Raw genomic sequence first — 60948 nt, 5'->3', positions numbered from 1 at the left:
ATTTCAGTTCAAATACTAATGTTCAGTTAAAGACGATCAATTATTACACACAGTGCAGCAAAAAGAGTAACAACTAACATATTATTTATTTTTTTCGATAAGATTCATACTTGTGTGAGTTTAACACAATCGGAACCAGGGGCAAAATTAATGAAAAGTCTTACAACAGCTTTGGAATGCTTTGGCCGATCGGCTTGAAATTAAGTGATGTTTCCTTTCCTTTATCGTTTTAATGTGGTACTAATTTATAATTATGTTGGATGTCCATGTTTACCATGGCAACTGATTTAAAACCACTAATAATCTAGCATTTATCAATTTTGTTTAAAACGTGGACATTTGCATTTGCAGTCAAAAGCATCATGCTTTTCGTGGCCTTAATCTATCATGAAAAGTATCAACATTAGACACAAATTCATGATCACGTTTATCCAACTACATTGCAGGCTAGGAATCCAATATTTCCGCCACAGTGAAGAAAAGCTACTTTGAATTTTTACCTTTAAATGCACAATTTTCTTCGTTTTTGGGGGTACGTTTTTGACAGTTTCCTCATGAAAAACATAAGCAAAACTTTCATAAAATCATCATTTGTTCTGCATAAGTGCCACTTTCGGTTGGAAAAAGTTCAACTTTGTGACAAAAATCAAGAAAACTGATTTTTACCCCAAAAGCGGTTATAGCCCCCCCCCCTCACTCGCCCGTGGCGAATTTTGTGCGAATGGTGTGTGACGTCATTTACATGAAACGCGAGTTTTCAATGTCAAAAGGTCGTGTCTCGCTTAAACTAGGCGGGATGTACAAACACTGGACGTCGTGACACGCAAGTTAATAACGACCTTGTTGCACTGACGCAACAATCTGTTGAGTGATGGCATTGTGTTCCTTTCATCCCTTTTCAAAGGGTTCATATCCGGGGTGATGTTTCTCTATAGGTTTCACAAGTGGGGTGATATTCTGAAAGGACCAATGTGGTTTATGGTCGGCACACGCGAACTAACGTAAGACCCTGATCGATGTTCTCTTTCGGATATTACCAGGAAAAAAATTGCTGATAAATGCCTACTATTTTTGGCGGTCGGCGATTTTGACCAATTTGAATTGGAAGTCGGTATCGTAATATCGTGTTTTTTTATTGTACTAACCAATACATTTTTGTGGGCTCGCTATACCCTTTCTTCTATTCCATTCGGTTACCAGTTCCAGTCTACCAATTAACGTACTGATGAGAAACGTTTAGGCTACATGTATACTGCATGCGAGAGAGGAATACAGAAAGAGTCCAGGCAGTGGCAGATCTGGGGGGGGGGGGATTGTTAACACCCTCCCCTCTTTTGGGCCACAAACAATAGCAAAATCATGCATACAACAAGGGCGGATCCAGAACACTATTTTTTTTGGGGGGGCCAAAAAAAATTTGGTCCCCCAAAAAAGTGGGTCCAAAAAATTACGGCGTGGGGTTCGGGGCCCGCTTAAGGGCCCCGAATTTTTTTTTTATTCTAGATGCTCTGTGGTGCGATCTGAGGCAATTTCTGACCACTTTAACCAATGTTTTTTTGAGGAAAAGATAGCGGTGTACTCATTGCCTGCCTTTATTGCGATGTCACATAAAAAAAAAAAAAAAATTGTTTCGTTTTTTTTTGGGGGGGGGGGTGGGGGCATGGCCCCCTTTGCCCCCCCCCCCCTGGATCCGCCCTTGGCATACAAAAGTGCCTTCGACCCAGCTCCAACACCGAAAGCTTCCCCCGTCTCCTTGCCTTGAGCCAAAGCTCGATCTGTCCTCTCCAAGCCATTCCAGGTTAATTGCAGACCAGTATTTACTGTCGCAGACCTCAGTGGTATAATTTACATGTCATGGTAATGCAGTTTCACCAGGCGCGGTTCTAGAACAAATATTTTTTGGGGGCTTGCAGGGTGGATCCAGAATTTTTTCAGGGAGGCGTGCTGAAATGTAGACCGGTTATTTTCTCCAGACACTTAGGCCTCCGAAAATCAATAGGTGGGGAGCGCCAATAAAATCCTAAAATCATTCACACTATATTAACTACAAATGCACGCTTGTCACGACTATTTCTTTAGGGGGAGACCGTTCGCATGTACACATGTACATCACAATCCTTCTTTTTGCTAATACAATTTTTTTTTTTACGGAATTTATTTTTGGGGGCTAGACAAAAATTTTGGGGGCTAAAGCCCCCCTAGCCCCCCCCCCTCCCGTAGAACCGTGCCTGAGTTTCACTTAAAGTATGACGATTCGCTTGAAGTCAATTGATTTCAATGAATGAATGGGATGTTTGTGGTAACACCATTTGATGTAGGCTATGAGTGTACGTGTGGTTCTGAGAATTCTTTCGTTTTGACCTCGACACAATCTTCACCTAGGCGTATAGGCCTATATGCCCACGCATTTATTGTCATGCAAATAAATAATATGCATGGTACCTTTGCAACACAAAACAAAAACCTGGTCAGGGTCAAGTTTTTGTGTTGTTTGGTATTTGTTCCCTTCGGTTCGTGTTGGTGATAAGCACTTTGTGAATGAACAGTGCCTGCATGTACGTCATGAGAAATTACAGCCTGTCCCATGCTTTATTTGCGTCTTATGATTGTTTGGATCTTCATTGTTGAGAGTGCGTGTTGGGGGAAAGCCACCATTGAGAGCTTCATTGTAGTTTATAGCACCTGCAGGAATAAATAACAGTGCGGAACTTAACTACGCATTACCTGAAACGCAGGTTCAAGTTTTTTATGACTGCCATCGTCATGTCGGCCATGCAAGGACAGTCTGCCTTCGTTTTGGATGCGACAAATCGGCATCCTACCGAACAATCCGTTCGATCTAATCAAATCCAGCCGCATGACGAACAGATTAACCGTGGCCAGAGCGAACCTGAAGATCGGAGCGGAGGGCCGTGCTTCATGTAAGTGTGGAACCAGTTCATCCAATTAATCCTATCAATTAGTTATTAATCCTATTATATTAATTCTATCAAATGTAAATCCTCCAGTCCCAATTCATGTCACAAACTATTCAGATGAATTGTGGCAAAGGCACTCTACTGGGTGAGTAAAAAAAACGAAATGTCGGGACCATTGTTTTTAGTGACGTTCTGCATGTAGCACTTTCGAAATGTGAAAGCCTAACGTATAAGCTTGCTTTTAGTACAAAAATCATTCAAATCACGCATGTCTTTTCAAGTTACGGAATTTTAAACACAACCACCATTTTAAAATTCTATCCACGGATCACAAAAAAATTAAGTGTTATTTCAGCGAAACGAAAACAAATCACATATAGGGATGTGTGTGAATTGTTTTCGTTTTGCTGATCCGTGGACAGAACTTTAAGGCCAAAAAAAAAAGTCTCCGGTTTCTAGTATGCGCGCGCGTCGCCGTAGCCATGCGCGTCGGCAAAATGAAAAAAGATTTTTTTTCAATAAAAGATGATGTCTCAAAACTGCCAAACTCACTGGTTTGACTGGAATCCTGCTGCTGTACAATGGGTTATGATCGAGAATAAGCTTTATGTGGTCTCTCTGGACTCCCATATATTTTCACTAAGTTTAGTCGGGCACCAATTGCAGTCCTCAGCCGACATTTGAAGCAAAAAAAACAGGTAAAAAAAAAAAAAAGCCGCGTCGACGCACCACTTTTTGGGCGAGCTCCATACCAGAAACCGGAGACTTTTTTTTTGGCCTAAAACGGTGATTGTGTTTAAAATTCCGTAACTTGAAAAGAACATGAGTGATTGGAATGATTCTTGTTCTACAAAAAGCTTATGAATTGGGCTTTCATATCCTAGATTTTGAAAGTGCTATACATGCAAAACTTCACTAAAACAATAGTCCCGACATTTGGGTTTCCTTTTTTTTTCTCACCCTGTACTATGTTCGTCCCCTCTTACTTAATTGTGGTATAACTTGATATTGACTTCTTTCTCATACCTAGTGTTCTCATAACCTCTTTATAACCTTTTTATCACGAGTATATAGCAGATGTGCCTGTCCTTTCGGCTTACCAGATATTATATATTTTCCAATGAGATTTTTTTCTCGAAAGAGAATGGTAAAAAAGTCTCGCTACCATTAATGTATTCGCCATCCACAAAGATAAATCGAGATCGATGGATCGCAAAGTGGAATAAATTACATACAGGAAGTGCTCTATGCAATACTTTCTCAAGAATTCGAGCCCTCTGTCGGTTGGCCACTTAGTGTTAATGATCAGTTCTTTGCAACATATTAGTGTTCCTAAAATTTGCAGAAAAAGTCCAGATGTCACTGATCAGCAATTCTATAAGTTATATGTTGTTTTCCGGCGTTTCAGCTGAAATCTCAGTACCCCCGCCCTTGTTTAAATTCCTTCTTCATAATTACCTAAGACAGTTTACCCATTCCTATTTGTAAAGAGCCCGTCACTAAAAGGAGATTTTTAAGCTCTGGCAACACAGCTTCTACAAGTCACTCGGGTGTTGGTCGGTCGGTCGGTCAGTCGGTCCCCAGTCCCTCCCCCAGAAAAACAAACAAAAACGAACCCCCTAACACACCCATAAAACTGTAAGTACCAAATTATAACTGTCCAAAAAGCAAACAAAGTACATTAAATATTTGATTAAAATTGTTCGTGTGTGCTACGAACTTAAGAAGCTATACACCTGTCACTGTACATCACCCCTGCCTCTGGCCCTGTGTCATTTTTACGAGTCTCAGGGCGTTCGAGTGAGGATACGATTGCATTACGAAGGTCACTATTATTTTGCATTGTGACTTTCAACAAAATGGGGAAATTCTTATTTCAATTGCCAATCACGACTAAGTGAGTAATTGTATAATTTCATGCAAGACCGCCAGAGCTTATCATGCATTCACACTTGTTTAGCAAAACGCGCGAGGCACATACCACATGGCAAGAGGGGTGTTTCCCTAAAGATGAGGTAAAATTGTTGCACAAAATCGTTGGAAAATGCTGAATTTTCACTTGTTTTGACTTGGTGGCCGAAAGGTGATAAATTGGAGTAAATGTACTTGGCCGGTATTAAACAAGTTCGTTTAAAACCGGCTATAGGGACCTGGAAGCGGATAATGACCCTCGCCTTCGGCTCGCGCGGGCTAGAGCGCTAGTCGGTTTTAAACGTACATGTACTTGCTTAAACCGGACCAAAAGCTCATCATGTATTCCATTATTAATGTTTATAGGTACGCCAGGATCTTGAGCCGTTTCTGGTACGTGATTTGTTTGTTGGTGTTTCTGGCCTCTGCTGCCTTTGCTGTCGTAGTGTTCACTTTGTACGATCTGCCAGACTTCACAGATCCCAGTAAGGTACGTCCAGCAGCAACTGTCAGAAATTACAGCAAGTGTACAAGTAACATATATTGTAGCCTTGTGAGATTATAGACTGGGTTTGTATAATCTCCTACCAACTGGAATAATTGACAATTGAATAAGATGTTGTGGATTATCCTTACCTTGTTGAATTATGTAGGGAGTGTGACCTAGTGGTTAGGGTTCGTGACTCATGATCAAAGGGTCAGGGGTTCGAATCCAGCTGCTGATCAAATCGTGTGCCCTTGGGCAAGCCACTTCACCCCCACTTGCCTCTCTCCACCCAGTGTATATGGGTACCGGCTGGGGAGTAACCTGCGAGTGACAAAATTTAACATAACCCTGATTCTGACATAAGTGTTCTTTATTTTTATTTTTGTCATTTGCTCCATCTGCAGGGCTACCAACCTCGTGGCACAGATATAGCATCACGTGTATTCAGCTTCCAAAACCTTCTGCATGATTCCGAGGATCTCCTGGTCGACCATCCATCTCGTGTGGTGAATTCCCAATCCTCTAATATGACCCAAACACCTGTTGGTTGGTGTTGGCTGACCAAGGAGACAGAAGAAGACAAGAAGAATCTGGAACCTGCCCCGGGCATTCAGTTCTGCAATTCCATTTGTAAGGCTTGTATAAAAACCAAATTGCTATGCATGTATTATACAGGGTATCCCCCCCCAAAAAAAATAAATAAAAATAAGGTAGCACACAAACAATGGGATAATTATGATCAAGCTATGACTAAAATGACCATAATAATGGTTTATCTTAAACTAGGGCAGTGATCTTTCTTGGATGCATTCCTCTGATCATGTACACTGAGTTTCATTGTTTTAAAAATGGTACGCAAAAACCGTCTTTGGACAGTTTCGGGTAAACTGGTAAGAGCACAATCAAACATAAGACAGGTTCAAGGACAATAATTTGTGAAATGTTAAGCAAAGCAGACTTACTGCCAGTTGATAAGCTTACTCATTCAGGATCAACACCTTGCATGTACGTTTCACCTTCCACATGTCCACCGACCCTTTCAGTACAAAGCCCTCAGCATTGACGCATATCTTCCATTGTCCATCTCACCATTATTGCAGGTTGGTCACGTAAATTTTCCACCTCGTGCCAAATGCAGGCCTGTAAATCCTAAAGGCTGAATAGCCTGCAGGCTGGAACCTTGTTCTTTAAATAGCCACCCCCCCCCAAGAAAAAGGTCATATATAATCCAGTGATCTACAGAGGTCTTCCACAGCATGATTTAGTACGATTACTTTGTTTCCAAAAGTTCCTGAAAACGATTCCTGACAGCAATGAGTCTGTTGGCCTGGGTAAACTGTTTTGGATCCCCTCCCCCACCGCCAATTATGTTGGAAGGTACATGTAACAATTATTCCATGATGGTTGAAATGCAATTCGCGTTGTGGAACGGAACAAGATAATGATGGAAATCCTGTGTTTTGTTCATGTTTTCTTGAACATCCCGGCCGTCAAGCTACTGTCTTATGTCTGGTTGTGTTCACTATGTTTTATCCAGAACTGTCCAAAACGTCATATCGTATACCCGATGCGGATGTCGTTTGGGGAAAAAATCGCTACCAAGAGTTCATTCTCCACCCTATACGGAGGCCTCGGCCGGCGGGCAAACGATGCTGCTACATTTATATTATCACTTTTTTTGTGGGTTATTTACACCCTGTATAAACACTAGCAGTCAAATATTTTCCGTGGCAAATGCCCGCATGCACTGCTGCTTCCAGGCTGCTGTGTTTTCCCAGCACAGAGCTATCCCATTTCCATATTTTCTTTATCTCGTCAAAGTTTCGATTGTTTTTCTTTCCTTGTTTGCTGTCAGAACTACGTCTGTGGAGATATATTATGGTATCTCCGCAAACTACACGGCAAGGACTCAATCGCTTTTACTTCCGTTTATTTTGTTGAAAAACTTTGTGATGTCTTCTAATAAACTTTAAGTTCATCTCGTCTTTCATTTTTGTTTATTGTTTGAATTTTTACGATTTACGGACTTTGTCAATCGAATCTAATGTGGTGATTTTCCATTCCTCTGAAAACCAAAACCTCATGAAGAGCTTAATTTGAGAGGTCTTAGTCATGTGTGGTCTCAGTCATAATCGTAGGTTATTGCTATTGTTTCTCACCATATACACAACTTGTTTCTGTTACAGGCTTTACTTCAAGAAAGCAGGAATTTGTAGTAAACTGAAACAAGTTATTTTTTTACACCCAACCCTGTTGTACTAACAAAATCAGACCCCAAAACGTAGTGTCAAACACTGCTTGTCTTCTTTCAAGTAACATTACAAAGCAACAGTTAACTTGTTATTCCCTCAGTGCTTTAGTTCATTTTAAATATTTTCATTTCTGCAGGGGACTGGGATGACACGGTTGCTACATTAGTCTTGGAGAGCGTGGACGGTAACATACTAACGCCAGAAGCTCTCAAGTCAAGTTGCAAAGCAGAGGAGCGCTATGTAACATCCCACCCGGCTTACCAAGACCACTGCCTCTGCCGCGGTAACCACACCGACAGTGACTGTCCTAGTGTCTGGTCAATAGGCAACTATATAGCCCTGCTGTCCAACAAATCATCCTGCGCAGATATCGAAGAGGAAGATATAAGCCGCACTGTCGACTTGTGTAAGCTTTGCGCGCCATTTCTGTATAACGTGTCTGGGGCGGATTTGTTAAAATCTAACATTTCGGACGATTTCCCTTGCGAATGCGCCGAACACAACTTTGCAATTCACACTGTGCTGTATTACCTGCTTCCCACAGAATTCAGTCTGAATATTATCAGAAATACAAATCCTTTGATTTCCCCTTTCACCCTTGTGTTTTTCCCGATATCAGGACGCAGTGAGAGAGTTGCACTGGATACCATTTATGTAGAGAACATAGAAAACAAGCCAGACTCTGATGGGGTAACAAAACTTAAAGCCGTTGAATTTTTCATAAAGTTTGAAGTATTTCCTCGTCTCTTGTACTCTGATAGCTTATACCTCGGCATTGCTGGTGCCGCAATTTTCCTTCTCATTTGGGTTTACTGCGGATCCATTTTGGTAACTTCAGCAGCCGTGGTAAACGCCGTTCTGTCACTCGTCTTGGCTTACTTTCTCTACACTTCTATCTTCCAAAGACCATTTTTCCCCTTCGGTAATGTTGTTACTGCAGTCCTGATTATTGGGATTGGCGCGGACGACACGTTTGTGTTCATGGACTTGTGGAAGAAGTTCAAATCGGAGTTGGGTGATCAAGATCTACCAAGACTTCTTCATAAAACCCTACGTCACACCGCTGCGACTATGTCTGTGACCAGTTTGACAACAGCCTCAGCTCTTTACACAACGGCCGTCAGTGATATCCCCTTCGTCAAATGCTTCGCTGTGTTTGCAGGCACAGCTATTGTGATGAATCTGGTACTAACAATGACTCTTCTTCCAGCTGTAATTGTCATGCAACACAAATTGACCATTTGGTGTTGCTCTTCGCTCACTTGTAAACCGAAACGAGACATCAAGGAGATGATCTTCGAACGCCTGAATGTGTTTCACCAAAACCTGGTTCCTTTTCTAGTACTGAAGTTGCGTTGGATATGGATAATCCTGTTTCTTTCTTTAATGGCAGGGAGTGTGGTTGTAGTTTTCTTGTATCCAACCCTTAGGCTACCCGCAACTCCCATATTTCAGATCTTCGCAAGTTCTCACCCTTTCGAGCAGTTTGATTTTATTTACCGGGATCAGATGTCGTATTTGAAGAGCAAATTCCCAGATCACGTGGGCAGTATCGTATGGGGTGTTCAAGCTGCCGATAATGGCGATACCTGGAATCCGGACGACTTGGGAACACTCTCGCTAGACGAGAGTTTCCAGTTATCTGATCCCGAGGATCAAACCTGGCTTCTTGATTTCTGTCGCGACTTACAAAGCCAACCGTTTTACAGGGCGGGTCAGGCAACGGGTTGTTTTATCGAGGATTTCATTAGCTTCATGAAATCCCCAGACTGCGCGAATCCACTCATTGGCTTCAATTTGTCTCCCTGTTGTAATCAGTCGGGGTTCCCTTATGAACCAGCTCTGTTCACTTCTTGCGTCGCAAAGTATACTAATGCGGGCTTCCTACCGACTGTGTTCCTCCGGAACAAAGATTCAGAGATTGCTGTCTTGACTGTACCCTTCCAAACAACCTATCCAAGTAGTTTTAACTATGACACAAGCAACGAATTTTGGACGACTGTAGATGCTTGGGTCCGAGAGAAAGTCGACTCAGCACCTGTTTCTTTGCAGAGAGGCTGGTTCGTATCTGATTCTATCGCAATTCGCTTCTATGATCTCCAAGAGAGTCTTCGTAAAGGTGTCCCAGTCGCTATGCTGTTAACTTTGGCAACAGCATCCCTGATACTTTTTCTGACTACACGGAATATCTTGCTGACGCTCTGGGCTATGTTAACCATAACCAGCACTGTCTTTGTCGTTGTGGCAATCCTTGTTCTTCTTGGCTGGGAGTTGAATGTTGTAGAGGCAACCATCATTACATTGGCTGTGGGTCTGTCCATAGACTTTACCATTCACTACGGAGTTGCGTACAAACTCTCGCCGTTGAAAACCCGAAGGCAGCGTGCGCGCTACTCTCTGACAACCATGACACCGCCCATCTCGATGGCTGCTCTGTCATCGTTCCTGGCAGGGGCTCTGGTTCTGCCCGCTAGGGTCCTCGCTTACTACCAGATTGGCCTGTTCTTGATGCTTGTGATGGTTGTTAGTTGGGTTTACGGTACGTTCTTCTTTCAGTCTCTGTGCACAGTGGCTGGACCACAGAACTTTTGTGGGGATGTCCCGTACCCAGAGGTGTCACAGAAGTTCCCCCAAAGTGACCAAGACCTGGGCAAGGATGTAGAAGCTGGCTGCGGACTGCAGACAAGCAATAATACACTCCCTCCTACGAAAGGAATCTTTACAATCACACCTGTCGAATAGATTAGGCTTACATGGCCTGATGATTGCATGGCCAAAGTACAACTATGGATAAAATTACGGATACTCCATGTGAAGTTACTCACCCTTTTCCACAACAGTGTGGCTCTGAGAAGATTGGATAACTGATTGCGGTTAATATCTTTTCATATGGCAAAGCACACTGAAACAAGCGTCGAGATTTTACTCTGGTTAAGTCTTCTCACCTTAATACTTTTCTTTTCCCAAAACTGTTCCTCAGTTAGAAATTCACTTTAATTTTCAAAGAATGAAATTTGGGACTGCAAAACCGGAAGTGAAGATCAATATCATACAGATTGAAATACTTTGAAAATGTATCACTTGAGTTGAAACTTGAGTTAAAGATGTATCTTTCTCTCTTACTTTCAGTCAGAGAGAGAGCAAATTAAAGTTTCACTCTTTTGAAATAAAAGTAACCTGTTTTGTGTTTGTCTTTGCTCCATGCACTGAGCAGTCCCATTCAATACATTCTTGCAAAGTCTGCACATGCAGAACTAGTCATATCTGAGACAGTTTACCTATTTCTTTTGGTAAAGAGCTCGCCACTTGGGTGGTTTTAAACCGTTCTGCGCCACATTGTGCAGTACGCACCGCGCGCGTACCGATTTCCATAAAAGAAGCTCGTTTTACACTATACACGCGAGGCAGATACCGTAGACACGGCCGGATGAGTGTTTCACAAGACTTGAAGAAAATTGTTGAAGAAAATTGTCTGAAAATATGTGTGAAGTATTGACATGTTTCGACTTTTTGACAGAAAGGTACTCATGAATTGGAATAAATTATGCGCTTGGCCGGTATTAAACAAGTACGTTTAAAACCGGTTAGGGGATTGGTCGTGGATAATTTTTTTTTTTTTTTTTTTTTTTTTAGAGTTCGTGGCCTCTTTCATGCGATTGTCATCTTAAAAAGTGTCGATGCTCATATCTTAATCACGATAAAGGAAGTGACACGGGCGCAGATACATTGGGTTTTTTTTCTCCAAAAGGAGTTAATGCGAAAATTGAAAAGAAGCGTAAAGAAGCATAACTCAGAATAAACATTTTTTTTTTATAATTGACTGCAGGATGGCCAGTTCCTATGCCAGTGCTTATAGAAAAGTAATACAGCCGATGCCTTTGTTGATACAGCTATTTGTATGCACATGATTTGTGTGGTCATATGGCTTTGTGCTAGTGGTGTTGGCCCATTCTATATTAGTATATTTATTGTTTTATTGTATTGTATCGTCTTGTATTGATATTATTATTTACACTCAGGAACATTTTCTTAGGAAGTTTCTACTCCCCTAAAATGTATAAAAACCATTTGACATCCCTTTCTGTGTAATTTTATTCAAAAGTACACTTCTTGTAACATTTAAAACTGTCCATGTTTCCTGGACAATGGAGGTCGCTGTTTCTGTCATGTCATTTCAGGAAGTCAATGTTCAGATTAGGTTTTTGGGGGGTTCAAATTGTGAACCCAAACTTTTACTCATTGAAAACATTTGTGAGAAAAGTTTGCTCATTGATTTGCTGCCATGTTTTGACACAACAGAGAATCACCTAAGAAAAGAAAATGTGTGACAGCAAACTATCCAAAAATCTAGCAACTTCTGGTGCTGATAAATAGCTGTAACATTGAGGTTTCTGCCTGAACTGACATACTTTTGCTCATGAATAAATTGTAAATTCGCATGATCATAAAAACCAAAACAGGCACCAATATAGGCCTACCCTTGAAAATGACAAAATGAAAATTTAAACTACGGTTAAGGAGGACACAAAGGTTTATTTCCTAGGATTGCATTCAGAAAAATTACATTGCATGGGTCCTTTAAACTCATAGTATATTTTAAAAAAAACCGTACTGTACAGTTTGTGGCAATAAACTTGAGATATTTTATTTTAATTAACATAAGATAGATCATTTAGTTTTTTCAAATATTGCTTTGTATATGTACAGTGTGCGGTTATAGGAAAAATAAGGGAATAACAATGGGGCATTATTATTTGTAAACAAAAGGTTGTTAGATAGCCGTATTGATTTGTCAGGAAGTGCTGCAAAGAACCATTTTTCTTCTTTAAATGCATGTGTTTTAAATGATTCCCATATAGAATGTTTTACCTACTTTACATGAAATAAAAGAACTATATTGCAGAAATTTGAATACCGTAAGTGTGTGTGTGTGGGGGGGGGGGGGACGAACAGAAGTCGATATTTCGGGCAACAATGAGCCAACAGCCTTTATTTGTTTGGAAAATTGTATACGGCAGCGTCGTTAGTCGTAGGCCTATAATACGTGTGCTAAACCTACTTATCGTTACGCAACAATGCATATGAACACTATTGTACAATGTTACGTTGGCTTTTAGAAAAATGCATCATGTGCGTTCTGGAGCGGAAGAGGAATTTTTGTGGGGTGGTGGTGAGGTGGGGGGGGGGGTGTCCAGGCCCGTTAGATGTTTATATCGATTGTTGCCGACAGGCGGGCAGGCATTTTTTGTGTGTGAGTCAGGCCGGGGGCCGGGGGGGGGGGTGTTTCGACCCCGTCTGGATCCGCGCCTGACTTCTACTCTTTGTATTCTGTGGTCAGATACAGATTCTGAACTCCGCCATTACTATTTAACATTATAAGGACGTCTTTGAAAAAGGAAATAATTTGTTCAACGGATTTGTTTGTTAACACTGTAAATCAGGCCTCTGTTCTGTTCGCTGTTTCCAACAGTCTTTCATTAGTCTGTAATCAAACATTATTTTCCTGAAAAATAATGTGAACAGTACGTCTTCATCCTCAATTCTATATAAAAAAAAACTTGATACAAAAATAACCCTTTATAAAAGGACTGGGTTATTTTGACCATCTCACAGCCGGGGGGGGGGGGGCAAGATCTCGGCCATCGAGTGACAAAACTTATGAGACTCGGTACACAGATTCGTCATTTTTAATTTAAAAAAATAAAACACTCTTTGTGCAGACGATAACTCAAGAATAAACACATTGCATTGAACTGAAATTTCGCTTACTAATTGTGGGGGCATATAATGACATAAACAATGTGGGGGTCCGCATGCTTCCGAGCAACAGTGATTAGAATCGCTTTTGCGGTCCCTGACCCACATAATCGTTTTCTTTGTGATTTTTTGTGTCTTACTGATTATTGTTCAACTCCCAGTTGGGAAGCCCACTCCGGCTGTCATTTAAAGTGCATGCCCTCTACTTCATGATTTTTTAATAATTTAAATTACATGTTTATACGTTCCTGTTGTTGTGCGTTTTCAACAACTTTTGTGTAATTTTTGTTTGGTTTTGTATCACTGTTTGTAACTCTTTGTTGAGGTCGAATAAATAATAATAATAATAATAATAATAATAAATTGCAAGGGGACAGGAACCATGGAAGAAAAAAATATATGCAACGACATTAAAAAAAATACGGTGTGTAAGGAAACACCCTAAATATTTTTTTCTGCCATCAATTTCTTCCAAAAAGAGGGTGCGTTACACAAACACTGGTAAACACCGTCTTCAATGCGGATCATGATCTGCCATTATACACAAATAAAACACACATTGTGGAGACAATAACTCAAGAATAACGCATTGCATTGAATTGAAATTTCGTCCAATAATTGGCAGTGATATGATATTATACACAAGACTTTTGAAAAATTACGGGAACCGCCGTGTAAGAATACATTTAATATGATTTAAGGCAAATAAAGTGTATTAATCGCGGAAAATTCAATCCGAATTCAAGTTACTTTTAATTGAACAAAGGTAAAACACTCTTTGTTGAGACAATATCTCGAGAAAAACAATTTGAATTGAATTGAAATTTCGTCCAATAATTGGCCGTGGTATTTCACACAAGTGTTGTGAAAACTGACGGGAACCGTGGAAGAATACATTTAATATGATTTAAAGAAAATACAGTGTATTAATCGCAAATAATTCAATCCGAATTCGAGTCACTTTCAATTGATCAAAAGTAAAACACTCTTTGTGGAGACGATAGCTTAAGAAAAGCATATTGCGTTGCATAAATAAAATCGTCTAAAGATTGGTCTATTTATATTTACATGACTGGTTTAACAAAAATAACGGGAACTATTGAAGGATACATTTAATATCATTTAAAGAATATACCATGGATTTATCCGCAAAGAAAACTCCGAAATCAAGTCACTTTTAATTGAACAAAAATAAAACACTTTTTGTGCAGACGATAACTCAAGAAAAACGCATTGCATTAAATAGAAATTTCGTTCAGTAATTGGTTGTGATATTATTACATTATAAAAATGGACGAGCGACGGGAACCATGGAATAAACAAATTAACGCAATGACAATAAAAACTACGGTGTAAGGAAGGACACTCCGTACTTTTCGCTGCCATCAATTTCTCATAAAAGAGGGCGCGCTACACAAACACTGGTCAGCGGCGCGCGTAATTTTTTTTCCTAGGAGGGTTAGGGGCAATGTCATGAATAATTCAGTTTTTCCTTTGAATCATTGCAAGACTTAGGTTCTCGTTCTATTTTCCCCTTAATTTAAAATTATCTTAGTGATAAATTTGGAGAAGAAAAATAGCTGCTGAAAATGAGCAGCGACGACGTGGATTCGAACCAGGGATCTTTGTATCCATAGCTCATCTCGCTATCCACTAGGCTACTGTGTGGTAGCTCGACGACAACTGTTCTTTAAAATGCTTTAATGTATTGTAACTAGTTGAGTAACTAACAACAATGCTGTTGATGTCATTGTCCGTTCTCATGGATAACATGAATTATTCATGACATTGCCCCTAACCCTCCTAGGAATAAAAATTACGCCAGCGGCGCAGCGTAAATAAATACTACAGTTATATGCAAATCTATTGTGGATAGTGGCCTATGTTGGCCCTGTAAACAAGGACACTGAATAGTCGGGTGCCTAAGATTCGTGTCACCTATTGCGCGCGGAATGCATACAACAAGTACGGGGTTCATTCCTAGCATATCTTTGCGTACGTGTTGCACACCAGGCTCAAGCTGGCCGCGATGTCGGCCCGAATTCCAGCCTCGAACTCAGCCTCGAACTCAGCCTCGCACTCAAAAAATCTAAAACACATGCACCAAAAGGAGGTCGCTATTCCCATTCACTTGTGCACAGTTTTGACACGCTCCTTTAAAACCAAAATCCCCCCCCCCCTAGAAATAAATAAAGTGCACATTTTTAGTTCATTATCTGAAAGACCAACCCACTGGGCACACTTAATTTGGGATAAGGCTGAATCGGGGCATTTTTAGTACTCAGCCTCACATTATGAAAATGACATATTTTTCTCATTAATTTGTGCACAGTTTTGACACGCTCCTTTAAAACCAAAATCCCCCCCTAGGAATAAATAAAGTGCACATTTTTAGTTCATTCTCTGTGCACAAATTAATGGGAAAAAATATGTCATTTTCATAATGTGAGGCTGGGTACTAAAAATGCACCGATTCAGCCTTATCCCAAATTAAGTGTGCCCAGTGGTTTGGTCTTTCAGATAATGAACTAAAAATGTGCACTTCATTTATTTATAGGGGGGGGGGGGGATTTTGGTTTTAAAGGAGCGTGTCAAAACTGTGCACAAGTTAATGGGAATAGCGACCTCCTTTTGGTGCATGTGTTTTAGATTTGTTAAGTACGAGGCTGAGTTCGAGGCTGGAATTCGGGCCGACATCGCGGCCAGCTTGAGCCAGGTGTGTTGCACGAATTGCACGTACGGCCACACGCGCTTTCTCTATACGGGGGTACGGGTGTACATGTACGTAATATAATTATACGAAGGAACAGCTTCGGTCACTCCTTCTGCTCTGGAAAGTGAAGTTCAATCTGGCTGGAAGGGTTTCAAGGTAAAGTCACGATATGGTTTTCATGTCACATTGTCAGTAATCTGATTCGACCACATAAGGAAAACTGGTACTGACTGCCTAGTGTGTAATGGGAGTGCTAGCTTGACATAACTCCAGCTGACATGCTATTCGGAAATTCACATGTATGTAACGCTGCACTAGCAAGTAGCCCGACTGGTAATCCTTACAGTTTTAGGACCCTGTTCCTATATAGGAAGGGAAAGACTCACCAAAACAGTTGACTAAATGACACTCAAAATTGACATTCTGATATTTCTTGACACATCTGAACAATTGGCAGTGACACCTTCTTGAATATCAGCAGGTTTAATTTTGTGGAAAGAGGGCAGGGCTTTGAGTTTGTTAATATGAGGGAAATTACGCGGAATTTAAGGGGTAAAAGACGACGGTGACAACCGGACCAGAAAACTGACTCAAAAACCAAGATGGCAAACATGAAAGCTCGATGCAATGAAAGCTTGATGCTGATTGGGTGATAAAAAAGTAAACATCTTATTTATTTTTTTTAGCAGCCAATCAGCATCAAGCTTTCATTATGTAGGGCTTTCACCATTGTTCACTCGTGTTGTGAGAACGACAACATGCACCTGACTGCAAAAAAAATAGGAAAGTCACATTGTGGAATGATTTCCATATAAGAAGTGCATTCAACACCCTGTGTACAAACCCTATGAGAGTGGACTGAACAATTCTAAGTGTTTTCTAAGAAAATGGTTGTATTTTCTCATTGCTCAAACATGTCAAATTGACTTTGATGACATGAAATTGCTATCTGGGGGCTTGTTAGTCAATACAGAGGAAAATTAGTGAACTTCTTATATGGAAATCTTTCCGTCACTTTGGTACTGGACAGTCATCTGCAAAATTCAGTTTTGAACATAACTCGTAAAAAATAGAGGTGTCCTAAAGATTAGGATTACCGCCCGACTGCATCTGGCCGTACAGTACTATCGCAAGCTCTGTAGTTCGGCCAGACAGCCACTGCTCCCCTAAACGCTAAACTCTGATGTAGCGATTTTGCTACCGATTTTGATCGAGATTATCTTCTCATCCAGGTCAGAAATGTCCAAAGTTAAGGTTCCTAGTCGTAAAGGCACTCATACATTTTCGAAAAAAACATTCTTTTATCTAAAAATCTTCATCCATTTGTACAACCACAAAGATTTGTGTCTAATTTAACTCCCTGATCATTAAGTGTTATACAATGTATTTCAATATCATTGCAATATTTTTCATTCATTATTTTATAATAATCCTACACTGCAGATTGTTGGGCCAGTTGTCGCCACTGTCTTCCCAACAGTTTAAGGGTGTTGCTCGTCTAGTGTCCTGTTCATCTGCACACTGTGAAGCTTCATTAGAGATGTCAAGTGAAGGCACCAGTTCCTCACCGACCAATAACGCCCACAAACCGAAATCAGAGTTTATCAAACAAGAGGTGATTTTACATCAAACTCATTTTTTTATTTTGTATTATTTAGTGTTTTTTTTTTTAGTAGGCAGCCATGAGCACCAAGTCCTTCAAAATCCACCTACATGCATAGCAGTGGTGGATTTGTGGTGGACTTTGGTGGATTTGGACCTGAAACATTATTCGAAGCATAGTCAGTGACGGATTTTAGCGGACTTGGTACTGTTCATAGTAAAACCCAGTAGGGAGTAAGGGTTAAGCTTCGTGTAAAAGCAAAACTATCAGACTAATAAAGGATTTAATCTATTGAAACTTTGCAAGCTAGTTGTGGGTTTTCATAGATTCTTGTTACAGTTTATTGGCATATATATCAGACTTTTTGTCAAGACATTAGCCTAACTCCCTAGGCATTTTTGCTAGGATGCAACCTCAATCCTGTAAAATTCTCCAACTGCCTCCATGTAAAACTTGCATACAGCCTCAGTCCTGCAAAATCCTCCATTATTTCTTGAATGTGGTCCTTGGAGGGGTGACCACTGCCTCAATCCTGCGACCTCCCCCAGCAATCACTGTATATGCTGAGGCAGAGCCAGTGACATCATGGAGAAGTGAAGAGGATTTCAAGTAGGTACAATTTGGGCCTAACTTTATGCACGGCTGAGCAAAAACAACACAATGTCCAGCCCAAGATCTTGAAACAGTGCAGCCTTCAAAATCAGCCACACATTGTTTGCCATATAGCCTCAATCCTGCAAAATCCTCTGTTTTGCAAAGAGGATTTGGGAAGGTTAGGGTTAAGCTTCAGTTATCAATCTAAAGGATTGAATGTACATTTTGTATTGAAACACTCCAAAAGCTGTTTGGATTCTTTTTTATTGGCAAGGATAGGATTTCATTGTGATAGTACAAAATGGTTGGAAAGTTACATTTTTCGACTTGTTTGACACTTTGACCGAAAAGGTATTTATGAATAGGAATAAATATATGCTTGGCTGGTTTTACACAAGTCTGTTTAAGACTGGCCAGAGGCCTGGTCACCATTAATATCCCTCGCCTTTGGCTCGGGCTATTATTGGCATTCATTCACCCAATCGGTCTTAAATGGACTTGTTTAAAACCAGCCAAGCACATGCTTACTCCCTAATTAAAATCAACCTATCAACATGCCCATAAATATTTAATTTTCAGAGTTTCAGTTCAATTCAGAAATTCTATCAGACATGACCGACCATTCATCTGCTGGTTATAATTTTGTTTTGAAATGTCACTAGACTATTCATCGAGAGAAGTGGCTGTCTCTGGAGAAGATAACCTACAAGGACCCCAGGGGGAAGATACGGACATGGGAGACGGTGGAGAGAACCACCAAGCCCCAGAGGCCAGGGGTAGCTGACGGTAGGCCCAGAGGACCCTTGCTTGGTCAAGTTTTAATTTTCCTTCTTTAACCCTCCTATGCAAACTTGCATTCTTTGCCAAGTTGTCCTTGCAGTCAAAATCAAACCAAACGACTGTTTTCAACAGTTATAAGACTTCCCAGCATACATAAAGCAAGATTGACTAGCTCAAAGTAACTTTTATAAGATGGAATTTTTGCGCCGGGGTGATATAAATCAAATTAGGTTTTGCCCTTCACCGTCGTTTTAAACACTGTATACTCAGTGTGTTACCTCCCGAGTGAAAGTTGGAAAAAATCACTCGGGTGGGACTCAAACCCACGACCTCCTGCTTTCTAGTACAGATGTCTTACCACTCAATCACCTAAAGGGCAGAACCTAATTTGATTTGATTTATATCACCCCGGTGCAAAAATTCCATCTTATAATAGTTTATGCGGTACCCGCTGCTATGTACATCAGATTCCAACCGGCCAACCGATCCCGTTAGCTCTGTGGTTGAGTGGTAAGACATCTGCACTAGAAAGCAGGAGGTCGTGGGTTCGAGTCCCACCTGAGTGATTTTTTCCAACTTTCACTCGGGAGGTAACACACTGAGTATACAGTGTTTAAAACGTCGGTGAAGGGCAAAACCTAATTTGATTTATATCGCCCCGGCGCAAAAAAAAATTCCATCTTATAATAGTTTATGCGGTACCCGCTGCTATGTGCATCAGATTTGAACCGCCCAACCGATCCCGTTAGCTCAGTGGTCGAGTGGTAAGACATCTGCATTAGAAAGCAGGAGGTTGTGGGTTCGAGTCCCACCCGAGTGATTTTTTCCAACTTTCACTCGGGAGGTAACACACTGAGTATACAGTGTTCAAAACGTCGGTGAAGGGCAAAACCTAATTTGATTAAAGTGACTTGATACAGCTTGGTTTGACTCCTTATGAGTGATGAAACAGCAGTGACCACAACTTGCCTGCGTTGTCTGTTGACTCAGTTTGACTAGTCACAGTGCTTGCTTGACATATAATCTAATTGCTGGTGACTAGCCTTTGTTAAAAGTATAGCAGGGGAAGTGGAAATGAATTTTGACTGTCTGTGACTGTTTAAATAGCAGGAGGGTTAACCCTTACTTAACCACTAGCACTCCCTCCAGTCGGAGGTCAAAGGTCATCTAGGGGTCAATTGAGGTAATTGTTTAAAAATGCACAAAATGTGACTTTTTAAGAACACAAAACATGCACCGGTAGGGATCTACTGCGAAAAAAAGATGACACGTGCAATCTGCAGATCACCTACATATGACAAACTTTAAGCTAATTTTTTTTCACTTTCCACTTTCCTAATTCTTGGTGCCATTTAAATCCACAAGTTTCCATTTTTAACTAAAGCCCACTAATGTTTGTTAATTTGAACAGCTGTTGCCATGGCAACCATTGTCAAGAGGTTACTGCACTACGACTCCATTTTACTGGTCAGACAGTTCAGGCCCCCGGTCAAGTGTTACACAATAGAGTTTCCAGCAGGTGAGGCTGTCAGTATAGTGGGCAGATGAAATCCACATGTCCAGATGTAATGTATGGCTCTGTATTTTGTTTTATTCCTAATAGCGGTTGGAATGGTCACAATTCTCAAACGGTTACTGCACTACGACTGTTTGGTTCTGGTCCGACAGTTCAGACCACCTGTAAGGTCATGCACAATAGAATTCCCCTCAGGTAGGATTGCTTTCAATAACTGTCATTCATTGCAGGACTAGCGCATGAGTTCACATTGAAGCTTGCTTTCCTTGTTCCTTCACCTGGTGGCTGCTACAGGTTGAGTGACTCTTATGAAGAAAAAAAATGAATTCATTCGGCCCAATTTCATAGCGCTGCTTAACAGTTGGTAGAAAGTTGTGCTTGCTACAGTAAAAAATCATACCACTGCTTAATCACTATTTCCTGGGGTGGACGTGCTTGTATCTACTTGACTAAAACTTAGGGGCCGAATCACAATCAACTTTTTATCATGTTGCTGTCTCTGAAGTTTGATGGCCTTTAAAGGCGTTTGCTGGCGAGTAGCACTGAGAAGATAAATCTAAATAGTGGAGTGGAGAGTAGCAAACAGTACAACGCTTTCCGATGCATACATGTACATGTAAAAGCTGGTCCTGGTAGGTATTCAATATGAGTAAATACATTTTACGACAATTTAATGAAAGCAAATTATCGCTCTGCGTACGTACGCATTGGCTTGGATCCCCCTCCCCATTGTACGCATGGTGTTATTATTTTTATTATTATTATTATTAATCATTTCTGGTAATGAAACCAAGGATTCCTCAAAAGCGCCCTAGGCACTGTAGCTCCCAAGCTTGAAGAAGCCTGTGGAGAGAAGACAGTGAGAAGAAGTTACAGTTTTAGAGGTGGGAGGAAAAGCCTAGAAGAATATTCTGGGGAAAACCCACGGAATCAGGCAGGGACTGAAAACCCAATCCACATATTGGCCCAGGCGGGATTCGAACCCGGGTCACAGCAGTGGAAGGCGAGGAAAGTACCACTATGCCAACCTGACTCCCCATTGCGTACAGTGTATGACTGGCAACAACCCCCACCCCCTTTTTGTGTGTAGGTACTGTATGGATGGCCCCTTATAATTTTGCAGAGATGTGCTGAATCCTATGGCATCTCTGCGTTGGGGCCCGGCATCCAGCTGTAATGTTTTCTAGATGTTTTACTTAAGTCTGTCTTTGTTACAGAGAGGGGGCACATGCAGTCCATTTCAAGCATGCAACTCAGCTGGTTTCCTCTTCTGTTTTCTTTTTTTTCATTTCACGCTTAATGCCATTACAAATAAAATGAAACACCAAATGTATTAAGTCTGTTAAAGCTTGGAATTTTCTCTTTGTTTAAATTGCTTCCCAGTGGCATCCCTGGCATGCCTGATACCAGCATGCTTCAGTGTTTTCAAGTTTGATATTCCATGATTGCTTTTATTTAAAAAAATTAACAAAAATGTAGTGTTGGCCATGGTTGGTAGAAAAGAAAAATAAAGGGTGTCCCCAAAAACTTTACCAACAAACAAAGGAATAATATATAAAAAAAAACATGAACTTGAATGACCACAATTGTTTTATCATAAACACTAGGTTTTTACAACTGAAGCTTTCCATTGATATCTTGGATGCACACATCTCGTCATGCATCACTGAGTCTTCGGCACATATTCTTCCATGGCCCATCACATCATTGCAGGTTGATCGCATAAATTGTCCACCGCGTGCCAAATGCAGGCCTGCAGGCCTGAAGCTTGGGTAGTGGACTGCTGAGAACCATGTTCTTTAACCCTAACCCCCTTGAGTGATTTACTAGAATATCACCATTTAAACGCAATGACCCTAAAACCTGTTTCGTCCAAAACAAAAACCAGTTTATTGTGTATTCTGACTGTCTGACAACAAAGAAAATGACACAGAATGCTTGTCCGAACAACTGTCAACAACTGTAGTGCACAATATCTTTATCAACAATCGTGGTTCGGCAAACAATATGATTGATAAAATCCACTTTTTTTAAAAGACAGTCCTTCAAAAGGACTTTGTTGAATATTTTTAACTTGTATAAACAGAGGTTTTATCGCTGGTGAAGTTTGAAGACAATTGTGATGACGATTCTTGAAATCGCATTTTTGGACGAAAGAGGTTTTAGGGTCATTGTGTTTAAACGGTGATATACTTTGAGCGGATTGAGCAATTTCAGTATTTTTTTCATCTAAAAGTAGCTTATGACATTGGCTTTCCAGTCATTATTATATTTGGTGCTACATATTTTTTTCAATATGAAATATAATTTGGGGGGTTTGGGTTCCGTTTTTTTTTACTCGCCCTGTATAGAAATCATCCCTTTGTTTGTGGGTTACCTTTTAGGGGGGCATCCTGTATTTAGACTTTACAGAATTTGTTTTTTGATAAACGAGCGGTAAGTGGTTTCGCTTGAGAACATGGATGGAGAAGGAACAAATATTGTTGTCTTTACTTTAATGGTGCTGTTTATTGCCTCTCAGGTTTGGTAGATAGTGAGGAAACAGTGGCCGAAGCAGCGATACGAGAACTGAAAGAGGAAACTGGTTATGTAGGAACAATAACCAGCATCTCTCCAGGTAAAGGATCCAGAGTTGAAATCTATTCATAAGTCATTTTACAAGTCGGGTCAAGTAGCTGGGCATGACCAATGAAAAAGGAATATCTGAGTTCATTTGAATAGCTTGTCATTTGACACATGTTTGACTTGAAGCTCAACAACTTGTAATTGACTTATGTGGACTGCAACTTTGCTATACAATCACTGCATTTGCTTGGATTCAGACTTTTTGTCAAATCCATATCACAAGTCAAATCACAAGGTGTTTTACAAGTTACGTCAAGCAGCAGGGGTTGACCAATGACAAAGGAAATACTTTGTCGGGGTTCATTTTAACAGTTTGTCTTTTGACTGAGGTACTTTGAGAACTTGACTACAACTTTGCCATACAGCCACATAATACAGGTTGGATCCAGAGTTGTTGAGTTCATATCACACAGCTTGTTTGGTGGTAGGTGTCTTGGGCGTGCCAACACTGGTGGGCCCTTAGTAACAGTGAGACATGTTGCAGAGTGTTTGACGTCCTTGCCAGTGTAAATCGGACGTGTCACTTCTGGAAACTGTCCGAGAAGCACTTCATAGGGCTAGGCACTCTGCTTGGCTGTGGTTGGACCGATGGGAATGGTGTACGAACGGATTCCGCCTACTGTGAGGTGTTTAGTTGAGACGTTGAGTTTATGATGCTGAACATCGACTAGCAGTCCAAAAGTGTCAGAGAAAATCTGCTCCAATTATTGGGTTCGGTAGATCAGCAGTGACGAAGACCCAACGGATAAGACTCTACGCAACTTGACATCCAGTGTAAGTGACTTCTAACCAAATACAGTAAACTCCGGCTAAACCGACATCGTACAACTTAAATCGCTCAAGTCAGCCGTCTGACTAAAGTCCTGATTGTCCGTAATGCATTTCCATTGAATTTTTTAATTCTAAGCCGGCTTTTATAAGTCGCCATTTCGCTCAAGTCGTCGTGTTACTCTCGGTCCCCTTTCCATAAAAAGCATTACAAAATCCTTTGTGTAAGTCGGCATTCAACAAATCATGCATTGGCATCGACTTCCTGTACTGCGGTTGGCAAGTGTCGAGTGAAAAGTGGTTCGCAAGGCCCGTGATCGGTGTCGGAAAAGGGTGTCCTACTGCATACATCGCATATGCATCGTGAACATATATACCAGTACCCCCTCTAGGCCGTACGCAGGGGGTCGTCTTATTGAATGACTACTGCTGCAGTCAATGCGTGCGTGGTATATACCGGACCACGCACGCATTTAATTCGTTACTGTGCACGTACATATGTATCGTGGTCTCCACTATCAATACCCCAAACGTGATGATACAATTTGAGGATTAATTTGCTGGATTCAACTCAAGCATTAAGGAGATAAGGCCTAATCCAGGGTAAATCGAAGCCAATTAGTGCAATGAATCATGTGTGCAAAGGACCATTCATGTAAGTCAGCAAAATGACTTATTACAGCACATATCGGCATTCGCGTAAATCGTCACAAATTCTCGGGTCCCGAGAGTGCCGGTTTAGCTGGAGTTTACTGTATGCAGATGGGAGATTTATTACCACCTGATGAAGATTGACAGATGAAGACCGAGGCCAGTGTTTTTCCGCAGTCAATGAAGGCAAGACGCTCACTTCAGCTCTTGTGTCCACCAGGAACCGGGCCCCTGTCTTGCTATCAATGATGAAGAATAAGTGACTATTGGTGTTGGTGCCAGGGAGACTTGTCACCAGGGAGACATGTCACCGACGCCAGTGACTAATAGTCGCTGGCGTCGGAGTTTCCCTGTTGTTTCCCAGATTTGAAGATGCAGGGCAACACACATCTCCTGGCATCAGCGCCAAATCGCCAGTGATACCAGCAGCAATTGGTGGATGTAAAACTTAAGGGTTCTACATTCGTCAATTTATTAAAAAAACACCTCATTGTTCAATTACTACAATAAAGTGCTGATCCATTAAGCTAAATTTGACAAACATCAAGCATACAATTAATGTGGATCAGTGGGGAGAATTGAGATTAACATTGTTTGTAAACAGTATTAAGATGGTTAATCTCAAGAAAAAGTAATGTTAATATTTGTTTTCTAAAATAGTTTGCTGTAATCCATTTTTTGTCTCTACTAATAAATACTTCATCATGGAATCAATGTTTTTCTTTACAGTGACTGTTATGGATTCGGGTATGTCAGCTTCAACTCTTAATCTTGTTTTCGTGCAGGTTTGTTCCGTTCATGTATCTTGTATTACATTGTAACCATTGTAACAACTTTTTCCACATAATCGCCGACTACGGAGGGAGCATGAGGAAATAAGGAACTAACTTTAACAAAAACGTGTACATCTACAGTCTAGTCTAGGGGTTAGACATTGTTATGGTCTGATACGCGATAACCCGTGGCCGCCTTAACTCGCTGCCGCGAGAGGGCACTATCACGACTAACCAATATCGCCCACGGAACTTGTCAGAACAACGTGTAGGAATCTGCTGAAATCTCCCCCCCCCCCCCCCCCCCGAAAATTGGGGGAAACTAGTGCGCATGCGTGACTTCTGCAGGCAATTACGGTCCATTTTCAGTCCCACACATACTACACATAACAAAAGAGCTGACCAGTGAGGTTGCACAAAGGTCTTGCTGCATCTTTTATTGCACTGGATGAAATTTGAGAGTTTGCTTCGGAACTACAATAATTTTTTTTGAATTGCGCGCTGCATATATTATTAGGCCCAACAGTTGCACGGGCATTACACAACCAATACGAATTTCCCTAGACGTTCCTGACAAGTCCGTGGGATATTGGTCGGTCGTGAAAGCGCCCTCTCGCGGCGGCGGGTTATCGCGGCCGCAGGTTATCACGTATCAAACCATAACGTCTAGCCCCTAGACTATACCCCTCCTCATCTAATTGTATTTACCATAATGTATATATTATGGGAACACAAATTCAATATTTCCTTTTCTATAAAGACATATGTATTATATGTGAATCAGTTCATTACTTAACCCTAACTCCCTAGCATGATTTACTGGAAACTATACCCATCCTGGCAAATTCCAACTGCACACACATATTTCTGTCTTTGATTCTGCAGATGTGCCAACCCAATGTAAAAGACTGTCAGTTTAGGGGTACTGTACCCATCCTGACAGATTCCAACAAAACATGCTGTTGGGGTTTGAGTTCTGTTAGGGTTAGTTGCCTTTGGTTTCTGTGTGGACTTTAACCCCTAACCCTCCAGGGTACTTTGGCTAGAAACCATGCTGAGCACAGCAACATGCACCACTTTTCAAACTGACCAGCCTGCCAAGTGTAGCAAGATCCAACAGATCAAAATTCGCAAGGCCAAAACGCCTCATAGTCTGTGGTCACTGGATGCAGTGGGATACAACTGAGGCATATACATGTAAATTGTTCAATGGGACTAGCTCACGTCTTGAACTTGCCATTTGTGCACTGGTGTTGATGGCCCAATGCCGCAAGGTCCAACAGACTTATACTCCTGATGCACTGTGTTGCATCTGGCCTCAGCACCCTCCCTACCCCCATTTTGAAACTTACATGTACCCCACATCATCACAAACTAAGTTCAAAACAGACAGAGGTAAAACCTTTTGATGGTCGTTTTCTTCTTTGAGATTGCCGTGAACAATATTGCCTTGTGTGATGTAGGTTTTAATATTCTACAATATAAAACAAATCTATTTTTTTTTTAAACAGGTAGATGGTGATGACACAGTTAATCAGAGACCAGTACCCAATTTAGGTATGTGTTATTTTACTATTGTTGTAAATCCTGTTCTCCTTTTTTTAGGCCATGGGCCAAAATCTGTATCGTGTTGAGGTTCGTCTTAACTGTTTGGTGTCAGCTTGCAATAAAGTCAACTTTACTAATTCGATAGTGCTGAATCTGAATCTGGCTGTTCATATTGGCCCAAATTGCACACTAAAGTTATGACGACAACATGTATTCTGGGTAAAGAAATGGAGAAAAAAATAGTGTGTCACTTATTTACTTGAAACTGAATGACTTGTGACTGATTTGTGCTGTAAAGGGACGACAGAGGTATGTAAATTTAATACACGTCGAAATCTCATCATGCTCATGTTTGAAAGATCAATTCTAAAAAAAATGTTAAGCACCGTGTCGAGCGTTAAATAATGACTTATTCACGCCGACTTCCTTTTTATCTGTTGTGTCAAATTTGAAAGCATTTGAACTGAAAAGATAGAACTTATGGCAAAAGTACTATTTTTAGCCAAAAAAAACTGGGCTTCCAGAATCCAAATCGAAAAGGCATCGCGCAGTCTTGAATACAAATGTGTACATTACTTGACGCTTAGGATATGGTGCGCGCAGACTTCGAAGTACACTTGCAGTACGCTCTGTTTTAGCCAGTCAGCGTCACCGTTTACATATTCCCCACGGCCAGGGGTTGATGGAGGAATGCGCATGCGCCAATGGAGGCGAGGCTGGTACGCAATGGCAGGGATGCATCGCGATCGCCCTCATGTGGTATAGTTACATTGGGGAAACAGTCCCCTTTATTTCTAACTTGTGCAAACGATGTGATGTGCGTATTGTAAAATATCAATTTACATGTTCCCAACTACTTATAACTGAGAAATTAGGTTGCCACTAAAAAGTTAAGACGAAGTGCACGTTACAGGCTTTGGCCCACGGCCTATTTTCCCCACTAATTTGCAGATTTCAATTTTTGTAATGGAAGCTTTTAGGGGGTTATACAAAGTACATTACAGTGTGTTTGCAGCTGTATCATCATTACATGCAATCTAATCAGATTCATGAAGCGCTGTTCGCTCATCAATCATTTTCCGCCAAAAATATGGCCAAAAAACCAAGCATGGTAATAATTGATTGCCCTAATGATATATTCATCATCTGCTGGAGATATTGAAAATAACTTTAATGTTGATGTGTACCATAACATCATTCAATCATCATTAACTCAAAATTTGATACTTTAATACTTGGCAGTGGAAGTGGTTTCATAGCTGCTGTGTCAATTGTAATATCAATTTTTGGTCATTTGAGAATGTGATGTGTGCTTTGGGAATTCAATTGATATCGCTCCATAACCCTATCCACAACAGCCAAATGTGTCTGATATACTTTTGCATATGCTCACACCACAACAGCTGCAATAGTGACTCGTAATGGAAGTTAGTCATTTTGTAGTTTATTATCTTGGAAATTTATGTCAGCGGCAAGTGTTTCGAGCACAGATTTGAATTTTCGACGAAAAAAGTTAGCATATTGGGTGGTCAAAAAAATTCTGTATGGGTCATTTTTGCAAAATTGTAGTTTCTACCTGTGATTTACATCTGTACGTGTAAGTTGCAGGCCCTATAACATGTATAATGCATGGTGTGCACATACATTTACATGGGTAGACACATATACATACATTAAATAGTACAGTTCATATGTATGCATTAATTAGTATTCATAAATACCTAAGACAGTTTACCCATTCCTATTGGTTGAGAGCCAGTTTTAAAGGGTTGATGAAAACAGGCTGGCTGGTCTTGAACACTTCTCCAGTGTTACATGGAATTTAGACTCCTGTGAAATCCGGTGCATTTTACCGTTTTTTTTTTTTTTTGCTTGAATGTTCACAATCCTCGAATAGGCATGGCAATCCTACCAGTGAGTCAGTATTTCATAGTCCTCAATTCACAATACAGCTGCGTTCTGCGCAACGTCGCGCAGTACCAATCTCCATATTAGGAGTTGTTCACGTCTACTTTGCGAGACAGACATACCATAATGTAGCTAGAGGGGTGTCCCGGAAAACATGAAGTAAAATTGTAAAAAAAAGATTGTTGGAAATTTATAATGTTTGACTTGTTTTGACATCTAGATCGAACAGTTCATATTTCTTTGACCGAAAAGGTATTTATGAATGGGAATAAATGTGTGTTTGGCCGGTATTAAACACTCCGTTTAAGACTGGTTGGAGTCTGGATAGACTCAATACTGTCTTTAATAAACAGTGTTTAAAACGGGCCAAGTACACATTTATTCCCTAATTAATTTGTGACAACCTTGGACAAGTGTGTGCTAGGGTAGCTCGATACGTACACAACAATTCTCTGATCAGAGATAACTTTGCTTGAACAAGTTCAGCCAACCAGCCAGTTAGTGCCTTGTTTTGGTTAAAAAATTGTTCATTAGCTGCATTGTGCTGAATGAGTGCATTACGTGTAGGTTGGCACTCTTCTGTATGTACATGTACCGGTATTTGTCTGCTCATGTCAGACACCACACCTATTTTCCATTTAATGTATTTGAACAAAATTTAAGCTTATAATATATTTTGAAGAGTCGTTGGAAGCACACATGTCGGTACAGGGATAGTGATTAGGCAGCTTTTAGCAAACAGTATCGCTGTGGGATTGAAAGTGAAAATACATTAGTGTTGTCCTTTGAATAGCTAATGGGTTGCCAAATGGTGATGGATGATTACAGTGGATGGAATTATGCATCAACCATCAAGTGGATGAGTATGCATTAACCTAGATTTACTACTCTTCTTTCTGATCAATAAACTACTGTTCTCCGCCCTAGATTGTTTACATTTTTCAGTACCTGTAGACAGGAATGAGTATTGTGGGACTTGTGTCACAAAAAAATTATGCCGTTCGAAGTATTGAGTAACTCTTTTTGCTGTGTGTTCGTAAGTGCATTTGGATATTAGAAGGGTTTGTTCCTGTAGGATTCAAACCGGTAACATTTTTCTTTTTGTGCAGATGTTCTAAGCATCAATTAATTTTCCAATGTCGAGTGGCCTTTTTAAAGGCTGTAGATACTGACGGGCAGAGTATACTGTCTGAAATGTTGATTTTCCCAAAAGTCTTGTTAGAACCTTCCAAACTCACAAAAGAGATTTGTTACATTACCTTTTATAAGTCTTTATCTTATTGCCATCTTCACTATGCAAATCTTCAAATCTTGTATGGTATATGAACCACTACTTCAGTCCAGAGTGTGTTAAATGTTGGCCCATCTCATGAGTTGGAATCATCATTCAAAATAGAAAAGATTATGGGTATGATGAATATGTGATGAACTTGATGTTTGCTGTTTTGTTTCAGATGAAGGGGAATTCATAGAAGTTATCCATGCACCTTTGCATGAACTCAAGCAAAAACTTGATGGTAAGGTCAAAGAACGGTCTTCTCTTGTCCTGCCCCAACCCCCCCCCCCCAAACAAAAATGTAATGTAATGAGTGTAACATTGGCAGATTTCCAAATTTCCAAATGATAGAAGTTCCTGTCAGCTAAGTTATATTACTCGCCCATGGACAGTTATGACAACAACCTGTGTTTAGAAATAATTTAATTAATGGCAAAATTTCCCAATGCTATTCGCGTAAAAATTAAATTTTCCTTTTGTTTTTATCTCCAAAATTTCATATCTGAGTCTTGGGTGAGAATGCATAATAAAACCCATGGATTCAACATGACAAAGAAGATGAACCAGTGCCACCCAAAATAACTCTGCCAGTTACTCCCTGAACTGCCTGAAACCTTCCGACATGTAGCACTATATAAGTGGCTTTGTGGATTCATCAGGAAATACATGCAATATTCTTACTGTTTCGTTACAACAGCATACAGTGAAGCAGGGGATTTGGTTGACTCAAGGGTTTACACCTACGCTGCCACACTCCATCAGTGCCAGCACAAAGGAGAAGACATGGATCTAGAGCAGCAGAAGGGACTCTACAAGAAATGATAATGAACGGACAACTGTAGATAGTAAGCAGTATGTCCTGGATGCCACACACCGTGGCTAGCCTCTTCCCTGTCCAAGCGTGGATTTGGATTTTTTTTGTCTTAATGCAGCCAGTCCTGATCCCTGACAGGTGCGGTCAAGTCACTGCAGCGGTAGAGAGTGCAGTCCACAATATGAATCAAATCCAGTTTTGGGACTGGGACCAAAGAAGTTCCAAGCATACATGTAACTAACATGCGCAGAAAAGCTTCAATAAAGTGCCTTCTACCTCTACGGCAGCTTGGCTGCACTTGTTGGGGACCATCTGCAATACTTGGGGAACTAAATCCAAGTCCACTGTTGGACTAGAGCTATGAGTAGCCTTGATGAAGGCTAGACTCTTGATGCAACTGGTGTATGATTAACCAGTTATGATAAGAATGATAAAGCAGTCAACTCTCATTGGATAGTTACAGCCTTGATCGAGACTCAACTACACCACACCATTTTTGGTTGGCCTGCAAGGGAAGATCCATCCGTCATCATAAACATCTCAGTAATATATGCTGCTCTCACATTTTCACGGGCTAATATGGATTTGAATGCAAGGATTAAGCACTACATTTGTGAGTCAAGTCAAGTCGCCCTAAAGGCAGTGACTCAAATTAAGTTGAGTCATGAGATCAGCAAGGTCCAGTTAAGGCTAGTTGAGCCACAATGTGTGCTCGAGGCAAGTCAAGTCGGGACACATTCGTTGTCGAGTCAATTCAAGTCACTGCGATGAAATTTTCACACCATCTGTAGTATCACAATCTTGAGTGTATCATTTTGCAGCACTTCTTGTGTAGTGCTGTCAATCTGCCGAACTGCCATTGGCCTTGCAAGTGCAAACCAGCTTTCAATTTGACATGAAGTGGTAATAAGAAGTCAATGATTTTTTTTTCTTCACATTTTGTTAAGGACTGAGTGTTGGTGAAGATTTGGCTTGAGTCAGATCAAGTCCTTTGCCTAAGTCAAGACATTTACTTGTGTACATGTTTATGACGCCTGTCAAGTTGAGTTACCGAAAATAGTGACTCCAATGGACTTCATGATTTGAGTGGGTGATTTGATTACATCTCTGACGTACACTTGGCTTTGAAGAGGTTGATAAGATTTATGACATCTAATATACCTACTCCTTGAACTAGTCCCATGGAAATAGAGGGAACAATCTGTTTTGGATGGCCCTTCTTGTTTGTCAATAACAGATTACAAATAAAGTGAAAGCTGATCTTTCATAAGATCTTCTCCACTAGATCAGGCGTACAGGTACTGCAATTCCGGTTGGATTGTTTACTGCACAAATATGCCTACAGATATTAAGTGTGGCCTTATACTTTTTTAGTAATATATTTTGTAATTGAAATGAAGATTCCTAAATGATGACTTTAGCTCTGTCTAGATCTGTAGTATCAAAATTCAAAGCAAACAATCAGTTGCCAACTTGATCTAATTAAGTTTCCATTGTGACTTAAAGTTTAGGTTTTTTTTAAGCCTTGTATACACTTCCCACCTGGAATAGAAAACCACGTACATTCCATAAGCCCGTGGCCTTTCCTTGTGTCATACCAACAGTTTTTATGTCCCGCTTACCTTTCCTTCCGTGTTTGTGTTGGCGGACAGGTAGTGCAGTCACTGTGGACCTCTGAACAAAAACATTCCACATATATAGTGGAGGTGAGACGACATTGTGTGTACCTTCCCAGGTCCATCGAAAACAGTTTGAGAGGCGTTTTGGGGGTTGGATTCTCCGTCGCAAAATGAAGACGAAAGGAGAGGAAATCATGATGAAATTGGGTTGACAGTGTGTTCACATTGCGAATAAATTAAAAGGAGTTTTGTTCTCCAATTTTTCTTAGCTACATGAAAAAAAAGGAATGCCCCCGCTAGGTATGTATTTTAAACGTGATCTTGTTATCCTTTATGACTGAGGATAACAAAAAACCAAGGACCTGAGCCAAATCCTTGGGAAGTTTTTATGTACAAACTTTAGTGGATGTGTTGAGAAAAAGTACACAAAATTGGAACAAAAGGAGGTCCTCATAAGTATAGGATAACACGACTGGTTGTGTGCATGTGTTTGCGTGCAAGCAATCAGTGTTCCCACCATAACTCAGGGGTGTGAAATCTCAGCTTTAAAGCTGATTTCAGGTTTTTTTGGTTTTGGATTTCAGCTTTTTTCCCTCACTGTTTACAAAAGTACAGGAGGTTTCCAAAGTTCAGTTTTTTTACACCTTTTTCTGCTGTTTTCAGCTATTTTTATCAGTGGTCACTCACACCCCTGATAACTTGAGGACTTGACATATCAACTTCAAACTTGGTATGTCGGTTGGTCTTTGCGTCATGTAGAGCCCTTCTGATTTTGGACCCCATATATCAAAGATGAAGGTCATTAAGGTTACAACAATCGAAATGGTTGTCACACGGTATTTTGATGAGAAGGACGGGGCATATCAACTTCAAACTTGGTATGTGGGTTGGTCTTGGTGTCCTGTAGAAGCCCCTCCCAGGACACTTGACATTCCAATGGCGGTGCCATATAATGGGAATAGTTATACGGTGGCGGGGGACTTGTTTTGGTAAGCACACCTTTTCTTGTTTTTGTTTATTTTATGCTGCAAACTGCAGCGTAACATTTCTTGAAATTCACACCTGCTAGAGTGGAACCAAGATAACCCACTGGTCTTTTTATGTTTTTAAAATACGTACTGTTTTTTTTTCACTAATTGGTTACTGAATTCCAAAAATGGTGGTGTTGGTCGTCTTCCATAGTGCCAATCTTCAAAGGGAATGAGTTACAGTAATTTCAACAGTATCAAATTTTGTAATTATTTTATGTTGGGTCTTCCAATGTTATTATTGACTTATTCAGTTTCACATTATTTTATAATGAGTATAACGTGTAATTTGTACTTTTTTGCTTTTAATTTGATGCATTTGTATAATAATTATGCATACGCGGCGCAAAGGCATCTTTTGATGAGAAATCAGAGGATTGTTTAAGCTCATTTTCGCAAAAGAAACATGTAAATACTGACGCCACAGTATTCAAATTGTAAGAAATTATTTCAAGAAATGAAATAAAAAAATATTGTGATATGATTACAGCGTTGGAGTTGCTATAGAACTTTAAAACATTGCATTGTTATTGAAATGGGAGTAACTTGAAATATAATTTCTTTGGGTGTGGCTAGCTTGATTGGGCTTTTTTGGTGGCCCCGACTCACCAATACACGCGTCAGACTGCGTCCCCTAAGGTGCCTGTATGGTGTCCTCTAATTACTTTGCGTCCCCTAAGGTGCCGGTATGGTGTCCTCTAATTACTTTGAGTTCCTATTGGAAAGGCATACATTGTATATAGCCAGTGACCGAGTCTGTTGTAGGCACGAAATGCGCGTATGGTCACAGAAAGTGTTCTATCCTTGCAGCAACCAACTTTAAAGGGTTCATGAAGTGAAACTTTCTTAGGAACATATTTTGTGCAACTTTGTACTCCGCGTAATCGTATGAAAACTATTTGACATCCTTTTTTATTCAATTTTGTTTAAAAGTGCACTAATGTTTAAACATTTAAAAAGTGTCCATGCTTTTCCGGACAACTGATGGCGCTGTTGCTGTGATGTCATTCGAGGAAGACACTGTTCAGTTAAGCGGTTAATCCAACATTTGCTTATTGAGAACATTTGTGAGAAAAGTTTGCTCATTGACTTACTGCCTTGCATGTACTGACACCACAACGAATCACAAAAGAAAAGGAAATCAACGACAGCGAACTCTCCAAAATTCTGGCAACCTCTGGTAATCATAGAGCATTAATATAAAGGTTTCTGCTTGAAATGACATCACGCTTTTGCTCATGAATGACGGAAATGCTCATCAGCATGTTTAAAACCACCAAAATATCCCTGGAAAATGACCAAACGAAAACTGAAAATAGGTTAAAATGCAATGAAGATGAGTACATTTCAGTGCCCTTTTAAGTTCCTTTAAGCCAGGTATATGTCGGATCATTGCAATTGGCCGTAAAAAAGCAGCTACTGATCAATTCAATAGCGAAGAAACTTGCTCAAACTGAAGATAGGACTGGTATTGAACAAGCTGTGAACTTCTTCCGTCTGAAATGGTATGTTCGGAAGAAAATAAAATTGAATTAGGGTCATTTCCCAATTGGATACCGACGTGCACATTATTTTGTCAAGAGTGCATTGGCAAGGGATCCAGTTCAAAAAATATGTGCATATGATCAATCAGTTTTTCAAAAATGGATAGTACCCACCAATCTGAACTTCAACAGTTAGATGTAGTTGTTTTGCACCCGCTCCTTAATATTTTGAGCACTTTTGACGCTTCAAATAAAATTAATCGCGAAGGCGGCAAATGATTTGTACTTGAAGTTTAGCGAAATATGGGACTAGCGCTCCCAAAATGGGTAAGCCACTGGGTACAAAGTGTACGAACAAATCCGTCCGTGAAAGTTACTTGGGAAGTCGGTGCTGATTAAGGAGTTGTTGGGATTGGAATGTCAAAAGAGCATGACGGTGATAATACCACCGGTTCTTCGATGGTTATGTATACAAGGACTCAAATGCGTAATCCATCGAGGACTCGAATGTGTAGGCCAGCAAGACAAACATATTTCCAAAACTATGATCATTAATACGAACCGCTATAGCAGTTGATTTGCCAAATCGTTTAACAAAGTTTGCATTAACACTATAATAAAATTGTGGGTCAGGAAAAGTTCACTGCATATAATGTAATTCTTGATTTGAGGGACTCAAATGGTAACACAGTTATGTGATCACGTTCTCAAATGTGGTGCGTGCACATAATCATGTGCGAGGACGCTTATGAAATCGATTGAATTGTCATGATGATGAGGGAGGGCTTTTGGATTAGCGGCCAAAATTAACTATTTCTGAACACCTGATGCCTTTCGAGTTTTGCATCTGTTTTTCCCTACACTGTTATGTCGGATAATTGTGTACTATATGAACCTAGCAACCAGTTGTGTAAAAAAAAATTGAACAAGTTGTGTAATATTTTACACAAGTTGTGTAAACAACAGTTTACACAACGGGTTGCTAGATTCATATAGTACACAACCGTTTGATTTTTACACAGCCGAAATAACAGTGTATTTACCTAATTCACTTTAGTAGGCTAAGCATGCCAACGATGATGCATGGATAGACCGTTAGTGTTGCTGTTTTTTCATGAATTTGCTGATTTCTCGGCATTTTGTCGGCCAAGAGTTGTGCTTTATGTGAACTAATTATGGACATGTTGTACGAGGATACTTTCACAAATATTCTTCTTGTAAATTCAGCATTAGATAGGCCTATATGAACAGGATATAAAGCTTGTGTTTTCATCAGATGCACGTGATGTGGGCAAGGGCTGTTTTTTAAATTTTCACCACACGGGTTTGCAACAACAAAATGAGCGCATTCTGCCAGTGGGAGTCTGTGGGTTTCTTTTTATTTCCCAGCAGGGCTAGCCTAGTGTCCTCGATTGCTCCTTACTGACTGACTGACTGACTGACTCCCCCACAGATTGACTGGTTGCCTATCTCAATGACTGACTGACTGTCACTAGCCACTTACACTAGTACATGATACCAGCTTTACAATTAAAGGCTTGCCCATTCATGTAAATACTAAACCACGTGCGCAATAGTCTGGCGCCGGTTTTCTTCATGTACTTTCATGATACATGTGCGTAGGCCTTAGTCAAGTCTCCATGAGGATGGCGATAGTGGATTTCTCACCACGCTGCTACCAAATTTTAGTTTACAAATAATGTGGCCATCCGGAATCAATTGAATAGAATATTGTGTGATCCTGGTCTCAGCTTGCTTTGCCTTTTTTAATCAGCCATCCCGTCAAGGATGGAAGCCAATATGAAGTTTCAATTTGAAATTCGATTATGGCCTTGTCGGTGTACAATTTGCGCCATCTATACCTAACCTTATTAAAGGTCGTGAAAAATTAAGTTTGGAGCGTGATTTGAGGACTATTGAGTTATTAGTTTTGCTAGACGTCAGTTGAGTTGTAGGCTAGTACGCGTAGCCCCGAGACAGCCAAACGTACTAGGTGGAGGTCAAGAAGTGCTACTAGATGGATATTTATTTATTTATTTATTTATTTGTTTAAAACCATTTTTAATGAGTGTAACCCATCCAGCAGAAGCTGATCATTTGGGGCCCTCACATTACAAAAATACGTCGAGACAAAGATATAAACAAAGACAAGACCTTAATTGACAAAAAGAACAACAATAAGTTATTAAACACAAGTAATTTTAAGGACAAGTAGTTAAGAAATACATCTAGAATTACAAAATTGCACTGAAACTGACAAACCCCCTCCCAGCTGATCATATGTTATTTACAAGCATGATAAAAAGCGAGACCAAAAATGGAGTAATAATTAAAAGCGATAAAACTGCACATGTACATGTACATGTACATGTACATGTACATGTACATGTACATGTACATGAAAATGATTAAAAATAAGAGCGCCCCTAACCTCCCCAAGACATTAGTAAAAGTACCCATTGCATATCAACGACTCTGGCAGAACATAAGGTAAACTTGTGCAGAGAAAAAAGCTCTAATTCAAGCCCTATCCTCCTTCGGCAGCCGCCGAAAAAAACAACTAAGAGCCTGAACGAACGGCAAGAGGGACATCATTCACAGAAGACACATAATTATACGTCTGATGCATGCTCGCTCTCAAAACAATTGTGAGTTCACAATAAGCTCTGGCCGTGTTGAAAGAACTCTAGAACGAAAGTCTTGCATGGAATCGTTCATAATGATCCCCGCCAGAGCTGAAAAATGCAACGCCGAAGAATGCGATGCCGATGGCACATTAAGGCACACCGTACTTTTTGGTCAATTTTTGGGGAACGACAGACATACAGACCGACCGACCGACAGACCGAGACCGACCACCACGTAGAAGCTCCTGCCAGAGCTTTTTAAAGGCCATAATGATCCAAGAGCACATATGATTTAATTCAGTTGATGCATGCAGAATGGCTATTCAGTGGAGTCGGATCGGGTGTACACTCGGGCCGGAGTATAGACCGCTCTCATACGACGTCATCTTCCTAGAAAAATTACAACTGCGTATGCAACGCAATAAGCCACATGGAATGTGCGCATGTTGCTCGATATTTTTTTTTTCGAAATACGATGCAAGTGACGAAAATGCCGATGCACGTGACAATCTGCAGTCAGTGACGTCATTTGAGAGAGACCTGTTTTCATTATCCATAATATGTAACATTTCTTTCAAGATAATTTATATGACGTTATACATCCATGATAATCCAAGATATCAAGCGTAAATTTTGCAGAAGAAACTGAAGAAAAGGTCTGAACGTGGCCTTTGTGAAGTACATGTATACATTTATCCAGAGGCAGATCCATCAATTTTAGGCGGTTGCGGGGATTTTGAAATCCAGTGAATTTAAATTAAGACGCCAAAGGCAAATTAAAGGACCAAAGGTCTTGAGCTGTGGTCTGAGAATTGAAGTATTGTATGATGTGATTTCAGAAGAAAACTTGGGAGTTGTCTTCTGTACATGTGTGAATTGTAATATTGGTCAGAGGAGAGGTTATGAAGTCACCTCAACCCAACACAATTGCCCACGTTGTATAATGTTATACCATGTATAATACATGACGGCCGTCATGTATTACAGGTACATATGTACATTGTATAATTGACAGCGCACCTTAACAATAATAATAATAACAATAATAATAATATCGGAGTCTTATATAGCGCACGTATCTACCAACTATTAGGTACTCAAGGCGCTGGAGATATGTCTATTATTAAAGAAAGGTAAATAAAGTTTATGAGAAATATGAGACCCATTATGTAGCACCTTATAATGGTTTACAAGATGCTGCGGCGCATATTGCAGCCACTGCCAGAAACACCGGGGCAAACCCCTTCTCTTAGCGATAAGTGTTACTGGCATGGGTTCTTTAACGTGCATTACACAACACACGGGACCTACGGCTTTAAGTCCCATCCGAACGACGAAGCAATAATGGTAAAGTGCCTTGCTCAAGAGCACAAGCACCATGTTCCCACGGTCAGGATTCGAACCCATGCACGGCACACGAGTCGAACACCGTAACCATTGGACCACAGCACCCCTGCGGGTGCACTCCTGCATTAAAATCCCCACAGACACTAGTGCTAAATGCACGTACTTCAACATTCTTTTAAAAAATACTCAGAAGTCCCACAGGTATTTATAAGCTGCTCAGAAAAATGATGATCAACATGTCATCTTTCATTTTCTTTGCATGTTTTGGTGGGTTGACCATTGACTTTCGAGGAATTCTCACCCAAAGAAGACAACCCTTATTTTTCCCAAAGCGGAAAAGAAGTCATCTTAAAAAACGATCCCTCCACAACATGGCAGAATAGTGCCACTTTCAAGCCCAAAGGTTGCATCCAAAATGCTCAGGATTGGAAGCCCCATTGCCATATCTCTTCAATTTCCCACTTGTATGGCTCTCAGAACTCTCTAACTATAGAATAATATTTTGAGGGTATAACTTTTATTCATGAGCTCGGCGGACAAATTTTGGCCTATTTACAGGCGTGCACCCTTGCGTCAAATAAATGTCCGCCCCCACCTTCTGAAGAAAAAAAAACACAAAAAGGGGGAGTGGGGACGAAGGGATGGGGTCAGTATCGATTGACACACTCCTATAAGACGACACTCATGAGAAGACCCCTTTAAACTCAAGTCCCACGGGTTGCAGGAGAAACAATGATTTAACCAGGGTGGTCTTAATGTACACCTTCATCACAAACCTCCCTCGGCGGATATGTACATAGCGATCATACGGTTGGCGTATTATTTGATCGGCAGGCCTTGTATAAATATTCATTACGGCACGGGAGAATTCACCTCAAATCAAAATGACATCCCACGGTATGAAAGCCGACTATCGAGCGAAAAGAAAACTGACATGGTGGACTAGCGGAACCTGTTTTATCATGCAGGCTCGGGCGATCGTATCGTATTTGTTTTATTGCTATCATAAACAACATCGATGGAAGGATTTTCGCCAAATGAAAATAATAGCCCACCAAGGGATTATTTCACCGCGGATTCTGCTTCGATGTATCCAGGTTGTTCGCCAAAGAAGCTTAATAATAATTATGCCGCCCGCGCAAGATGTTCTGTTTACGAGGCGTATCTGGTCGCACCAAGCAAGTTGGTGGATCGGCATCTTCTGAAGAAGTAGATTCAATGCTTCCACTTTCAAAAATTAAATTTCCTTAGATTGACATATTTTCCCGAGAGTTTCCTGAATTTCCTTACCTTTTTTTTGGGGGGGGGGGGGTTTCTGGTTATTTTCTTATACAAGTTTACTTGAAATCACCATAGTAATAAACGTATAATGGATATTTCGTTCCCGTTGCGTTTTTCAGTATTTTGAAGAAAGTCTTTCTTAACTGCGTCATCTTTCTTAACTTCTCATCATCTACACTCACTTTCATATTTTTCTGCAGACTGCGGCTTCGGCTCATACGATCATGGCCATATTGACGCATCCATCGAGCCATAGCCTCGACCCCTTTTCGCGTAGCGGCTCCCAACATGGCCTGTCCTCCCACATCACCTGTTTTCGTTTCGACACAAATTTATCATCTTGTTAATTGGTTTCTTGCTTTCCTTATTATATATGTTAGAGTTCTTTGTAATGTCCTTCAGATCTTGGATATTCCTTATAGAATCTCCTTATTTTGTTTAATTTCCTTAATTATGTCCTTAATGTATAAATATGTCCTTCTAGTGTGGACTGAAAAATACATAATATTGATTAAACAAGAAAAGAGGTAGTCTGTAGACAATATTACATTTGATTTTAAAAAGGGATCAATATTGTGGTCACATGATGCCTTATAGTTTCGGCAAACCGCTCTGCATTGTGCCCCTTTAAATGTTATTGGTGTAGAAATGGTGACAAAATGTCTAATTTGAGCAAAATAACATGCAAAAGATCCTTAGAGTAATGTTTGGATTGTCTGTCAGTACATTGCCCCTCGGTATGACGTCACATGTAACATGCGTGTTCCAAAAAGTAATAATGAAGTTCATATACTCGAGTATGAGGTTTATGTTTCCGTTAGCATGGAATTGCAGACGCTGGTCCCTATGTTCCTGGGAGATATAACATTGCAATCTTTCCGGTGAATCTGCCAAGCGAGCAACAGTCCAACTCTCAGGCGGGTATAAAAAAAAAAAATCCAGCGTAAATTCCACTGTTTGCTTATTGCATGAAACTATACGCGCCTGCTTATTTGATATCGAAGCTTTTATCTGTACACCATTTGTTTTTACTCCGGCTGTTTAATTTAATAGACGACGCGTCCATCCACTAAAAAGTATGTTGACGGGAAAAACACCGCCCTATATAACGCTCCCAAGGTCCCGTTATAGATACTTCGAAGTAACCCAGCTGACCCGGCCTCGGCGGACTCCCTAATATTGACAGTTCTCATAACGATGACTATTGCTATCACTTTCCCTCAGTACCTGAGAGTGATTTGGTTTTCTCCCGCAAAACCAATATTAAAGCCGAGGCATACCGACATTGCGAATATATCCTCCATTTGGATCTAAAGGGGTCCGGTCATTCAGCGTGGAGTGAATTGATTTTAATCTGATCAGCGTAGAAGTCAAGGGAAACTTAACGTCACAAGTGTATTGTCCACGGGGAACACGGCAGAATATCCACAGGGATTTTCAGGGATTGTGAGGTACGTAATTCGCGGTAATTATTAGCAAAAAACCTTATTTAAAGCTTAAACTGGATTATATATTATAATGTTCCTATTTGATAAATTGTACATAACCTGAAAAGCAGCATCTACAATGCCCCGAGTAGTTCCTTCATAAACGTAGGTATATAATGGGTATATATTTACCATAAGGGTAATATAATGTGCAGTCGGGTGATACTAAGGGAATAAATGTGTGCTTGGCCGGTTTTAAACACTTTATTTTAATGACTCTAGCCGAAGGAAAACAAAATTGTCGGTCCAAAAGTTCAACAATTGTTCTTCATGTTTTTCAAAACACCCCTCTAGCTATGCTATGGGCGCGCGCGTCGTACGTACTGCGTCCTGGCGCAGAACGCAAATGTGCCGGTGTAGTGCGAATTTAGGAACTGTGAACTACTGGGCCCAATTTCATAGAGCTGCTTCAGCAGAAAATTTGCTTAAGCACGAAAAAACATTGCTTAGTAAAATTAGGTTACCGGCCAAAACTCCATGTGATGTACATTGCTTGTGACTGGTATTTAGCTGTTGTTTACTTAGCATAACAATCGCATGGAGTTTTGGCCGGTAACCTGATTTTATTAAGCAAGACGTTTTTGTGCTTAAGCAAATTTTGTGCTTAAGCAGCTCTATGAAATTGGCCCCTGATCACTGGTAGTATTCTGCATGCCTACGTAAATAAACGATCAACCAATACAACGGTACTGGCACGGTGCACCGGATTTCATAGGAGTCCAAAAATGTCATGTGACACTGGAAAAGTGCCAGCCAGCCTGTCTTTATCAACAGTTTAAAACCGGCCACGTGATGGGTTCTCGATTTCCAGTGCCAGCCAGCCTGTCTTTATCAACAGTTTAAAACGGCCACGTGATGGGTTTTCGACCAATAGGAATAGGTAAACTGTCTTAGGGAAATTTATGCATAAAATGTAAAACCAAATCGGTAAATTTAATTCAGGAATAAGGCCTAATGGGGTGACCTCTAACACTAGATGACGGTGTCAGGGTTGAAATTGATATTGAAATATCATTGCTTTATTAGGGTATCGATATCGAAATATCCGTGTTATAATTATATACACCCAACAACAAGGTCGACATATTGTTAAGCAAATTTTTTTTCAAATAGTAAAATTCAAGGAAAATAATGCGGAAATGGGTCGACAAAGACTAGGTTTGAACAAGTAGGTTTGTAAGCTCAGAAGTGTGCCGCAATCGAATATAAAAGAATTGGAATTCGAGGCCAACATTGGCGACCCCCCCAACAACCATTGTTGGCTTGCAGGGATAAATTATTAGTATCGTTATTTTCCCACGCGATTGTGGCAGCGATCGGCTTCAACAGCAAGCACACTCTCTTGGTCAATTACAACAATTCGCCCAATAGCTCAGTAAATTTATACAATACCTTGCCCAGATGTACGTGCACATTATGGAGGCAACCGCTATACATGCACGTATGAACTAATTCTGCAGGAAATGTAACTTTTCACGTATTCCTCATGGGAAAAACATTATACCGTGAACCACGTTGCTTGCGGATAGTCGAGTTGGTCACGCATTCTACGTGCACGTTTCACACACTGTATACGATAACGGTTGGGGATCGGGGACGGGTATTTATTTTTGGAGGGAAAACGAGTAAAATCGAACCCCTTAGGGTTTTTGTTATCCACCTTTATCAAATTTGGAAGGTGGAAAAAAACCGGGGATTGGAAGGACATGAATTAAGGAACTGAGCAGGTGAGACATGTTCATCTTGGTACCTGAATGCATTGATAGACCTACAACGTTATCACACCCGACATAAAATGTATGTTGAACGTCTTGTCAAACATTGATCAAAATATTATCTACCTGTTCTTTTGGTTAAATTATGTCCATACTGTGGACAAATCCTTTATTCTCCAACAATGTAACTGGTGTTCAGTTCGTAGGGGGCACTGAGGGTGGGGGAGGGGGTGTCCTCATCTCCAGGAGATTTCCATTCAACATTGAGAAGCTCTATACCTTTCCTGACTTTTTTTTTAGTCCCACGATTTAACCGTGGTGATATGTATGCGGCCCTATTTTCGAGAAGTAATAGGGGTGTAAATGGCGCCCTCAACATCCAGATAGTCTGTCCGTCCCCCCCCCCCCCAAAAAATATATCTGCGACCAAAAGTTTGGGCAACATTTTTTCAAAGCAAATTCAAACCTCTAACCAAAAATTGGAACAAAAAATTGTGAGCCCCAAGCCAAATCCTGGGTGCGCCACTGGGGGGGGGGGGGGGGGGGGGTTCAGGCCTCGAGTGGGGTGGGGGAGAAATTAAGTGCCCCCCACCCCCACCCTCGTTCAAGTCCTCAATTACCACACTTTCCCAAAAGCTGACTGTCGATTGAATAACATCGCAACATGTTTTTTTAAGAACTTCGTACGGTACACTATAAACATATAAACACTGATTACAAAAGGCGGCCATCCTTCATATTCACATTTAATTTTAGGCCTACTTCATTCGCTTCATGAATTTTACCCCTGTTGTTCCTGCTATACGAATTGTGTACTTGCCAGAGGATATAAGGGTTTTCAAAATCTTGGGTCAATCAACCATTCCAAAGACCTATCAAATCTTATCCGTGACGGGAAACAAACTCTACCCTAATTATGTGGTCAGGAGCGCGCCCAGGCCTAAACCCTGCGAAGTGACGCGGTGCCGATGCATAACGCTTGCTATCTTATGATTAGCACAAGTAAGTGGTGCTTGGTGATCGAAAGCTAAGTGCATGCACGTACGGCAAAACGAGTACGCAGACATGCAACTATAATGTCAAGTCGCAAAACACTACCAGTCTTTTCTTCAATCTCGTTAATTTGCTACACTGCGCCTGGGGATATGGAGGGAGTTGTGGGCGGATACTTCGTGTTTTCAGTTGACTAAGTTCTTATTGATTGGCATGTATCTCAGGCACGTCGGTCATAAAGCTCGCTGCCCGTCTCTCGTCCAGTCAAAACAACTTGACGATGAGGCTGGAATGGTCAGATGTGTGTATGTGCGCACCTGTGTTTACACCTGTCTGAGTCCGCTGCTCCTGCATTAGCTCTGGCTCGCTTGTAATGATGTTTGGGTGAGCGACTTTAGCATTTTGTTATTACGAGTGCACTGTGTTTCTCCGGAGTTGCAAAAACAATCTTCGCCCAAGCTTTTAAAAGGTAATTGTGATTTTTAAACCCTTTCTAACTTGATTTCGAAACTGTATATTGTTTTTCTTTAAACAAAAAGAGCATATGGTGACAAGTTCCCTGTCACATCACAGGGTCACGAATAGGGTCGAGTTCTTGACTCATATCAGTTATTCATAAATACCGAAAACAGTTTACCCCTGCCTATTGGTCGAGAGCCCGTCACGTGAACGCTTTTATCCGGTTGGTAAGGACCGGCTAGCTGGTCTTAAACATTACTCCAGTGTCACTGAAACGTGGACTCCTATGCAATCCGGTGCCGGTACCGTTTTATTGGCTGAACCTTCACAATCCTCACGTAGGCATGCGCAATACTACCAGTGATTCTGTATATAGTCCGAAATTCACACTACATCGGCACAGCTGCGTTCTGCGCCACTCACGCAGTAAGCGCGACGCGCACGCCAATCTCCATATGAGTTATTTACGACTACTCGCAAGAGGGGCATACCATAGAATAGCTAGAGGGGCGTTTCGAAAAACATGTTAAATAAAATTGTTGGATATTTAGAATTTTTGATTTGTTTTGACGTTTGGACCTAAAAGCTCTGAGTTGGTTTTTTTTTTACCCAAAAGGTACTTATGAAAGGGAATAAATATGTGCTTGGCCGGCATTAAATTCCATGTTTAAGACCGGCAAAGCACACATTCATTCCCTTATTTATGTGTTCTATTTTTCAAAGTGTGCATCTTGGATATAATTTATGTTCGATAGAAGGGATATGATTTACAAAAATGCTGTATAATGTACACAGTCGAGTGTAAATGTTCAAGTCTGAGTTTCAACACAATTCTCCCACGCCCAAGTCCAAATTCTTCTAATAGAGTCGGTCAGTAGAGGGCGTTTCACCATGCCGGATCAAGTCCGATCTCAGGAACTATGGCACTCGGACCCGAGCCTGACCTTCGGAGCATACCTCACCCGCGCGCGCGTTCGGTGGTAGGTACGGAAGCTCTAGGGTTAGTGTTCGCTAGTACCTCCCGCCCTGCAAAACAGGCGCCGGGAAGGGCTGATGCCGCTGGGAAGAGCTGATGCTGCTTCACATAATGTTATGAAGGAAGTACGGATGGCATTATGGGTAACTTATCATGACCTTCGCATGCAGTCAGCTAGCGCGCTACGTATGATAAAACAGCAGCAGTGCTACATGCTACGTCACAGGTCACGCAAAACCTATCCAATGAGAGCCCGAAGAGATCAGCCCTATCCCAGCGTCCTGTTTGCAGGGCGTAGGTACGAGTAAGGGTCAGAGTTCCAAAGTGCCCAAGTCTTGAGTTTATCTGTATAGTACCATCTACCTGCGGCAGCTTGACCGCGGCTGCCAGGGATATGGACCGGCTACACTATAGGTACATGGAATCTAAACTAGTCTCGATCGAGACCGTGACTGGCACCAGTGTGCCAAGGTGATTCCCTCTTTCAGATTCAGCAACCTTCCCCTTCCTGATCATATTGTCTGTAATGCAAAGGCGTTGATCCTCTCGGATAACGATCGGATTGTGATATCCTTCGCATCAATGCTGCAATAACGACCTTCCGTTACGCCCTGTCAAGGAAGAAAAGATGCTGTACGTTTCACGCAAATAATTTCCTATTGTCGGTTCATATTATTTTTCCGTTCAGAAAATTGTCAGCTTACCCGCGGCGTTGTAGTTCTCAGGCCCTAATTCTGTCCTACTTTTGATTTGATCAACGGGCATTCAGTGCACTAGGGCTGTTTAGAAAGGTTGGGAACAGAAGGAGTACTTTCACTGCTACAGTTGTGAAGAGAGCAATGACCCAAGGTAGCGACATGGCTTCACACGGAAGCCCTCTCATGCCAGGTTAAAAAAGCTTCTATTACAAAATAACGCAATATTTTTGCGAAATATGTAAGAGTATTGAAAAAGATCGCAATACTTTTTGATCTAACGCAATGCTTTTTTTGTGTGCAACTTTATACGCAATAATATTTCGGGAAAAAACACAATACATTTATTGCGAAGTAAAGCCCGGTTCATACTCCACGCGAATGCAAATGCGAAGCGAATTTGACGTCATGAAACATTCGCTGCGAAATTCCCCGAGTCGAAATATGTTTAACTTTTACGAATTCGCAGTGCGAATACTTGCCATCACGTCAAAAATTCGCGTTCGCTTTCGCTTTCGCGCCGAGTATGAACCTGGCTTAACGCAAAAATATTGCGAAATAACGCAATGTTTTAGCGAAATAACGCAATAGTATTGCGAAATAACACAAGAGTATTGCGAAATAACGCAATAGTATTGTGAAATTACGCAATATAGTATTGCGAAGTTACGTAATACTTTTGCGAACTAATGGGTTGGGATTCCTTTAAAAAAATGCAATACATCTGTGTAAGTATTTCACTCAAGGTCCCCCCCCCGTATATTTTGTAAATATACGGGGGGTGACAAATCTTGTCACACTGGCTGTCAAGTGACAGTCAGTCAGTCATTGAGTCGGACTCCGGAGTCCGTCAGTGAGTCAGTCAGTCAAATAGGTACAGTGAAGACAGTAGGCTGGCAAATATGGGACCAGCAAAGAGATCCTCCAACTGTATTGGAAAAAAAAAAGAAGAATGGCGGATTCGGGTCCTCGGATTCTTCATGGACCTAAAGTTCTCGGTCAGAAACACAAGCTTGGTCCTGTTCCGAGTTAAAGATTCATTTATTTTCACAAATCCTCGAGGGTATAACCATAACACTGGATAATTGTTTGGTCGGCGTATAGACTATTACCCCTATAAATAGGGGACCGGTAGCCAGCTCTCATTTCAAGCCATTGATTGGATGACCTTTACTCGCGTGCAGCATGATTGTTTATTTTTGAATAACTATTTAGTTTGTGGATGGACGATAATTGAACCGGTATTGAACACATGGTTATCAAAAAAACTGACTCTTGTCTTACCCACAAAAAGCACGCAAAATCAACAGTGTTTCCATGAAGGCAACCTTTAAGCATTTCAAATGCTGAAGAGTAAAGCCCCTCTCTTTATTGATATTTGCCAGAGACGCTTTCGAATTCAGCAAAAATCGAAGTGCACATTCGTGGCCTATTGCCATTTTGCAATAGGCTGGTAGAGCGCAAACATTACCGTTGTGATTTTGAATTCAGGAGGCGGGATTCATACCTATGCACGGCCAGCATATAACTTCAGAATACATCAGGAGGAAAGCTTCCTAATGTATTCAGGTACACTGCTAGCTACCTTTCCCCTATATTTGAAGTCCGAAGGACAATGGGAACCAGACACGGAACCAGACTACGTATAGACGAATGTCGAATTAGCGTTGAAACCAGGGCTCCCAGTGCTAAGCCATTGTATCAATTTGGGATCTTTTCCCCCGTAATTTTTTTAGTCCTATCAACAAAAGAGAGCACTGCATGGGGCCCTCGGTTTTTGTGGCGCGATTTGAATTGCGTCTGTATAGGATTCGTTTTAAATATAATTTACTGGTCCGAATCAAAATGATTCATGAAAGCTTCGCGCCTCAGTGCACAGAGCATGAATTTCCTTTCTGTGTTCCGAAATTGCTTATTGTTGTTGCGAATAAACGTCTCCAAAGTCCATATAATTTAGAGCACCTCCAAAGGTGTGTAAAATGCTTACTTATGCTTCTTTCTCTCGGTAGAATTATGTTTTCATAAATCTGTGTCTTTTGGCTACGTGTGACCTCGATCATACGATTATGAAATTTCCTTCATGTCTACTTTATAAACATATTCTGTAATATTATACATGTATACAGGGACCATGATATTATTGCCTTTGGAGATCTTACTATGAATACATCGCTGGGCTTTGCTTACATAGCCAAAAAGGTAATGTTAATTTAGTGGAAGCTCAAGTACGAATTTCCATGGCAACTAAAATGTCACCAAGACTCTCAAGGAGAACTCAAGAAACGAAGAAAAATACTAAGTGTCATCGACATGACATGTAACCTGCCGACTTAACAGAATTACAGCACTACTCATAGAAGACCTTTCTAACTGAAGTAGTCATCACGACATGGCAGTGTATTGAGGCACGAGATATTCGATTCGGCTGATTTTGAAAGGGTCTTCGAGATATTTGCGAATTGAACTTTGAAATCCAGAAATCTCTTCCAGATCGACTGTCTTTACTGTAGTTTTCCATTCTTCAGTTTCAAAGGTAAGCATAGTCACGACAATTATTGGATGCATGAAATTACTTTGACTTGTTTGAATGTTGTTTAAAAGGCCTTGTCGTGAATCTTACTTGGGAACATATTTTGTACAACTTTCTACTCCTCTTTAAACGTGTGAAATCTATTTGACATCTCTTTTTGGTTAATTCTTTGCACTTTGTTTTAACATTTAAAATGTTCCATGCTTTTCATGACAAAGAGGGCGCTGTTGCCGTGATGTCATTTCAGGAAGGCACTGTTCACTTAAGGGGTTTTCTGTTCAAATTGTGAACCCAGCATTTGCTCATTGAAAACAGTTGTGAGAAAATGTTGCTCATTGACTTTACTGTCATACCGAAACAGCAACGAATCACCGAAGAAAAGAAAATTCCGACAGCAACATTTTGGCAAATTTGGGTGCTGAAATAGCTGCAATGGAAATTCGCTTCAGCATAAAAACCAGAAAGCCACCAAAATGTCCTTAACAATGGCGAAATAAAAATTGAAAATAAGGTTAAATGGGACACAAAGGTGCATTTTCAGGGATTGTATTAAAAAACAATACATGACAAGACATGTGCCCTTTAATTTATCAATCATAATATAGTTTTGCAACTCGTCTTGTGTTTGTGTAACGCATCTTTACGTCTGATTGGTTACCGTAACGAATGAGTATTGAATCGAGACGAAATAGTGGATTTAGGAGTTCAGCACTTTTTTTCGGAAATAAAACATCAACCGAAATTCGTGAATGTGTTTAAGACCCTCCACACGCGCGTCCTTATCCACTTTAGGGTTTATAGAAAGGTCAGTCTAAAGGGGCACGATGAAGTAGTCGTGATATATAGTATACACACTTGAGGTTTTCTCGATGAGTCAGCAGTCGTCATTTGACAATTATGAAGTGTGAAAATTACACGCTTAAGTATTTTACGTAAACTTGGCTGCAAGATGACCCCGGGAGCTTCCGAGACTCGTTGAGAATGCTGATCCGATATCTTTCCGATATTGATCTGTGAACGTTGACGTGACAAAAACAACCCTCGAGTAGTTTGTTTTTCTTTGGCTGTTATGACGACCAGTAAATGCATAGGCCCTTGCACTCAGTAGCCACATTTGAGTTGTTTTTGGTTTTATTTATTCCGTCAAAATGAATGCTTTGGTTGTCCACTCGGGATTTGCTTGATAGTCAAAATGTTCGATAGTCCGAATGTTTATTGATCCGAAAGTTCGATTGTCCGAACGCTCACATGTTCTATAACCGGGGTTCATTAGTCCGAAAATGAAATAAGGCTCGTTAATCCGAGCAATTCATGCGATAGTCCGAAGTTTCATTAGTTCGAAGGTTCGATAGACGGAATTTAGAATACGGTTAATTAGTCTGAAGGTTCAATAGTTCGAAATGAAAACAAGGTTCATTTGTCAGAAGGTTCGATGATTCGAAGGTTCATTTGTCCGAAGGTTCGATAGTCCGAAGGTTCGATGTCCCAAGGTTCATTTGTCTGAAGGTTCGACTGTCCGAAGGTACGTTCGATGATCCGAACTTAAAATAAGGTTAAATTAGTCCGAAGGTTCGTTAGGCCTAGTCCGAAATGAAAACAAAGGTTGCCTGACTGACTTACTGATTGACTGCCACTTTGACTTGCTTAATTTATCCGAAATCACGCTAGGCTCAATAGTCCGAGTTGACAATACTGTTCAAAACATGCTGTTAATTCGGCGCGTGTTGAACCTCATTGTCGATGCGGACTATCGAATTTTATCCTCTATTTGGACTTTCCAACCTTCGGATTATTTAACCTTACTCGATTTTCGGACTAACACTTCGGACTGCGAACCTTCGGACTGACGAACCTTCGGACTGACGATCGCGAACCATCGGAATAACGAACCTTTGGACTATCGATCCTTCGGACAACTGCGAGCGGTGGGTGGAACAAAACAAACACATCTCAAAGGTAGCTGCAGTGGAAAGGATATATATGCAAAGGATTAAAAACAAGAAACGTTGACTTTGGGGCAGGAAATCTGAGCAGAGGCAGCCTGCGGCGCACGGGATGCGAAACGGACGCTCAACCAACAGTACTGAACACTATTTAGTCAGGTGCAAGTCTAAACAACAAAAGCCAATGCGTGTTGTTTCTACCTGCAAATGTTCAGTGACAAACGTAATGCTATAATGCAGTTAAGTGTTCACCCGATCCATCACAAGTGCCTGGATGCTGAAGTCACAAGCTGATCAAGTGGACAAGTGACCAAATTAAGGCATGCCTTCCTCACTGATCATCTCCCCTGTTTCTTGTGATTGATTTGAGATGTTACTTAAGTTTCCAACTCGCTGCCTGCTGCACGCATCATCAGTGGCGTAGCCAGCGGGGTTAAGTGGATAAGTGGAATACCCCCCCCCCCCCATATTTTGTAAAGACTGCCCTTTTCTATTCAAGTGCCCCTTTTTTCAGTCACCAGCGTTTAACCCCCTCCCCCATCCCAACCCCCCCAAAATATAAAAAAAATAACGAGTGTCCCTTTATTTTAACGAGTGCTTTTTTTCCGAACAAGTGCCCTTTTTTGCAAACAAAAATCGGGCCCCTTTTGTGGCAGCGGCCGTTACGATTTTCTCTTTTAAATTTCGCGCGTGTGCTGTTCATGTGTCCCCTGAAAAGCCATACATTGTCCGCCATATTGTTCCCCCACAATTTGATATTACGGAGGTCAAGTGTCCGGAGAAAAGAACGTGTCTACAATTCAGCACGGATGTGCGAAAGCCCTTTTCAAGAAATGTTTACCCCCAACAAAAATGACCTTGCTACGCCCCTGCGAATAGTAGTGCTGACCATTCGAACCATCAGAGTTACTCAGCCATGATGAAACCTCGCCAGGCGCCCTTGTATGTCAATTTTCAGCCCAAGCGAAATTGACTGGCTGGAAGAGGGGTGAACCTCCGTCCTCCAAAATACTAAACCGAGTTTAAACAACATATCCGATACATGCCTAACAGGACAATTCACAAGTTGGACGACTGTCAGACTGATGTTGACATGGATTTTTTTTTTTTGGGGGGGGGGGTTGTTTTATGTTTGTCTTTTCTCTGCGTTATATCGAAAGCTCATAGCTCAGAGGATGCAAAACAACCTTTAAAGCGAAGCTAATGCTGGAGTGCCCGCTTCGAAAACAAAACAAAGCGAGAATTCCAAGTTCAGATGCACTTTCTGCAGTGCGTGAAGGCAATCTATACGGATTTTCGGATAACAAAAATAAATCAGTTTGAATCTATGGCTTGTCATGTTCATCAGGCCTCCGATGAACCCCTCGAGGGAGCCGGCTGTCCGTTTTCAGTATGTATGGCCAGTTGTTTCTTGAGGCATTAGTTTGAAAATAATGTGCTTGGAGCCACTTGAAGACTGCATATGTTCCTGAGCGCGAACACAATCTAGTGTATACTCCTGGGATTGAATATGAATTTGGAGGTTATAAATACTGTAAACAATCAGATTACAAGCGGGTGGATTATCAATTTGTTTAGACCATTATTATATACAGAAAAGGACTTTAGATAGCTCCATGTATAAGCTTGGGGATAGGTACCCCGACGCCTGTGATAATAGGCATAATATTGAGCCACCGATACTTTTAAGTCGGCGGTTCGGTCGCACTGTTGTAACCCACATGACGTGTTTTTCGACAAGGCAGTTTTCCTTTATTAAAGATTGTAAATCTACGACAATATTAGATGTGATTTAATCATCATTGGATGGAATTTTCTCCCAAAAGTAATTAGTGAACCCCCCCCCCCGAAACTATTGAACAGAAAATGAAAGATGACGACATTATTTTGATGTGTGTCTCAAATACCTTGGAGAGAAACTGATGTGAATATTTTTTTAAACATAATTTTTGGAAGTGCGCGTATTTATCACTGAAGTCTACGACAGTCCATATTTACTAGACTGCAACGTTTGGACTAACGAAACCTCGGACTAACTATCGCGAATCTTCAGATTAACGAACCTTTGGACTATCGAACCTTCGGACAACTGCAAGCGGTGGAACAAAAGCATACACCTCAGAGGTAGCCGCAGTGGAAAGGATATATATGCCAAGGATAAAAAAGCGTTCCATTGGGGCAAGAAAGCTAAACCGAAGCCAGAATTGCAGCTTGTTTTAGGCTTAATTTCAGCATTAAAAATGACATTAACAAACTCTTAATTGATTTATAACTCTGGAAGAGCACGTTGTGACATAAGCTGTGGAAGAGTTGGTTGAAAATGTATGGCAGCGTTTGTAGAATATTCCCCAATATTATTATCAATAAAGTTATATTCATTGGTTTGTATTTGGGTATTGACCGTGTCTAAAATGAAAGTTTAAGAAAGAACTGAGTGAATGTGTAAAACAAATGTTTTCGTTAGTCTCCGTAGAATTCTTTACTCCAGGCGAAAAAGGGTCAAACATGTATCGCAAAATTTCGCTCACTATTGGAAAGCTGATCATCCATGGCTATCATGAAAATGGCCGTGTTCAAGTTAACTAAAACAACTTTTAATTCTGATTTTTTTTTTTTTTTTTTTTTGGGGGGGGGGGAGAAACGTAGGCCTTCGTGTTTGGATGAAATGTATTATAATGAACAATAGATGTGTAGGCCTAAGAGTGGCATAGTGTCTAACAACCACTCATGACATTGGAAACATATTCGCCTTGCCTGATTCTAGAAATTATTCATTCGTCGATGATGCTATTCAACAGGGACGTGATGGTAATTGGGGCTCTGACAACCATATCGCGGTCGTGCAATTTGCCTCGGAATAATAGAACACACGCGCCAATCTGAGTCTCTTCAGTTGATGGAAATATTAAGGACCCTTGACTATAGCTAGCTCGCCGTATAATATCTGTCAGTGAGGAAACTACCGGTCGTCCCTTACGTTATGCCAACACGAGATTGAGTTTTATCAAGATAAATGACTGATATAACGGCCGCTCATTACTCGGAGCTCGCTCTTGGAATCAAGAATATTTGTTTTGGTCATCAGCGCACTTAACCAACACCGCACTCACAGGGCGATAATGGCATACTGATAATGCATTGTGATCGCGGATGCCTGTTTAAAATATCAAACGTGGTTCCTATCGGAAACAAGCGTTTCTTAGGAACCGTGTACGACTTGCCAAATACCAATAACAGATGATAAATTGAAAGGGTCAAATTTGGCTTTGATGAATTTTGCATGACGGTCTCGAAATCGTTCTGTAAACCTCCAATCAAAAGGTCAACGGATGAGCCTATATGTGTTAAAGGAGAAAAAAAACGTTGATAAAACTAACAGTCCCTCTTTTGGGCAGACATCAAAGTTATGTGTTGACATCAAAGTTGTGTTTGACATCTGACGAGGGTCCGCCATGACACAACACCAAACTTTGTATTTACCATTTTCTTTGACCGTAAACACCCATGCATATGGTAATCAGACTTTCAGAAAATGATTCATTTGGCACTCAGAAGGCTAAATGTATAAATAAAATACATAATCAATGCTCAGTGAACACGTTGTGGGTTCGAGTCCAGCCTGGGTTATGGTTCGTGCACCCTTGAGCAAGGCGCTTCGTCACTCATTGCTTCTCTCCACCCAGGAGTATAGATTGGTCTGTGAGAGGTAGATTACGGCCAAGAGCGCCGAAATGGCTGCCTATCGGCCGTGTATGCTCCCCAGGGAGTTGAGAAGGTTTCAGGAGTGTTGAGCAGGGGTAATAATAATTGTAAAGAGCTTTGATACCCCGTTTAAAAGCGCTATATAAATGCCTGATATTATAATTATTATTATTAAACAGTAAATCTAGTCATACTTACAGCTGACTCATAAAAACGGTAACACACCTATGTTCTGACACACCTATGTTCCGACACACCTATGTTCCAACACACCTATGTTCCAACACACCTATGTTCCAACACACCTATGTTCAGACATAACCTATGTTCCGACACTCCTATGTTCCGACACACCTATGTTCCAACACACCTATGAACCAACACACCATGTTCTGACACACCTATGTTCCGACACACCTATGTTCCAACAAACCTATGTTCAGACATAACCTATGTTCCGACACACCTATGTTCCGACACACCTATGTTCCAACACACCTATGAACCAACACACCTATGTTCCGACACACCTATGTTCCGACACACCTTTGTTCCAACACACCTATGAACCAACACACCTATATTCCGACACACCTATGTTCCGACACACCTATGTTCCGACACACCTAAGTACCAACACACCTATGAACCAACACACCTATGTTCCGACTCACCTATGTTCCGACACACCTATGTTCCAACACACCTATTCGACACACTTATGCTCCGACACACCTATGTACAACGCACCTATGTTCTGACACACCTATGTTTAGACACACCTATGTTCCGACACACCTATGTTCTGACACACCTATGTTTCGACACACCTATGTTTCGACACGCCTATGTTTCGACACACCTATGTTCCGACACACCTATGTTCCAACACACCTGTGTTCCAACACACCTATGAACCAACACACCTATGTTCCGACTCACCTATGTTCCGACACACCTATGTTCCAACACACCTATTCGACACACCTATGTTCCGACACACCTATGTACCAAAACACCTATGTTCTGACACACTTATGCTCCGACACACCTATGTACCAACGCACCTATGTTCTGACACACCTATGTTTTGACACACCTATGTTCCGACTCACCTATGTTTCGACACACCTATGTTTCGACACACCTATATGTTCCGACTGCTCATATTCCTATCCCTAACCCTAACACTAACCCTTACTCTAATCCTACAACCGGGAGTAACACAAACTTATATTGGGGTTGTCGGAATATATAGGGGTGGCGGCACACAAGGGTGTCGGATCAAAGAGCAGTCAACAAACAAACAAAAACAATACGATGTATTAAATATGATGGCATTTTCCTTGTATCGTGAGATCCTTAAAATATGAACAACGGTAAAAAAAAAAAAAAAATAGACCCTCTGCGTAGCAGCCATCTTAGAGGGCAGTACCTTTGTTTTGCTGGGATATGCACAAGTGAACCTCTTGTGCATTCATTATTTCCGAATTAAAATAGCAAAAGATTCCCTCCAAGATGGCCGCTGCGCATAATGTCTGTACTCGGTTCGTGTGTGGGGAATGCCCCTATATGTATGAGAATGTCATTGCACCTATGTGTGGGGGTTACTCTTCATAGCTTCGGTGACAAATGCTTCTCATGGAAAACAATCGCTTAATCATTCAAGTACACAGTGCGTCTATGCTATAACCCCTCCTCTTCCCTTTTAGTCTGACAATCAGTCTAATCAAGTGTATGTGATTTTGAAATTTAGCCCGCGGAGGGAAAACGTTTGCGATGTTTTTTCGCTTGAGAACTGACGAGTTTCCTGACATTTTTTAGACGTGTCTCTATTTTTTTTCTTTTAATAAATTACCCACTTGATAGTGACTGTGGAATTCATAAATATGTGGCCTTGCATGTATCACAGAATTAAAAAAAAAATATATATATATATTTTGAGAGTAGAATGCGCCATTTTCCGCTTCACTGCAATTTAGGAAGGGATTATGTCAGGCCATGCTTTTACGTATCTAAGGCTGTTTGACGTTTGAAGGGCTGTCACGCTCTAGCAGTGCGAGAAGAAAAAAAACTCATCCTCAGGAAGACACAGAGAGGTAACTGTTCACCTTTATAGCAGGGGCACTTTCTCCGCAAAGCCTCAGATGTGAGTAAATATATAGTATTACCGCACACTTACGGCTATTCAGTTCGGCAAAACCGAGCCGTAAAATGAAGTTTTCCCCAGTATCATTAAGACAACATGTTCGAAACCTATTTTCCCTTTGGAAACTATGTGAATTTATTCGGTTACAATGTTCCTAAAACGTGATTACCCCGGACATGTTGCAGCCCCAAATCCCGTTAACTTCCAAATATATATAAATATGTGTGTATTTTGGCCGCATCTACCGCTGTTTTATTACGTGTTGATACTGTGCGATATCATAGGGGGAATATTATATTCCCTTCGAGCAGCAATCAAACAGCAAGATACACGATCATGATCTATTAAAAAATCGATCGATTAAACAAAAAAGATACGAATCGTTTGCCTTCGTGATATTCGAAAGATTTCTTTTTTAAGTAATTAGTTAAAATCCATGAATATTTGTTTTCCAATACGTCACTTAATCCCCAAGGTTGAGGCGGTATACTTAATATCACTAATGCATATAAACTAAGTTTTGCCTTTCTTTAAAATTTTCAGAATCCAATCTTGCGTTCTGAATGTATAGTGTCCTTTGATCAGTTATGTACATACCGACCTGAGAAAAAAAAAACAGAAAAAAATCTTTTTCAAAGAAGATTGTGTAGCAGTTGTTTTTTTTTTTTTAATTAAATTGCTGTGCACATTCACATTTGTTTGGAGGGGCAGTCAGTCGCATTGTCAGGACAGACACTGGATAGACGTCATTCACTAAAACCGAAGTGGGTGACATAACATGTTGTTTTGCCTGAGGACCGAGGATTATAATCAAGTTTTGTGGAGGTTGTGGCCATTAATGTTTCACCAGTGAGAGGGTTTTGTCAACGGAAGGATTTGATTTCACAGCAGAGTGACTTAATAGCGCGCCAGCTTTCAGTGAGACGCAAAGGAGCTAGACGTCAAAATCCATAATTTCTGGAAATTGCTCCTGTCCATAAAATGAGTGACTGATATCTTTTGATCGTGTTACTCACACATTCGTACCCAAACCACGGCAAGTACATCATGATAACCAGATATAAATCATACTGGATATACACACCGAACACACGATAGGCCTACTAAACGTGACGACCCTTTCGCCATAAACAAAACAAAAGAAAGGTCGTCGGCTAGAACGGCATGCAGATTCTGTCCTCCACATTTCAGTGATATTGAATTTGGCGGCATCCCCGTGTGTGTAAGCAGCGGAACAAAGCTCAAGTTCAATTTCCAAGTGTATAGACAAAGGTTGCCGGAGATTACGCATGTTGTCATTGACCAGAGGATGTTTTAAAGGTCTTTGTGTGTTTAGAAGCTTTTGCTGTGAATGACCAAAGAAAGTGTTTCAAAATGGCGATGGGCTTCAAGACTTACTTTTAGGGCAACCTCGTCCCCAGTGCTTACTTTATTTCCAACCTCGTTTCCAATAGTAAGCCCTGGATAGGAAACTTTCTTCTTGTATCCTGATTCGATACTGCAATGGGATAATTATATCGTGTACTTGGTGTTGTTACTCACAAGAGGCAGTACGTGTTTTCGCGATCATCATCGTCCACGCCTTCTCGAAAATATTCATTTCCTTTCCAATTTGTTAATATTAATATGAAATGTGATACTGCATGTTGTCTCGTTAAGATCGTAACAGTTCAACTAAAATAAAATCGTGTTTTCGTAACTCACGCCATGTTCGCGCTGCGACGAATTGATTTTGTTTTTACCCCAGACACCACATACAAAAACAAACGCAAATGTAACGCACATGCAGGCACCAGACTATTCCTCATTTGCATACCTGTTCAAAAATCTTGCACATGCAAATGATCTAATACCAGGGTGAGAGAGCAGGCAGTGGTGGGCGCGTACTGCTCGACACCCTGGGACGAGGTTGACTTTTAGGGGTGATCATCTTTGGATGGAATTTTCTCCCAAAAGTCATCAATTAACCCCCCCAAAAATTGAACCTGAAAATTGAAATTTTAATTGATTTGTAGTTAAAATCCCTCACTATTTTTATAACACGTTACTTTATCCCCGAAGTTGCCTTAATATCACTAATACATTGAAACTAAGTCGTTTTTTGCCTTTCTTTACAATTTTCAGAATCCAATCATTCTGAATGTAGGCCTAGTGTCCCTTGAAGTACCTACATACCGCCCTGAGACAAACAGAAAAGAAAATGCTTTTCAAAGAAGATTGTGTGGTAATTTCCCTTTTAATTAAATTGATGTACATTCATTTTTGAGGGGAATTCACATTGTCAGGACAGACACTGGATATGTCATTCACTGAAACCGAAGTGGGTGACATAACAAAAAACAAAAAAAGTCGTCGGCTCGAACGGCTTGCAAATTGTGTCCTCCACATTTCAGTGAGTTGAATTTTGGGGGATCCTCGCGTGTAAGCAGCGAAAAAAAAACAAGTTCAATTTCCAAGTGGATAGACAACGGTCGCCGGAAATGAACCGTGCATATTGTCATTGGCCAGGGGATGTTTCAAAGGTGCTGCGTGTGTTTGGAAGCTTCTGCTGTGAATGACCATTGAAAGTGCTTTGTTTAACGTTGATAAAACATCCCGGAAATTAAAGTTGCCGTCTATATGAAACAGTTCACAAAAGGTAATTTTCGACGGTGTTCCCAATGAGACCACTACAATAATTCTCCTCGTGTGGTTTCACTCATAGCCTACGAGTACATGGACTGTATGTTACGCACGCATACAGGTAGTGATGCTCGGTGGTGGTCCAAATATACACCTTCAATAAATTCCCAATATTGTTCTTCGCTTTTGTCATTCTGGGTCTCTTTTGAAATTCACGTGCAAGTATGTACCTATTCAAAAAGCGCGCTCAAAGTGTGACTCGAATTTGCCTCTGATGTACCGCATTAATTAACGATGTTTATTGAAATCGTTTGAGTTTGTTTTCGACACGCCTTTGAAAACGCCTTTCGACAAGCCTTATTTGAGCACGAATGATTTTAAAACTCGTTTCAATATCAAACCAATACTCGCCAGGGATAAGGTTAAGGTCCCAAGCTTTAAAATGGTATATAAAAAAATGGTGGTTCGTTTTTAAATCGCGAATTTTCTTTTGTCCCTCTTCCCTTTTCCTTTGTTTGTACTCATACTTTTTTTCCAACAGCTCTCATTAGTTTTTACACGTTTTCTTATCGAGGTCGTCCTCGATTTGGTTCCTGTCCTCATTATTCATCGATGATGTTGCACGTGTGTGTCCTCGATTTACACCATAAACAAACGCACTCACACACCGACGTTAATTTATGGTGAAAATCGAGTATTTTCTTTTGTTCCTCTTCCATTTTCCTTTGTTTGTACTATCTTTTTTTCGCAACAGCTCTCATTGGTTTTGTACATGTTTTCTAATGGAGGTCGTCCTCGATTTGGTTCCTGTCCTCGATCCACAGAGGATGTTGCACGTGTGTGTCCTCGATTAACACCATAAACAAACGCTCCCTATAAAAATGACATTGCTACACAACAGAATAGCTCCAATAGCAAGTTTCCGCGTGGTCAACTCTGCCTTGTGTCAATTTTGAGGAGGCTTGCGCCCTCTCTTGAGCTGGTGTTTTTTTGTATGAAAAACAAAAGCATCTCAAAACCGGGTCGCTTTACTCAACCCTGCGTTTCTGAGTGCAGCGGCCCATCCAAGGGGAGGGGGCCCTGGGGGGGGGGGGGGGGGACTTGAGCCAAGAGTAAAAAACACCCCGAAAACACTCTTATAGGGGTAGAAAGAAATTAAGTACACATATGTTTTATAATGTTTCTTTAATAATCCCTGACATTTTCAAAGAATATACTCAATATCGCATATAGAAAATGATTTTTGTCGAAGCAATAGACTCACTGATGTATAAATGAAAAGAAGAAGACTGGAGTCGCGAAGTATATGGATGTAGGCCCATCTTGCTGCCAGAGAAGTACTGAGTGCTAGTGCCTGGTGTATGGATCCAATGCTCTTTACATGTAATAGGAAAGGA

General features: G+C 40.8%; 2 protein-coding genes across 5 annotated transcripts; both read left to right on the top strand.

The window, feature by feature from the left end:
- The first annotated feature begins 2511 nt into the window (after positions 1-2511).
- LOC119726593 (protein dispatched homolog 1-like) lies at positions 2512-12488 on the top strand. Its single transcript, XM_038198331.1, has 4 exons — positions 2512-2921; positions 5196-5319; positions 5721-5946; positions 7705-12488. Exons 1-4 carry the CDS (start codon positions 2749-2751, stop codon positions 10308-10310), a joined length of 3129 nt encoding a protein of 1042 aa, XP_038054259.1. The 5' UTR covers positions 2512-2748; the 3' UTR covers positions 10311-12488.
- Positions 12489-16035: 3547 nt separating this feature from the next.
- On the top strand, positions 16036-34030 carry LOC119726592 (ADP-sugar pyrophosphatase-like). 4 transcript variants are annotated; one of them, XM_038198329.1, is made up of 10 exons: positions 16038-16194; positions 17482-17653; positions 18898-19021; positions 20427-20534; positions 23053-23148; positions 25305-25360; positions 26860-26905; positions 30259-30321; positions 30778-30925; positions 32547-34030. In XM_038198329.1, exons 2-9 carry the CDS (start codon positions 17579-17581, stop codon positions 30900-30902), a joined length of 693 nt encoding a protein of 230 aa, XP_038054257.1. In that variant the 5' UTR covers positions 16038-16194; positions 17482-17578; the 3' UTR covers positions 30903-30925; positions 32547-34030. The 4 variants fall into 4 exon arrangements, with proteins under 4 accessions (XP_038054256.1, XP_038054258.1, XP_038054257.1 ...); XM_038198328.1 differs by lacking the exon at positions 20427-20534 and adding an exon at positions 20619-20726 and having other exon boundaries at positions 16036-16194; positions 30778-34030; XM_038198326.1 differs by having other exon boundaries at positions 30778-34030.
- Positions 34031-60948: the final 26918 nt, after the last annotated feature.

Source organism: Patiria miniata, unplaced genomic scaffold, assembly GCF_015706575.1.
Source record: "Patiria miniata isolate m_02_andy unplaced genomic scaffold, ASM1570657v1 HiC_scaffold_2, whole genome shotgun sequence".
Lineage (NCBI taxonomy): Eukaryota > Metazoa > Echinodermata > Asteroidea > Valvatida > Asterinidae > Patiria > Patiria miniata.
Note: the sequence above shows the minus strand (reverse complement) of the source record. Positions and strands in the feature narration are given on the sequence as shown.

Excerpts from the sequence above, each read along its gene's own strand:
- LOC119726593 (XM_038198331.1), top strand. The coding sequence starts at position 2,749 with ATGACTGCCATCGTCATGTCGGCCATGCAAGGACAGTCTGCCTTCGTT. Across the intron at positions 5,320-5,720 it reads ACTTCACAGATCCCAGTAAG|GGCTACCAACCTCGTGGCAC; the intron begins GTACGTCCAGCA and ends CTCCATCTGCAG. Across the intron at positions 5,947-7,704 it reads TCAGTTCTGCAATTCCATTT|GGGACTGGGATGACACGGTT; the intron begins GTAAGGCTTGTA and ends TCATTTCTGCAG.
- LOC119726592 (XM_038198328.1), top strand. The coding sequence starts at position 17,579 with ATGTCAAGTGAAGGCACCAGTTCCTCACCGACCAATAACGCCCACAAA. Across the intron at positions 19,022-20,618 it reads GAGGCCAGGGGTAGCTGACG|CGGTTGGAATGGTCACAATT; the intron begins GTAGGCCCAGAG and ends TATTCCTAATAG. Across the intron at positions 20,727-23,052 it reads CACAATAGAATTCCCCTCAG|GTTTGGTAGATAGTGAGGAA; the intron begins GTAGGATTGCTT and ends ATTGCCTCTCAG.